Below are 56,371 nucleotides of genomic sequence, written 5' to 3' on the forward strand. Positions count from 1 at the left end.
GATGTAAGTATAAGCAGTATGGCGCAATATGCGACATACGTTCCGAGACAATCAGAAGTTAACCAGGATTTCAAATGTTTTCTTGGGAAAATTTCCGTATACCGAAAAGTCTACGCACCGAAAAGTTCGTATACTGAAATATCCGTGCACCGAAATGTCCTTGCACCGAAATGTCTGTGCACCGAAATGTTTAGGCACCGAAACTTTCGAAAAGTCATACGCCGAAACGCCCTAACCCAGCGTATACACATAGTACTGTCAAATGATTTTATATGAGACCACGAACCAGAAGGCTCTTCAAAACACTGGAGTCCTCGGTTTCCGGTTATATTTTCATGTGAATGTCCAGGTAGTAAGCTTTTATGTCCCGCACACGATATCCACTGTCAATCAATATTTTCTCTGTTCTTTCTCGGAACACGGATGGCAGTTTTTCTACTCGACGGGCGTGTACTTTCGCTTGTTCAATTGCATTGCGGTCCTGTGCCTGATCGCCCACTGGAATGCCTGTCTGCAGTTCTTCGTACCGCGGATGCAAGATTTTCCAGCGGATTCCTGGGTTTCCAAGCAGAAGCTCACAGTAGGTAGCGCGATATTTTGTTTCGAGGTCGTACTGTCTTTTGATAGATATTGCCGCGCGGGCAGCTGGCCAAGTAGGCAGCGCGCGCGTGGCCTAACGGTTACCGCGTTTGCCTCCCACGCAGAAGGCCAGGGTTCGATTCCTGGTCGCGGCTACACATTTTTGTTGACAGTGTAATTTGATGTTCTGGTGAATTCAAGAACCGTCTCGCTGATTCGGAACGTTCTACGCCGAACGATCCAGAAACCACGAGGGTACATAAGGGGATTCCGCGTGGCGAGCCGCAGTCAGTCTCGTCCCAGCGCTCGGTCCTGTGGTTTCGCCGACTTCGACGCCCGCGACGCTCTGTTATTATTCTTTGTACCCCTTTTATTTTTGGCACAAGTTCGCCACATTAAACGTTTATTTATTTCTGTTTATTTATTGTTTTTTGGTCACCACCCGTGACAGTATGAATTTGCCTGTTCGCAGTGAGCAAGAAGAAAAAAAAAAAGGTACTTGTGTTATGTCAAGAGCAGTTTGAGTGATGTCCTGTTAAGGGCACCTCCTGACAGTGGCCCTACAAAGGGCTGTTTGTAATTAATTACAGCCAGGGACGAACACTAGCGTTTAGACGATGGAATGTTTACGACCGTAGAAAACAGAGGAGTATTGTGACGGAATTAGCCTTTGGTGACATAATGGTCTAGAAAAAGTGCACGTCAATCTTTCTAACGCCATGAAAACCGTAATCTTCAAGGTTTTCGTGTTTTCAGTGCACATGGTTCTGTTCTAGCTCACGCTAAGCGTTTACATTGTTGCCATGGGATCTTATAATTTATACCTCGATACGAGCTGATGAGCTCATCAGGCAGAGCTAAAAGCGCGCAACGTCACGGCGTTTGTTATCTTTCTGTGTTTTTTCTTACCGCCTAAACCAATCAAGTGCAGAGACTCTGCCGGAACGTTGCGTTTTTGCGTGCGTGTCTGTACGGGCTGCACATGACTGCAGCGTTTCCTTGTCGTTCACAGAACAGCTCCTGGTGGGAGCAGTACTCGTGGTCCATGTACAATGCCATGTCCCAAATGGTGTCTTGCGGTTACGGTAGAACTGCTGCGGAAAACACGACCGAAGCTTGGCTCACTTGCCTGGGAATGGCATCCGGTACAATCGGCTACGCACTCCTCCTAGGCCTCTGCGCTAACATGATACAGACCATGGACCATACACGCAGGCTACACAGGGAGAAGGTAAGAGAAGAGACACCCCCGAATGCGTATACGTCACGTTTGCTGGTGCGATGTAATAATATTTGCGTTGGAGGTACGTTTAGACAGTAGTGATTACACAAACACACGCCGCGTACGATGCTCGTTCAGATCGAAACAGGCGGAGGCGAGGAACGAGGCTCAGGATCCTTGGGCCCTTGTGCGAGTTTTCGCTCCGCGTGCTCCGGGCTGCGGCGCGCTAACACAGTCGGCTAGCCATTCCCCATTTCGGTGCAAAAAAATCTCTTACGTGAGTTCTGCCCAAGAATATGATTGGACCCAGGTAAATAAAAAAATCTACGATTTTTATACTCAGCTACGTTATGCCTACACATTACTTTTTTTAAGCCGACGAATCTGTTGGAAGGACGCCTAACCTATATCTCTGACTTTTCGTAGCACTTGGGTACCTACACTGCCTACAGGCTAGTTGGATCTGCGCACGTTTGCACCACAAACGAGTGCGTTGAAGGGTCGCGTGCACTGTGATCTCTGCAAATGACTGGGGCTCCCACTTCCACGTGACACATTGCCAAATTTGGTTTTGTTTTTTCCTCGAAATCTCAATTACACGGCACCTTCTCCTCTATAAGCCTCCGTGATATTGCGGACACTTTTGTCGAACTGGAAATCTGAGCGGCTTGTAACGATCGTCTAAAATAACTGTAGCGTCACGTTTAAATGTTGCATACGCGTGCGATGTGATTGCAGTGCGTAACTAGCTCGCTGCACCGTGGGGCATAAAAGAAGATACAAATATTAAAAAAAAAGAGGACACATTCGGGAAAAGCTATGACCTCTTCTGAGGTCATGCTGCCGGAGCGACGCGTCTTTATGTCCTTATGCTTCTTGTTTCTTCACAAGCATGATCCCCTCAAATTTGACGCTTGAAGGTAATATGTGGAATTGTCCTTTCCTGGCGTTTGATATCTCTAAAACAGGCGCATTGTGGGACCCCGATAGCGTTCTAGGTAATATACGGTTGTGCCGTATGGGCATAACATTCTGTTTATACTCGCTGCAGTGATATAGATTATATACTGACTAGCAGCTCAAGAAACGCGTTGCGTGGCCTATATGTGATCACGATTCTTTGTTTAAGATTCGTTTTTTCGGTGTTCTTGTAGGCTGACAACATAATCCCTGGTTGCGCATCGATAAGAATATAATAAGATAGTGCGCCCGAGCAACACCATCTAGAATAATCAAAGCCTGTGAAGAATCTCCTCTAACTCCGCCTAGCGCCATTGCACTCGGACGGCGCCAAATCGGGGCCCGAGTCAGACGCCGAGTGTCCTTCAGCGCGTTCATTGTAGTACACAAGGCCCAACCGAACGCTGACGCGGCGCTCGTGCCCAATGTGCGTCTGCACTCGATATCCTTGTGATGACGTTGAAATGCTAGTACACAGGCTTTTATTACTCTATATTACCATATTTTCCCTTCCCTTTCCCCGCATTCACCCTCATCAACCTACAATAACCCAAGCCCGTGAAACGTGCCCACCGTGAGTGAGGCAAATGTCACGTCTGGCAAACAATACAACCAACCAGCCAACCATCTATAAGCTGTGTTGGCCTTCGCTGATTTTGAACTAATGGGTGCCACGAATCAAAAAGGCTCTTGACTCGAAATCCAAAGTACACCGTCTTTTTAGCTTTATCGCAGCTACCTAATTTCTGAGATTTTATTGGCCCATCTTAAAAGAAAGAGAAAAGGGGAGACAAACCCCATATATATATAGGGTGTTTAAAATGCCGAGGGTCGATCTAAAATGGGCCGTAAATATCGGCGCCTGCACGTAGCAATCGAAACTTTTCGTCAAAGGTGTATTTCACAGGTGGGTTTTACCTTACAAAATTTCAAAGCTTAGCTCCTTTTCTGTAAAAACTAGGGCAAAAAAAAAAACAAAAAAAAACTTGCCAGGGTCAAGGTCGGACGGCGCCGCAGACGACCAACTCGAGTGGCGGAGCGCGTTTGGCGCACGTATTTATAGATGACGCTACCTCGTTGTTCTGGCTTGCTTTTAGAAAGTGTCGACACCGTTCGTCACGACCGTGGTCTATTAAATTGAACACAACATTTGTGCAAGGTTCCTTTGGTTTAAATATAAATGCGGACAATGATAGCAAAACTTGAAGTAACAAAAATAAAAGAAAACGCGGTTGCATAACGACGGCGCTCTTGCTGCCGATGGACTTCGACAGCGTGTCCTCTGCTTTTTTTCTCTAAAAGGCTACACCTTCCGATAGTGACCCTGCCTTTCGACGCTGCTCTCGACGCCATCTACACTGTTAGAAAAACTCTTGTCAAAGTATGGGACACATACATGCTGACCTTGTTGCCACAACATGTACTGTATTACCGGACTACAGAACATGTTCCATACTTCTTTAGTATGGGACATGATGTTGCTGTGTGGGCAGCCACAACAAGTTCCATACATCGTCATTACGGAACAAGTACTGTATGCTACAGGAAATGTACTATCGGGGAAAAATGAAATGCGAACAGAGGAGCGCGTGGCTCGCGGTACAGGCTGCGCCGCCTGGAAGTCAGCTTAGGGGCGAGGGGGCGTGGCCTACTTCGATGTGTTCACGCCCCTCGATTGGCGCTCCCTCAGCTTCGGCGGTGCGCCTCTCGGTGCGCTGAAAGCTGTCACCGCTATCTTTGCCTGCTCGGCGAGTGCGGCGAGCTTCTTCGCACCGCACGCGCTGAGCCAGCAAAGATAGCGGTGATAGCTTTCAGCGCACCAAGAGGCGCACTGCTGAAGCTTGGGGAGCGCAGAGGGAGGGGCGTGAACACGTCGGAGTAGGCCGCGCACCCTCGCTCCTAGGCTCACTTCCAGGCGGCGCGGCCTGTACCGCGAGCCACGCGCTCCTCTGTTCGCATTTCATTTTTCCCCGATAGTACCATCATGGCACACAGCAGTACATGTTCTGTTGCAAGCCATGCCAGGACACATACCATTTTTACGAGATACATCACATGTTCCAATGCGTCCAAAACAGCAAATGTCACATTTCTTGTTGGAAAAAGTTCAGGCTCATTTGTGATGGTACTCGCCCCATTTTACATTACTACGCTATGGTGCCTGGAACGCGTCTCCAACTGGTGTGTTTACCGCGGCCAAAAAAGTGGTCCTTCGATTTCCGCCTGATGACGTCATACAAGCGTCATGCTGTCGCCGGTCGCGACCCTGGTGGTGTCTCAGCAGCTGTGGTGGATATGGCAGATGCCTGTTCTGCTGCAGGTCGCTCTCCACTGTGACAGTTCACGGAAGCTAGAGCAGCCGGAAGTTGGGGCGTCTGGGACGCCGTGACGACAGCGACACTCGCGTTCGCTCGTGCTTTTCGCAAGCATTACTACTGCCAACCGCCAGCATCGCGACAGGCAACAGCATGACACTCCGGCTTCTGTGACGTCATTTGTTGCCACACTGGGACCACTTTTGATGTATGGGCGGGATAGAACGCTAAACACACCAGTTGGAGACGCGATTCAGGCACCATACTACCGCTAATCACGAGTACATCCGGGCTTTATGTCACATGCCAAGCTTCTCCTTGAAAAGGTTAATAGGTGACATGCAAAACAGGGATGTCCTGATGGTTTGAAGGCGCAACTTGATGCAAGTCTTTGCAACGTATAATTACCTGCAATGCGTAAATGTTCCCCAAACTTGTATTGAAAATTTGAACTGTTGTATCTAATGCGAGCACTATCCTGAAAACAGAACAATGAATCTGTGACATATATATACTCAACAGCCAGGAATGCTATGAGAAGGTTTTCGCATGCTACTTCAATTTTAGGGAGCATTGTACATGCAGTGACGGGGATAAAGACAGGTAAACATTTGTAAACATCCTCATGAAACTAAGTTCACGCTTGATGCTGTTGGTTCCAAACCATAGCAACGAACCCATTGTGAAGAAGAGCGAACAGTTTGCTGCTTCAAAAGTATTAACATTTATTTTTCGTTTAAATGACTAGAAAACACATCGCGCCACAAATATTTTGGGGCAGCTGAGCCAGTGTTATTAGGCTTTAAAAAAAAGATGAAGGTGAGCATTGTCTCCCAAAGAAAAATGTAAAAAAAATTATGCTGGCCTATGAAGCAAAAATTTGTTTCATAGGCCCATCTTGGCCTATGAAAACAAATAGAACTATTAACAATAGAAAATGAAGATTAATTTAGACAAGCGCCGAATTTTCTTCCCACTTCTTCCTGAACTTCGAGAGCTCTTGAAGGGCTCCTTGCACCTTGGGATGCACAGGAGCAACTTTTCTTGATGTCTGTCGGGACCCCTCCTCTGGGTTCATTCTCACCAGTTGCCTGAAAGAAAGAGGACTTAAATAATGGGTTGGAATATTTAGAGGAAGATGTATAACAGAAGCTAAGGAGTTCCTGGCTCCTTTTTCAACTTCAGTGTCGGTGCCGGTTAGTAATCCAATCCGGACGAGTTCTAAATCGTGTCTGTAGTATACTTTGAAGCCGAGACAAACGTCCTTAATTTGGATAGTCCGTGAGCATTCTACAAGCTTAAAGTCTCACCCTTCCATCAAGACGGATTGAGACTGTACACAAAAAAACGTTTCAGCCCACTGGCGTCAGTTCTCATTAATAACTGGACGCATGTCAGCCCACAGCGATAAGACATTTCTACAACCCGAGACGGAGGCGACAAAGAAAGACAAACGCATGTCTCAATTGAGACGTGTGTGTTTGTCCTTCTTTGTAGCCTCTGTCTTGGGTTGTAGAATGTCTCCATATTAACCAGCTCGCCTGCCTATAAAGTTGTACAAGATAGTTCAGTTAAAAAAAGAATTCACAGTACGCGTCAATGCAATGTTGCAAAAAAGTCTGCCTGAAGTGCTTAAGCAGAATATTGTGGTTATTATTAGAATGCTGAAATTTCATGTCTTTGTTTATAATACTAATTCTAACTGATAAGCATAGCCCGGTCAAAAGTATATTTATGTGCGCCTGCAGAACAAAGGCTCCTGCATTTGCAGCCTAGTGATATTAAGACTGGTTAAAATAGAGGTCGCATGTGTCGTAGGATGCATACGCTCTATAGAGCGTATGCATCCTACGACGCATCTTACGACCTATAGAACCAATACTATAGTATTGGTTTTATATGATAATATATCTGAATACCAGATTCATGTTGACTCACATTATATTGCAACATAGTCAATATGATTTACAGAGGAATGGTCCTCCCGAGCAGGTCACGCAGTTACTGCAGCACCTCCAATTAATCTGAGCAAGGAACATTTCCAAGCGAATTGTAAATAAGGATGTGTAGAAAGCAGCACATTAACAGCAGGCCTTTGCCTTTCTTAGTGTAAAGTATGAACAAAAACATGCTTCAACATGTTCCAGGTTGCTGTTGAACGTGCCAAACGAACACAAACCCTAACGTTAATGTGCTGCTCTATAAGCATATCTTTTTCCGAATGTTGTTGGGAATGTTGTTCGGGAACAACATTTAAGATGGCGACCATAAAATATTCAAGTTTCATAAAATCGGAGGGGGCGCTTACACGAGGGGGGGGGGGGGGGGGGCATACTCTTTATTTTACGGTAACCAGCCTCGCACATTTACGAGCATGCTTGTGAGTGTGCGAGGCTGGATGCACAATGTGCAAGTCTGGTCGCACATTCACGAGCACGATCGTGAATTGCGAGGCTGGTAAGGTGATGATGGGCCGAAATAATTGTTTGAGGGCTCTTCTTTGTTTTTTTATTGGCAGAACAAAGCTCTGCCACTATGACCAGGTTTTAGGTCGTCCAATCAATGAATGTTAACGCGCGTATAGAAACTTACGGTAGAGCTGCACGACGTCGTGCGTGCAGCATTACTCTACATAAAAAGAGTGTCCTTCTCAGGCCATAAGCGGGAGTTCACTCTGAGCATGCGCAGCGTTCAGAGAGCTGCAGCGTGGCGTCCAGCGAATACCACTATTTACAATAGAGGTTTCAACTCGACAGGGGTAGCTTCGAAGTGTGTACATTCATTAGGAGCTCAAGTTATTTAAGGCATATCAGTCCCGATAAAATGGCATCCATTTAGTGCACAGATCACCCGGAGCCACGGAGCATCCGCAACACGCACACGAGTATTAACAAGACGATGACTGATTACTGGCTTAGCGTGGATAAGTTCACTGGGAGACTAAAAATATTGGACGATAATCCGTTACAATCCCTAAGAAGCAAAAGTCTGCATTATTTCTCTGCATCAAGCAGATACCACCTTTACTTGACCGCATGTTTAGCAAGCTGCCAAGATCAACCACACGGTCGAGATAGCAGAGGAAACCAGTGCTCCACCATACTTTCAGATGCATTTAAAGTAGAGTAAAGCTATATGCCATACGTCGTGCAACTTGACCGGAAATGGCTGTACGCATGACGCGCAGAGGTCAGGCCATTTGGGTAACCCTTTTCGGACGGCGCGTGTATCACCGGGGAGCTCGTTAATCATCATCATCATCATCATCATCATCATCATCCTCATTCTCCTCCTCTCCCTCGCCCCCCCCCCCCCCCCCCCGGCCTGCGTTTACGCCGCAAAGCGGCGACAGTGTGCGGCTGCCAGGGATGGGCAAAAGACATGCAAATATGTATCGAAATACAAAATACTTCGTCAAAAATTTAATTAATTACAAATCTAATTACATTTTCAAAAAAGCATTTAAGTACAAAATACAAATACAACCAAACGTATTTGGTTTCCTCCAAATACTTTTCCAAATACATTCCTCAAAATTTGCGTCAGCAACTTCAGGGCACCTGCAACGGGTTTCTAGGTACCTCATTTTAATTTTGCATCGTACACTCGGGAGTTAGTGTGCGAGGGTCTAGTAACGTAACAGAAATATAATCACCAAAAAAAAAAAAGATGTGATCTGCTTGGACGTAATAGGTGAAAAAGTACAGAGCTTCAATCAGCTTTTTTGTCGATTACATTTTGCTATAGACCAACAAAGACCGAGACGATCAAGACGCGCAGCACTACCTAAAGAATTTGTTATGAAAACCTGGACGACCGCGCATTTAGAATATTCCAGGCAAAAATATGAATCGAAATCAGGCTGCAAAGCATCACAAGTTGTCACAGGCACTTATTTAGCCAGTCTGCCTGTGACCGTCGATTCGTCACTATTCTTGCCCTGGACTAGCACCGTAATCGCAAAGCATTCAACGCTTGTGCTTGACTGAGAGACACTGCATTCAGTGCAGAACGTAGTTTTCTTTCTGCTCTGGGCAGCGCCTTTAAAATAAAGCCAGAGGAGAAAAAGGAAAAATCCCATGGCCGGATAAAAGATGGAGACTATATCTTACAACCACAAGCATAAAAACAAGAATTGTCGTGACAATAAATTTGAGGGATATATTTTCGCTCACAATATTGTATTTAATTACAATTGTATTTGAAATGCCCACGTTTTAGTATTTAAATACAATCGTCAAATACATTACCCAAGTTATAATTAAATACACATGCAAAATACACAAAGTATTTGAAATACGTATTTCAAATACTTTTATTTGAAGTACTGCCCATCCCTGGCGGCTGCTAAGTACAAAACTATTTACCGCGGCATCCACCGGCAACCCACGCACCGCTGTCCTCGATTGCACCACCGAAAAAGGAGTCCCATACCATTTAGTTAAGCCGAACTTCAATGATGACATTCGTTTTTTTTTAGTGTTCATTGTAAATGGGAAATGTAAATATCGCCAAATGATTGACAAAACTAAATGTAAAAAAAAAAAGTATTTAAGCTCACACGGGGGATCGAACTATATATAGGGTCCGCTGCGAATCAAGCAGACATCTAACCACTGAACTACGCCACCGCTTGGGAAACTCGTAACCATTCGTTTTAAACGAGTTTCGCGTCGTGCGTATAGCCAATACCACCTAGAACACAAGGCGTGCGCGTTTCCTACTCTAAACGTCATCACTAGTAGATTCCCTCAGCGCCTCCTAGGTAGCCCGGATGAGCACCTTCGTCTGCTGCATCGTCGGCTCGACCGCCTGCATCAGTGGTCGTGCTCAAAACGAGCTCGCATTGCTAGGACGGCAATCTTGATGGTGCCGGATGCACATTGCAAATGAATTGTGGTAGCTCGTTATTAGCTCGCGCTAAGCAGTCGCGCACTTAGCTGTGGCCTATACAAGGCCTAGCTCTATGCGCATGGGAAGGCGAGACGCTACACGCTGGGCGTCCCGAACTTGGAATATACGACACGTTTAGAGAGAGCAAGCTAATACTGCGTTCAGAACAACTTAACGTTTACTTACTTACCTTAGAAAACAAGGCCGTCAACGCCGCTGACGCGCGATAGCTACGTCGAGCTCGGATTCCGAAGTCCAGCAGCGGGCCTATTCCGGGGTTCCGCGCCAGACGCCAGCGCAATGCGCATGCGCGAGAGAGAGATGTCTTCCTGCGCGCGGCGAAGCACGGCTCACGGGCGCTGTACTTCCGCGGTCTGATAGAGTTCCATAAAAATTGCTGGGTTTTTGGAACTTCTGGACGTGTTAAATTTCTGTATACCAGTTGAACCGACTATATATTGTAACCTTGTAAGGCTCTTTTTATTGATTCGGATCAGCTCATGCTTATTGCCTAAGTAGCAGGTTTCAATGCATACGGTACAGTTCCAGTTTTTGAACGCAAACAGCACATTAGATGCATTGCCAGAAAACGGGACATGTTCTATTCGGTTTTTCCACGTAGATTGATGGAATTTTCTAACAGTGTATCAATACTGTCAAAAAATACGACCGTGACACCCCAAGCGGTTAACTTTAGAACTACATGGATGGGGGCAACAAATACAATGACTCAGCGCTCGGCCGGCATAACCGAACGCGGCGTCAGCGTTCGGCTGGAGTTCGTGTTCTCCGGTGAGGGGGAGGAGGGGCTCTTTTGTTTCCACTCCGGCCTGCATGAACAATGCAGCATGCACGGTCCCAGCTCAGCACAAAAGCCTAAGTGGGTCAAGCTCGCATTCTCTGAGGATAGATCCGGCACTTAACGTCGCTTCGTCGATTGTTAGTATTTTTTACATTAAACTGTGCCTCGCGCTCTATTGTAGAAGATGACATTAACATGCCCATAAGACCTGCGGGCATGTGCACAGGCCTTGTGTTGAGTAAACACCGAGGTGTGGGGAAACAAACGGGTCGGAGCGCAACCTATAGTTCGATCTCCTGCCCAATATCGTAAAATCGAAATACCTCAAGAGAGGAGGAGGAGCGGCAGGAAAGAAGGGAGGAGAGGGCACGGATCCGGAGGAGGGACATACTCTCCTCTCCATACCCTCCCCTCCTCCTCCTCAAGAGCTGCGCTCTAAATCGGCGCTACAGGGAGTAGTAAACGTCTTTCATTTTTTACAGAAAGGGATCTACGCCCTGTAATTTTGGGAGCTAAAACCCACCTATGAAATACCTTTGACGAAAAGTTTAGATTGCTACGCGCGGGTGTCGATTTTTACGGCCCTTTTTAGATCAGATCGGGCCCTGGCATTCCAGACACACTATATATATATATCTACGCTTTCACATTTGACATTGCCGTGTTTCTTAAATGACTGAATAGCGCCATAGCGGCAATTACCGCCTTTTCTTACCGCAGTTAAAGGAAGTCGAAGATTACATGCAGTACCAGAAGCTTCCCAAGCAACTCCGCAACCGCATTCGAGACTACTTCGAGAACCGCTATGGCGGCCGCGTCTTCGACGAGGCAAACATCCTGAAAACCTTGTCGGATCCGCTCAGGGAGGTATACGCTTAACTGCTTCAGTTGTTCACCCGCGAGTCACCCTGATCTCAAGAAGCGCAGGATGTGGCGAGTCTCGGGCATTTTATTGGCGCTCCGCGGCTAACAAGAATGTGACTCCCCTTCCCCCCCCCCCCCCCCCCGCCCCCCCCACCCCCCCCCCCCCAAAAAAAAAAAGCTAGTCATGATGCAAGAAACATGTTCTCACCTTCTCCTCCTCTCCTTCAGTTTCTCTCCGAATAGAACGAAGAACAAGATCTGTTTGTCGCTTATCGGGTTAGCCAAAGCGAGATAAAGAAGAGAAGGATATGTCTCTCGTGAGAAGCGTGCTTGTCCAGAGGGGGAAACAAGGGAAGGAATAAAGCAGTAAAATATTAGTGTCAGATAGGTTGGTTAATTGTTGAGTTCATTTGACTTAACTTAAGCCAGGCTCTCATGTAAAATGGAAAAAAAAATGATACCATAAATGCATATTTTCATCGTCTTGTATCGCTTAACTCGCTTATCCAAATGCAGGAACATAAAATTAGTTGGCGAAGTTAAAAAGGCTGTATTTACACTTCTTTTAAGTTAGTTTCTTATGTATAGGTTTATAACGCCTCCACAGTGTAATTGCTTGCCACTTGTGAGTCTTTTGTTTTTTAATCCTTGTGCAATGCACAGTAAGGTTACATTAGAATTAATTAAATTATTTTTGCTGAATTATTAACATCGACTAGGTTTTGCTGAGTTATTAAAGAAAATAGATTCGCATAGTTACGAGAAAAGTTACTTATTTGAACCGCTCAAACCGTTTTAGCCTAATCCTTTCTTTTCTTTTTGGTCGCAATAGGGCTCAAAAAGAGTTATATCTTTTAATCCACAGTGCACATGAAGCAAAACATGATATCATTCCCCGAAGTTATGGGCTATACACACGCAGCAATTATTGTTGTATGTTCACAGAGTGAGATGAAGCGTTCAGAAAAGCAATCTATACAATATCCAAAGTAAAGAAAACGGTAAAGCGCTAATTACTTTAAGTAATCTTCGTTTCGCGTAAACATATAGGAACCGTGCGGATCTAATTCAAGCCCCGACCAGGGCGCCCCTAGCGGCAAACGGGTCCGTTGCATCGGGCATCTTCTGCCAGTCGCTGCGTTGGTTGTGCGTTGTAGTGGATTAGCGCTGTAATTTCTGAGATGACTATTCCGCACCAAGAAAGCCGCAACAAGTGCTGCCTGGTCGGCTGAAACAGTACGTCGAAGATCGCGCACGGCACGTAGTACTACATCGTCCCTTCGAAGCCGTACGAGGCGGAGTACTGCGCGACCTGGGTACGACTTGTGCGTCCATACAGGTTAGTGGTGTTTCTTACCTTCCAGTTCGTGCTTTGTTTAAGCTGCTGACGTATAATACAGTTACCTTCTTTTCTCTTCTAGCGACGATAGAGCAGCATCGACACCGACGGCAAACTCTATGGAGCAAATACTTCACCGGAATCGAGAAGCGGAATGCGGTCGCCCTCCTAAGCCTACCCTGGGATGTTTCCATCAGCCTACAGGAAGATACTAAAGAGAATCGCGGAACGGCGCGAAAAAAAAAATCGCTCAGTTATTGTCAAGCTGATTCAGAAATAAACGTACATAATTACCGCAGTCCCCTCAACGTCAACTTAATTTTTTTGCGGGCGCGCTTAAAGGGGTCATGAAACGCTTTTCCAACTTTTTCCAGTTCAGCTTTCCTCCTCAACTCATAAATCGCGCATTCTACCAAACAGTTAAAGAAGACGAAAAGGGGGAGCCCCCTCTTGGTCGCACCCTCGTTTGTGTAATCCGGACACATCCATTCTCCCCCTAGAAGATTAGCCCGTCGCTCAAAATTCAGACAAAAGTTGCTTTCCCCACCCCGTTCATTCTGAAGCTGACAGTGCTGTTGAAGCTATGTGCACGTTGGGCCAGCCACACTTGCCACGTGAGCGTGGCAAATGTGGCTGCAGAGAATGAAGTCAGGTGATGAAAGGGAGGCGGCTGATTGGTCCGGCAAGCGCGTAGCTTCCACCACAATGTCAGCTTAGGGGTGAAGGGAATAAGTGAGGTCCGGTTGCGTGTGACGTCAGTTTGGACCCGACGACGCGCTTTTGGGACCGCGGATGTATCACAGTGAAAAGGCAGAGAGGTTGCGAAGGGGAGGAGGTACGAAATAGTCCGCTCTGTTTTCAAATTTTCGCACTGAAAGTCACGCTTTTGACTTTCTACTTTTTTTCTTTTGGTTCACTGAACGATGTGCTATTAGTAAAATCCCAATCTAAAATGATTTATCCCAACCCAAAAATCGTTTCATGGGCCCTTTAAACAAGACGAAAAAGGGGAGACCCCTTTTTCTCGCACTGTCCTTTGTGTAATCCGGACACATCCATTCTCCCCCTAGAAGATTAGCCCGTCGCTCAAAATTCAGACAAAAGTTGCTTTCCCCACCCCGTTCATTCCGAAGCTGGCAGTGGTGTTGAAGCTACGTAATCGTTGGGCCAGCCACACTTGCCACGTGAGCGTGGCAAATGTGGCTGCAGAGAATGAAGTCAGGTGATGAAAGGGAGGCGGCTGGTTGGTCCGGCAAGCGCGTAGCTTCCACCACAATGTCAGCTTAGGGGTGAAGGGAATAAGTGAGGTCCGGTTGCGTGTGACGTCAGTTTGGACCCGATGATGCGCTTTTGGGACCGCGGATGTATCACAGTGAAAAGGCAGAGAGGTCGCGAAGGGGAGGAGGTACGAAATAGTCCGCTCTGTTTTCAAATTTTCGCACTGAAAGTCAGGCTTTTGACTTTCTACCTTTTTTCTTTTGGTCCACTGAACAATGTGCTATTAGTAAAATCCCAATCTAAAATGATTTATCCCAACCCAAAAATCGTTTCATGGGCCCTTTAACTTTGTTTGCAGAGTACGGCGCTCCGTGACATCCAGTTGTCCGTCGAAACGGACCTCCTTCACGTCTTACACGCGGCCAGATTAATGAAAACGTTTTCTCTTCGTCATATTGGCACCACGGAAGAAGCTTCCAGGTTTCGTAACCGCCTTAAACCCCGTCGTAATCACCCCGGGAACACTGTCCGCTGTGCTGCTAATCGCCACTGCTTCCCCCCGATGATTCTGCACCGGCTAACGAAGAAGCTTTCCGGATTCGTAGTCGCCCACTGCCCCCTGTGCTGTTCGTTACTATTACTTCGCGATGATTCTGAGCCGGCGGCACCGGCTTCCGAAGGAACTTTCCGAACTCGTAACTGCCTTAAATTCCGTCGTAATCACGACGGGGACGCTGTCCGCCGTGCTGTTCGTCGCCATTGCTGCCCGATGCTCCTGCGGCGGCTACCGCCAGGTCGCGGCGAACAATAGGCGACCGCCGCGACACGGCCGGCTTGCTCGCTTCCTATAATTTACCGTGCGCCCACGAACCAGGGGGAAGCCTTCAAAACTCGCCTCTCATCTCGTGCATAAATGACTGGAGTGCATTACCGGACTCCCTTGTAACAGTCATTGTTCATTCCTTATTTATAACAGCGTGCACTCAGCATGCTTTTTCTAATTAAAATGTTGCAAATAATTGTTTAATATGACTGTTCTGTTTTCTTGTTTTCTTTCTTTTGATAAACCTTACTTTGCGTCTGAATGTGCTATAAATGACCCCCCTTATGTAATGCCCCTCGGGGCCATTAAGGCATAATAAATGAAATGAAATGAAAGTGACTTTATAAAACGGCTCGGTAAAGTATCGCACTACAATTCACCACAGACGTGCCTGAAGGTGGTGGAAGCATCGCATAAAAATGTTTAAAGGATAAGCTTACCTGAGCAAAATGTTTTAAAAAACGCAGAAACAATAACTGATTATTTATTTATTTATTTATTTATTTGTTTATTTTTACTTTCGGCGCCCGTTTACTATTTACGCACCCTTTGACTGGCGCCACAGCCGACAGATGGCGGCAGCGGCCCCGGCGTCAGCTTACCGCCCGGTCGCGCCAAAAGTAGACGATGTTTTCGAATCATAAACGGTATAACACATTAAGTAGACACACATACACACAAAAATGAAACCGACGGTTCGTCGAATAATTTCAGCTACACGTATTCTGCTTTTGGCTCGACCGAGGAGGGCCCATCTCACACCACGGGGAGGAGGAGGAGAAGCGTTGTAATAGAGGTTGGGGGGGGAAGGAGAGAGCCAATAGTGTGTGCGTTTGCAATGTAATGCCGGACGGATCCCGCGCCGATTGGTCGCAAGTGCGCATGCGCTGCATTGTCGGGTGACGAGGAGGAAAGTAGGCGTACAGGCGGCAGACTATCGAAGCCTTCGTCACCTCCTCGCAGCTCGTACTGCAAACGTGGCCCATAAACCACGTGACCTCGATAGAGCAGCTGAAAACTCTTTGTAGTACGGGCTCTCTAGGCTGACGCCGGGGCCCCGGCCGCCATCTGTCAGTTGTGGCGCCAGTCAGAGTGTGCCTGGATAGCAGACGGGCTCCGTAGGCAAAGAAAATCAGTTATCGTATTTTTTTTACTGCTTATTTAAATAAGATTTTTCTTAAATATATTTTGGTTCGATGATTTTACCACCTTCGGGTACCTCTATGGTAAATCCTAGCGCGATACGTTATCCAGACGATTTATGGGCTCACTTTTAAATGCTTTCCCCGGATTTGTAGAAACGCAGGGCGTGTCAAGTTCGAACATCTTATTATTGCACCGTGGTCACTAAAACTGCGCCATTAGCCGATAAGAACGCCGATCAACAGACTCGCGAGGCAAAAAGCTTGAATATATTAAGCCACTTCCTGCTTGTCTTAAAAGACACGCCGTCAGCGAAAACTTTTGCAGTATACGAGCATGAGATTCGACGTATCCGATGGAACTTCACTGCCTTCTTACTGCAATGCATCTTGCCACACGCCAAAGTAAAAAAAAAAGAAAAAAAAAAGGAAGTTTGAGTTTATTTGTTTGGCTCACAAACATCTATCATTCTCAGGATGTCCTTCGTCACACATGGCGTTTTTCTAAGTGGCCAGTTTATCGTAATCGCTCTGTTTTTTTTTTCTTTTCTTCTGTGACATGTATACAAGAATGTTCTACAGAGTGCGGAAATACGAGCAGGCAGAGTAACACTATGAACTGGTACAAAAAAGAAATGAAAGCCGTTTACAACTTCCTGTAACGCCGAATTGGAGCGCAGCTCTTAAGGAGGAGGGGAAGGGTACTGAGGGGAGGGTATACCCCTCCTCCCTCCTCCTCCTCCCTCGGAGGAGAAGTAGCTTATAATCCTGCCTTCTCTCCTCCTTCTCCTCTGAAATATAGAATCACAAGGTCACGTGACCCCCTGGGGGGGGGGGTCACGTGACCTGGGGGGGTCATGTGACCTAACGGTTACGCCGACGGCGACGCCGACGCCGCTCAAGCCGGAAACGGGCGCCTAAGAGCTGCGCTTTAAAAGAAATGCAACGCGGAGACCGTCACGAACTGCGACGTCTTTATATTATCGCAGTGTGGCAGCAGGCTCCGTATCCCTAGCGAAAAATCCGGTATGACTTTTCACGATCCGGATTATGGAACCAGAAATTTGTTTCTGGAAACGCGAAATCCAGATTGCAGACAAAGGAATAATTTCTGAAAAACTAGTGCTGGGCGTCGATTAAAAATTTTAACCCGATTAATCGCCACCCTTTAATCGATTAATTAATCGATTAATCGGTTGCGTTGATTTTTATAAATAATATACTAGAAAGAGTGGCAACAACTCGTCTTGCCTTTGAAGGCTTATTTTACTCTCTGTTACACCGCGCAAAGAACATTTAGTGTTGAGGATACAGAAAGTTCAACGATTCAAAGACGCACATATTTTTGCTCCAGCTCCGAAGACGAAGAAGTTTGTCCACATTCTCCGACAGGAAGACAAGAAGTCAGGGCTTGGGCGATGCTTTCTGCCTTTTTCAGAAAAAGGGGCCTCGATGAGAAGGCGTTGATTGTTGTCTGCGCTTTGGCGGATGGTCCTTGCTGCAGTTACATGGATGCTTCGATCGTAGGCGATACTGAAGCGAACTTCCGCTTCCACTGTTCGAAAACGGCTTTTTGCAGATGATTCAGTGGACTTCCTTCCAGTTAAAAACTTCACCGCTAGAGTTTACTTTAAGCCCAAACTTTCCAGCAAGATTGCCTTCCATACTCGTGAACTCGTTCATTTTTAAGGGCCGGATAATGGAACAAGTAACCATGGCGTTGTTAGCTTCCCAGCTGGTTTTTCTGCTTCGTTGTCTTGCCTGAGCAGGATGTGTAATAGATCCTCAACACGTGAAATTTCGCGGTCGCGCGGAGATCAATTGCGGGCCCGGCTTGTTCGTCTGGCCTCGGCAGAACTGTAATGTATATCTTCGAACACGTGACGCTTCGCGAGCGCGAGAATTGAATCTTGCTCATTGCACCTTGCTGGGAACGGAAAACCACTCTGGACAGAACGACGAGATACACACCACACAGCGCTTTCCTTAGAAGGGGGGGGGGGGGGGGGGGGGGGGGCATAAGTCACCCCTAGTTCGGGCAGGTCGCCCAGGATAGAGCCATGCGTGCGTCCAGTTGACTTCGTTTTCAGTACCGATTAAATCACCGATTAACCGGTTAAAAAATTGATCGCGGTAAAAGCCTTAATCGATTAATCCGAAGGTTAATCTATCAATTTCCCAGCCCTACGAGTGAAAACCTAAATTCCAGATAGGATCCGGATAGAATCCGGATAGATTTCCGGTTCCATAATCTGGATAGCGAAAAGTTATACCGGATTTTTTTTTGGTAGGGATGGCTTAGCATTAAGCGCCCCTGGCGGCATTTGGCCTCCTTCAGTCGCAATCACATGGTTAATACATCGTAATACTGACTGTCTGCAGACGGCGACTCAGGCGCATTCCTTTCTTGTATGACGGCCCTGTCATCTCGGTCATACAAAAACTGCCCGCAAACATGTTCCAAACGTACATACACGTGTATGAAGCTAAGATGATCCGAAGATGGTTGTTGAGGCGTGTCCGCCGCAGATCATTCGGTCATCATGTCTTCATGCAGCGAACGAAGAGCCCGCGCCTTTTGTACGGTGTACTCATGGCTTGTATTGCCGCTGACCCGCTCCAGGAAGTTTTGAACTACAACATCCGGACCACGGTCAGGACGGTGCCCTTCTTCGCGCAAGCGGACCCGGAGTTGGTGGCTGACCTGGTACTTCGGCTGAAGCCCGAGTTCTTCCAGCCGCGCGACGTGATTGTCAAGCAGGGCACTGTCGGGCACAAGATGTACTTCGTCCAGGCCGGCAGAGTGAGCGTCACCATGGACGACGGCCAGGTCGTCGGGACCGCGTCGGAGGGAACTCATTTCGGAGGTACTAACGGCATCCAATAGCGCTCTATACTAAGTGAGCTCGTTTGCTAGAGCGCTCCACTGGAAACGGAGAGGCCCCTGATTCGATACTTGGACCAGGAGGATTTTTACAGTCGCGCACCAGTCGCCCAGCTGTGTTGGGAGATTTCTGTTTGTCCTTTGTCCCCTTTGTTCCCATTTTCCAGGGATTATTATTGTTATTCTTGTCCAGCTCGCTTGCATCTTTGCACTAATTGCATTAGCATGATAGTCCGCCATAGAAGTATTTTTTTTATTATTATTTGGGCATTCCAAATTCTACGCCAAACGTCCCAGGGTGATTCTACGTCAGTTCATGCAATTATGGTCCGGGTCATAATTTAGATATTTTTGTTAAAAATATATATGAAAGCCATGTTCTTGGGAGGAACATTCAGCTAGATATTAACGCCGTAACAATTTTTTTCGCTGAGAAATAAAATAGAGAAGCTTGAGGCGTGGAAATTGAGAAGATTTCACAATGCTACTTTGCACAGTCGTCATTTCCTTATCGAACCTTTCACGGCACAATAACTTTTTTAATAGGTTTTACAAAGGTTATACAACACATACGTAAAAAATTAAAAATATCCATAAAATATTTCAATGCAAACAAAAATATCAAACATGGCACAAAAACGCGTTTTAGAGACATATTCACTATTTTTTTGCAAATAAACCATCTTTCATAATACTTCACAAAACATATCAAAATGCGCGTATTTAAATATTCTTTACGAATATATAAAGATAATATGCCCACCCTTAAACATATTTTTGTTATCAACGCGGAAATTCGGCTGATTTCTCAAAATGTGGCAAGATTGGGCGTCGATATTTAAAAAACTCCATCTTTTATTTTATTTAAACTCCCCTTGGCACTTTGCAGTGACTTGAACTAACCTGTGATGGCAAAATATTGAGTAACATATGACCTCCAAGCGGGAAAAGCTACGACAAACCTTCACTCGGAGCGAGCCGACGTCTTCGTCATAGCGGCTTTGCCGCACAGCACCAAACGTTTGGGCGTTAGTTATGGCATGTATTTTATATTATTAAAATTCTTTTTTTATACGCGGTGAGTATTAGTGACGTGAAAAGGAGCTTTGAGCTGGAATGCCATTAATTAGCTTACAATTCACAGGAATAAAACGGCCCCACTCTGCAAATTCGCTACCTATGCATCATACATAAGCTTAAAACTCTCAGTTGCGCGAATGGCCATGTACACATCTGGCCTCTCGGCATATGATGACTTTCACAGATGAGTTTCCTGGATTCCTTTGACAGGTTTTACGGTGGTCCACTTTGCTTGCTTCACCGCACGAAACTCTCGAACTCGAAGACAGTTGTGAGCACTGCGCAGAGTGGTTTGACGCGTTTTGCGAAGTGCTGAAGGCATGTAGTTCCCACCAGGAACGCAAGCGATTGTACGTGCTTCTGCCACCAATCATCCTGAAGAAAACAATACTGCGTCTGGTGTCGGGTGCGACTGCCTACATGATTGATCAAACATGAAAACTGAAGCGCAAAGGTGGTGTTTGGGCAACCCCTGATCCCTACATGGGGAAGAAGGCGAATGCCGAAGACGTGGGGGTTACAATTGAGTACTACACACGCGACGACCTCGCATGCTCTGTTCAAAGCCCCGACAAAAAGGACGTCGTCAAAGCCATGATCAACAACATGTTCAAAGTCGTAAAAAGGTTTATGACCCGCTCTATTAAGGAAGCTTACCAGCTGTTTAGTAAGGACCATCCCCAACCCGAACTAGGCATCTCCAAATTTTATTCCCTACGACCAAAATGGGTAAAAAAAAGTCACGAGCACGAGGTGTGCGCATGCATATATTGCGTCAATTTTCAGTTGCTTTTAACGGCAATAACAAATGCCCCAAAGAAGATATTTACTGAAGACGACCTCACGCGCATCTACCTCTTCTGCGCTCCACAGAACGATTGCTTTCTGCGCCGTTGCGAAAAGTGCCCAAAAACGCAGAGCATCTCGCTGCAGTCGCTTCATCTCGACGAAGACGAAGAGATCTGTTTCGCGTTATGGGACGCTGGCGAACTCGTCAAAAAGGTTATGGACACTTCTGCCTTCCTGCGGCAATAGGAGAGCGAAAGCATATGAGGCATTCTTACATCCTGGACCTTGAACGAAGCCTGATACATGACATATGAACCACCTTACCACCCAAGGCAGTGATGTTCCACTTCGATTTTGCGGAAAAATGGACAGTATTCTTTCCAATCGAAGTGCAGAGTTTTCATTGAAAAAAAACTCAAGTGTCTCTCTCCACAAGTGTGGTTACGTCCACGCAAGGCACGCAACACTTTGCCGTTGTCACCGATGGTACACGACACATGACACAGCTCACGCTCCTCTAGCCACATAGGCCATAAAAGAGTATGTTAATGTTCGTTTCCCAGTCTTTTTTTAAATAATTTTTGCATCAGACGGAGCGGCGGCGCATTTCAAGAATCGCTTCCAATTCCACGAATTGTCTCGGAAGCCGCACTCTTCGGCAAGATGGATCTTTTCAGCCACTGGACACGGAGAAAGCGCTTGTGATGAAGTAGGCGGAAGAACCAACGCTTACCAAGTTGAGATCTTCGCTCAACTCAACAATTGCCACCGCTAAAGACTTTGTGGAAGCGCTACGTAAAAAAGTAACAAATGTCTGCATGTTCCACCTGTCTGTGGAACGGGTTCGAGAGTTTCGTGCGGTAAAGCAAGCAGAGTGCACCACCATAAAACCTGTGAGAGGAATCCAGGCTTCTCATCTGTGGAAGTCATCATATGCCGAGAGGCCGGATGTTTTAAGCTTATCTATGCATAGTTAGCGAATTCGCACAGTGGGGCCGTTTTGTTTCTGTGAATTGTAAGCTAATTAATGGTATTCCAGCTCAAAGTCCATTTTCGCGTCACTAATACTCAGCCCTTATGAAAAAAAGAATTTTAATATTATAAAATACATGCCATAACTAACGCTCAAAACGTTTGGTGCTGTGCGGCAAAGCCGCTATGACGAAGACGTCGGCTCGCTCCGAGTGAAGGTTTGTCGTAGCTTTTCCCGCTTGGAGGTCATATGTTACTCAATCTTTTGCCATCACAGGTTAGTTCAAGTCACTGAAAAGTTCCAAGGGGAGTTTAAAGAAAATAAAAGATGGAGTTTTTTAAATATCGACGCCCAATCTTGCCATATATTGAGAAATCAGCCGAATTTCCGCGTTGATAACAAAAATATTTTTAAAGGTGGGCATATTATATTTATATATTCGTAAAGAATATTTAAATACGCGCATTTTGATATGTCTTGTGAAGTATTATGAAAGATGGTTTATTTGCAAAAAAATTGTGAATATGTCTCTAAAACGCGTTTTTGTGCCATGTTTGATATTTTTGTTTGCATTGAAATATTTTATGGATATTTTTAATTTTTTATGTATGTGTTGTATAACCTTTGTAAAACCTATTAAAAAAGTTATGATGCCGTGAAAGGTTCGATAAGGAAATGACGACTGTGCAAAGTAGCATTGTGAAATCTTCTCAATTTCCACGCCTTAAGCTTCTCTATTTTATATCTCAGCGAAACAAATTGTTACGGCGTTCATATCTAGCTGAATGTTCCTCCCCAAAACATGGCTTTCATATATATTTTTAACAAAAATATCTAAAATATGACCCGGACCATCATTGCATGAATTGACGTGGAATCACCCCCCAGACGTTGTGCTCGACCATTTTCAATTTTTAAAAGAAAGTTCATGGCTTTTAACTTCAGTGGACATATTCTTTTCCTCAAATATTTTCGCCAAATTCTTTTTCTTCTTTTAACTTTTAAAATGGGTGTGAAACTAGGAATTATCCAATAAATGATGAGAAATCGTTTTTTTAAGCGCTTCACAATTTATATTTTGAAATTCGAACGGCTCTTACCTTGCTATGTTGTGATGATTATGTAATTTGTTGTTGTTAAAATATATCTTTTAACAAAATGCAAAAATATTTAAAACATTTCTTAATTGTTTTGTTTATTATTTCTTTGCTCCTGGCAATTATAAATATTGTTATTGGAAGCCCCGTAGATGTATTACAAATAAAATGTCGGAAACCGCACTACTAACTACATCACATAAAGACAAATTATAACTTATAAGAGATTCCGTTTTGCTGCCCAAACAGCCGTTTATTTTACCCTGAGATGGTGCAAGTAACAATAGGAAAAATAACGATTTTAGAAAAAGAGTTTATTGCCTTTGATTTCTAAAAGTTTAATCAATTTTTTTTTCTAAAGCGAGAAAAAAAAATATTGAAGTTGAGCTCCCTCGTCACGACCTGAACCTGGCAATGTTTCTTAGCGCCTCTTCACCGGACAGCACGCCACATGACACGAGAGCTATCTATACCCGTTTTCACCTAAAAAAAAAAGGACGCTTTGCTCCTTGTTCATACGCCGTGCGAAGTAGTTCTTACAAGATTTGGTTGTTGGAGGCAGAAGCGATGCTTTTGGCGTTTGAAACGTGTACGTCTCGATAAGGTAACATGTATCTAATCTAAAATGCACCAACATATATCTCAATTCTCAGCATAAAGAGGAAAATTAGTAGTGCTCCGCGGGAAACCGTACTTTTTTTACTACGGTTCTTGAGGTGAAAACGGGTATAGAGAGCTGAATTAGAGCTGAGAAGCTTTGCGCGCACGCAAGGCAATTGCTGGTTGTGAGCCGTGGCCGGCCTGGGCGACCTAGACGACCTCATAGGGCGCCATCAAAAGGAAGGCGCCACCTTGCCCCACGTTTTTAATTTTTTTTTTTTTTTTGCTTTTTGATTTATTTGAAAGCGGCACCCGACACGACACATCATGCTCGGTCGCCGTTCGCTTTTGGAATGCGGTTGTCGTCTGACAAAACGCTCGTGTTGGGCCACTCTTCACGTGTTTACCAAAAAAGTGATGTCGTACCTAATAGACAGGGGCGTATAAAAAGGAAAGGAGGGGGGGGGGGGGGGGGACGCCGCGGCTGGAGTTCGCCCGGGGCATTTGATAGTGCAGGGCCGGCTCCGGTCGTGAGTGTGATAATGTTATACTGACATTTTTTACAATCGCATAATTGGAGACAACATTCATCTTTGTTTGCCCGAGTCCATGGTACAGAGCCTTGTAAGAGCTGTGGCGCAATACAGATTCCCGAAAGTGTCTGTGCCCAGGAGGATTTGTCCTTCCAGTCATGAATTGGTATCACGTGTCCTTGTAATAATAAAAGTAAGAAAGTTCATTATTAAGTTTATTGTTTTCAAATGCACATGAAAGTGAATTTAATACGGTATAGGAGAGGACCTCATAGGTATTGAAGCGAATTAAAACAGATACTACTAGATTCTCAGATTCTTGTTCTGGACAGGTGCAAACGTGAGAGCTGGGGTACGTGCTTCGTTATACCTCGCACTTAGCGAAAAGCGCAAGCAAGCCCCGCATGAGGTTTAAAGTGCAAACAAGCCCCGCATGAGGCTCTCGAGCGTAGATGTACATGTAGCGCACTTAATTTTTAATGTGTCGGAGGTCTCACTACCTGTCGTGCAGCGTCGGACTTTCTCGCGTGCAGAGCGATGCCTGCTGACGAAGGCGAGGCGTCGTGCGAACGTAATCGCCGAGACCTACTGCCATCTGTTGTCCCTCTCGGACGATGACTTTCACCAGGCGCTCGACGGACGTCCCTTGATGAAGAAGGCCATGGAAGAACTCGTCAGGGAACAACAGTCGAAGCAATCCGTCGCTGTGCCCGACTGATGGACACATGGAACTCCGTTGGGTGGCGCTTTTTGATGACGTGTGCTTTTCCACCTTTGTGTTTGTCTTGTCTTGTGTTTGTAAAAAATGTTTAATGTTAACTTGTTATCGAAGCTTGTTTTGTTTGTGCTAGAAAAAAGTGAACATACAACAATTGTCGAACGTTTGTAGTCACAACGACATGGTCTACTTTGAACCTAGCTCAATATGGCTGGCTTACATCTGGAGGTTGGAATTTCAGTTGTCTTTGAGAAACTCGTTTTGAGATCGATAAAACAATATCGTTTTCAGAAAGCAAACAAAACAAAGGTGCCGATTTAGGAAGCATCCTATTAGCATGACCTCCTTGTGTTTATTCTCTAATGGTGCGCACCATAGTCTGACTATGTGTGTCTCAGAAAAGTTATTTCGAAATATTGAAACGTGCATGCAATAAAATATTACATTAAATAAGGTGGCCTCTCAGGTAGTCTGCTCTGCACGCACGTATGTCACGTAAATACATTAATTGTTATTTAAAATATCAGTCTAGGCACTTTGGAAATAAGCTCACTGGTTCACCAGGCGGCACAAGTGAACTACCACACTCCACCAAATTCAGACTTCTGCGAAAGCACAAGGTCAGCGGCGGAAAATGAATTTCTGCGTATATGAACATATGAGCGCCACCAATTGATGATGTTATCATTGACTGTTGCTAGATGACGATTTCCTTTAGAAGCGCCTATTAAAAATGTTAGCCATTTCGGCTGGAAGATTTTTATAGCTAAATAGAAATCCTAATATTGAGGGTCCACTTAGGACACGATATTTGAGAATGAATATTCTAAAAGACAGTGCCAGTGGCAAGATATACCGACAAGCTTTATCTTGAGTACAAGCACGGGACAGACGAATTTAAAGTAAAAACAATTTGTGCTGCACCCACCACTTCTACGTTAAGGCCCGTTCACACTCTTGCGACCGAGTACGACTGAGAGAGACGAGATCTCTTACAACTTCTTAAATGTTTCTAGAATGAGGGAACACACTGACGTTGTGGCGCCATCTATGCGGTGACCCTAGGACTGCATTTCACAAAAGCGAAGGTTTTGCGGGATTTCTGAGGTCAAATGTGCGTAATACCCATAGAAAGGCTCGTTTCTAACATCGACAAAAGCTTTTCGAGCCAAAAAAGAAAGGATATTGCGCGAGAAATAAAAAAAATATGCCGGACCGCCGAGTTTACACTGCTTCCCAATAGATGGCGCCAGTGTGTTCTTTGGTTTAAGAAGTTTTAAGGAACCCAGGTTTAAGAGGTCGCAAGCAGTCGCAAGAGTGTGAACCAGAGTGTCGAACCGATATTTTTATCGGTTCGGTTCGGGTTCGGGTTCACGGCTTTCGGTTCAGTTCCGGTTCAGTTCCGGGGCGCAAAAAATAACGGTTCAAACCGGTTCGAACCGGTTCGAACCGGTTTGAACCGCTAAACTGATAAAATATTTTCCGCTTTGTTCTGTCATATGCACTATTTAGGCCGTGAAACTAACTGCGGTAAACGATCTGATTTTTGCGAGGACTTATTTTTGAGAATTTCGCGAATCGCCTACAATCCGCGAAAAATGGGTCCCGCGAAACATTTCGGTAAAATGTAAACAGATTGAAATTTATATTGAGATTCCACCTCGTCGAGAAAATTACAACCCGCGAATTATTCCGAAACTTCAGCTTTGACCTAAATCGCGAAATATTGAGCCCACGAAAAATAAGCCGTTTACAGTATATAGATTTCTTATTTTTTTATCGTTTGTTCAATCCAGTTTTGTTTTCAGGTACAAAAATTATAAAATTCTGTTATTTATACCTACACAACAAGAAAGGAAAATCTACATTAACATACAAAACGTCGTGTATATACGACTCAACATTCCTTCGTTTGCCAGAGTCACATACATTGGACCTGAATCGAAATGTTTTCGCGAAGTGAAGTAGGTTGCCTGAAATACCCGTGATTGGTACAACTTTGTATCGCAGTATTAGATGTTGATTCGTGGTTTTGCCCTTGAACTAAGGAATTCATTACAGTGAATAAAATCATGAAATGGGCAGTTCGTCGCCATATACACCATAAAATGTGTTTTATGGAATACGTTTCACAATATATATATATATGATGACGAAACGACTGAACTCAAGGCAATATAATTTTCAAGATGTCACGAAAGTCACGGGACAAGTCCTTCCAGTCTATATTTTACAGAAACACTAAGCGACAATCGCAATGCTTGTTTTTCTAACTAGCATTGTTTGCTCTCAGCAGCATGATGCGGGCGACGAATCATGCGAAAAAGAGTGGCTGAAATTATTCACTCTAACCTATGAGCACCTTCGTACTGAGATCGAATCTGACCTAAAACAGTGCTTACCCATGTGAACATTTTCTTATATTGGATAAACTGGCATAGCCTGGTTCTTGAGGTTTGCTCTTGACAAAATGCCGGTCAATTTAATTTGCAAATAAGCATCACCCTCGCTAATTGATGATTTTTGTTAAATAGAACAAAGTGGAATTTCATGCTCTACTCAATTCGGAAGCTACTTAATTGGACACTTTCTGAGAGTTTAAGTGTGCAATCGTCATAGTTCCACCATTCGTTCCAGTAAAAAGAGGCGATAATAAAAACACATAAAAAACGCAATAATAAACTTCTATATATTTGAGAAGTTATATATGCGTGAGGAATACATATAATTATTTAAATTAGCTTCAAAAAAAAAAAAAACATTATTTAAAGCTTTTCCAAATCACCTATAACGTGTCTATTGAGGATAAAAGCGCCGGAAAAGATTTGCAGAACATCTTTCAGATTTACCTATATATCTTTGAGGTGACGATCTTCTATTTATGCTGCCAAATCTTCAGACAGGAATTAAGTATATCTTTATTATCATCGATAAATTGGACTTTATGAATTTCACATAACCGCCTGAGGCCGACACGGAAGGACGATACTCGAAAATACGCCAGCTGTTGGGTCTTCGGAAACGTGCTTTTGTTAGTTGTTTTGCAGTGTAAAATACTGGGTTGCAGGGTATGCAAAAGAAACTGTGGTCACATGATATATCTGAAGGCAAATACACGAAATGTGCTGAAATAAGGAGATGACACGCAATTTATTCTAAATAATCCCTTACACAACGCTTTACTGCAAAACGAGATGCATAGAAATGCATAAAATGATATTCCTAATTCAACATAGATTCCGCGCAGGGCAAACGAAGATTTTTAAAATCCTAATATAAATCACTTTTGGGCATCAGCTTGCCTCAGCTCGAAACGTCGCGAGATACTACCTCGGGAGGCTAATGTTATCTTAGGTTTTACGTACACTTGTTTTGGGACCTTACTTCACGACTCTGTTCTTTATCAGTCATGTGCTGCAACATTTCATTAGGCTGCCGTATATCATCGTTTGGGAGCCTCAATGGTGTGCATACATGTAAAATGGGTCGTGCAGCATTTTTTTTTTTACCTTAAGTTCAATAAATACCGCTAAGTTGTAATCCCTGACGTTTATAACTTGCAAAAGAATCCATTAGTTTGCCCCTCCGCGAAATTGCAGACGCAGTCAAAAGAAAGAAATGAAACAGCTTTCCCTCCTCAACTCGCAATTAGAACTATCAGCCACGTGATCTGATCCTAATATATGCACCGTCAATGTTTATCATAGTCCTACGCAGGGTTGGGAAAGCAGAGAGCATGGGCTAATCTTCAGGTATAGTTTTAGTTCGGCTATAATGGGGCCCGAGCCCCACTAAAGCGACAAACAGAAACAAACGACAGCGGCTAGCCTTAAACCAGAGAATTTCGCGATTTGACAGGCTTTGTAGAATAAAGAAAGCTATGCCAAAACACGAGTATCCTTCGCACAATGGTACCATTTGCAGGCTTGTAAACACTCGTGCAAACTTCGCGAGCACCGAACAACTCAAAGCCGTATAAAGGTACCATCGCGAACATGCTGCATGTGTCTGAGGCATGTCGCTTTCGTTTGTTTCTGTTTCTAGCTCTTGTGGGACTCGGGCCCATCATAATTTTTGAGTTGAACACGAGCCGTTACCCGAATGTTTGGCGATACTGGTTGTCATGAACCAGGGCATTCGACTCGGGATCATGACAATCGAGTACATCATGGTGTCACGTGACTCTCAGTGCGACGTTGTGATGTCATGTGACGTCACGGTATCAACAACGTTAATAGATCTAGCGACGTTCTCAATTTGAATCGACTTAACGCGGTGACTCACGTGACGTCACGGGGTCACGTGATGTGACATTACTTGACAGCATGTCTTAACATCATGACGTCACGTGACGATGTGACACATGGCTAGTCATAGTGCCAATAAGAAAGCGCCGCAAAAAACCAGGATTTATTATACATTGCAATTCTGTATATGACGATTTGATCAATACGTAGAGGAATACACGTGCCAATTTTTTATTCCCAAATAATAAATTTGTAATACTACCAAAAAAAATACCGTGAACCGTTTTGAACCGGTTACCGTTATATTTTTTTCCGGTTCAGTTCCGGTTCAGTTCCAAGATGGCGGCGAAGATTTCGGTTCGGTTCAGTTCCGGTTCGGCTAAAAATAACGGTTCTGTTCCGGTTTTCGGTTCGGTTCGGTTCCGGTTCGACACCCTGGTGTGAACGGGCCTGGCGCCATCTATTGGGAAGCAGTGTAAACTCGGCGGTCCGGCATATTTTTTTTTATTTCTCGCGCAATATCCTTTCTTTTTTGGCTCGAAAAACTTTTGTCAATGTTATAAACGAGCCTTTCTATGGGTATTACGCACATTTGACCTCGGAAATCCCGCAAAACCTTTGCTTTTGTGAAATGCAGTTCTAGGGTCACCGCATAGATGGCGCCACAATGTCAGTGTGTTCCCTCATTCTAGAAACATTTAAGAAGTTGTAAGAGATCTCGTCTCTCTCAGACGTACTCGGTCGCAAGAGTGTGAACGGGCCTTCATACGCTTTACAAATGCGTCAGATTACAGCCGCCATTGCTGACCTTCTCTTGTCCTACCCGGATGCCGAGCCAGTGAAGTGGGCGTTGAGGAGCCTCCACAAAGGCTAATACTGGGGGGGACACAGTAGAATCTAAAATGGCAAAATTCTGACCTGCGGAGTGGTAATGATGAAGGGAAGTAAACCTAATAAGAGGATTAAAAAAACTGAAGCTTGGTTATGGCGGCGCCCATGCACAGCTGCTGTAAAACCTATTGGCATTATACAGGGTGTCCCAAATAACTTGCACCAAAGATTACAAAAAAAAACAAAAAAAAAACGGAGTGCTTTGCTAAAGTGATACCAACTCTCTGTTGTTTAGAAGCGTTGTGGGAAAGTGCACATTTTTTTTAGTCCGTCTAGTAATTAGTTAAGTAAGAATGATTAGCTTATTTTTTTTAATTATTCGTTTAACCCTTTCCCTACCATGGACGACCTAAGTTTGTCCACACTGTTTGTACCGCTCCCCCCGAAGACAAGCTGGGCTCGTCCACGTTGATTCAGGCTCCAATACGCTACCATGGACGAACTGGGGTGCTATGTTGTGCTTTTTGGACCCCTAGGAGACTAGGGAGAAGGAAGTGACGTCAACGACACAGCAAACGCAGATTGGGTGTTGATTTCTTTTTCTTCTGTCAACATCCAATCTGCGTTTGCTGTCGTTGACGTCACTTCCTTCTCCCTAGTCTCCTGGGAGTCCAAAAAGCGCAACATAGCACCCCAGGGCTTGTCCACGTGTTTCAAGTGAGCTTTGCCGTGGATAAATGGCACGCCACGGAAATTAAAAACCTGGTAAATTTCTAAATTTGGCAGAAAATTGTTCCAACGCAGGCAACAGGGGATTTAAAAATGGCGACGTCAACTTCTGGTCGCTGCGTTTATAGTGACGATCTTGCCTCAAAATTGGGGCGAAAACGAAGAAATTGTGACGTCTCTTCAGATTCAGAAGACGAGGAAATGAATCTTTCATCGAATAGCGAGAGCAATGCAACTGAGTTATTGGATTTGAGCTCAGACGACTCCGATTTCTATGAGGACATCGTGTCGGCATGGACTATACTCTGTTTCACCTTATGATGTACCGCAGAAAAGGCTACAAGCGCGAGCTCCTTGCTCTAGGGCACATCAAGGCGGCACAAGCTCTCGTGCGTTAAGAGTAGCTCCCAACGCTCTGAGCTCGCGCATCTAGCCTTGTCTGCGGTACAACATAAGGTGAAACGGAGTATAGAAACAATGTACAAACCCCGCCCCCCCCCCCCCCCCCCCCTCCCCCCAGCCCCTTCACGTTTTGCGTTCACTTTGCGTGCAATGTGATGTGAACTATCTGCAGTACTGCTACGCCCGGCCTGAATATCCATTTGCAAGGTGATGTGAACTGTCTGCGGTAATGCAGTGAAGGGGAACTTTAGTCCCGTTTTCTTTTGCAGTGTTTTCAAAGATTTCTCATATAATAAATATTTTGGCATTTGTTTTTGGCCTTTGTATTGCATATTAAATTTATAGGGCACATAAAAAAATTCGGTATATTCAAATCGTTTTTGTTTTTTTCAATCTTTTTGCGGTAGGCAAAGGATTAAAAGCCGAGGTGTGAATTGGGAAGTTGTAGAGCGCATTGAGAAACACCCACTCGAATTGTTTTCTACACGATACACTTTGCGCGCTTCTTTGTATTAGCCTAAAAAGAAAGCCCGCGAAATATGAAAAAAAGACCACGTGACAACGCGCCCGCGCCTCGCGCTTGCAGCATTCTCAGACGTGCTATGAAGGAACGAAGTCCACCTTATGACTGGCGCGCTGTCCGAGACTGGGCTTCGTGTTAAGGTAGTCCCCGAAAATAAGCGCGAGCACCTTCTGCCGCAAGGCCCTGTATCGGACATGCAGCGCGAAAGTGATAAGGCGGACTTTGTTCCTTCAGAGCATGTCTGCAAGCACTGCAAGCGTGATGCGCGGGCGCAGTGTCGCGCGGTCTTTTTTTTTTTATATTTCGCGGTCTTTATTTTACAACGAAACTGTTTATCGCTAGGGTTCCGTGGATTTTTCATGTGCGCCAACAAAAACCCAGAGCGGGCTCGCACCGCCCTCTCCTTGTCGTCGTTCCAAGCGCCTGCGTGCCTATAGTCGGTTGCAAGCTAAGAAAAAACCGGAAATGCCTCTCAGAGGAAAATGTAATCCTACGCCGAGAAACGCCAGCCAATCGTTTTCATGACGTCACGATTCCGTGGACCAATCGCGATCCTTTTGAAAAAAAAAAAAGAAAAAAAGCTCAACATGGCTGCTGGCCTTAGCAACGCGACGCTAGTTTCTCGTGACAATTATCCAGCTTTTTTGCAACGTGTTTTACGTGCCCGAGGTTACGCCACAAAATCTTAATGGTATCGGCTTGCGTTTGCAGCAGTTTTTGCGCGACAACGTGAGACTCCAGCGACGCTATCGCCAACGAAAATTTCGAAGCGGGCGCGAGGCTTAGCACTGCTGAGAGGTGACAAGCTACGCCGGACGTCGTCTGCTTCGTTGGATTGCGCTTCTTGAAGAACCGCTTTTGTGTCGCCGGTAAGGCTGCACCAGGCTGTTTCGTCCAAGAAGAATCAGGGGAATCGCTTTCCGATGTCACCTCAGTGGGATCCATGACGGAAGACAAAGAGAGCGGGGCGCGGTGGTGATGTCGATGACTTGGCAGGGTGCCGATTTTTCAAAACCCGAATAGTATAATTATTCTTGTTTTCTATTCATCCAACAAAATAAAGGCACACATTTCGTGCGCAAAGCCCACACAACTAGGTAAATCACTAAATATTTATTATTTGCAGGAACTATAAGGTGCTTCATTTTCCCCAACGGCTTTCCCTCAATCGAAGGCGCTGGAAGACGGTATGTTAGACAGTATCTTGGACAGAAAATGAATTGGGAAGACGGTACATTGGACATGACTTTCTTTCTTTACTAAACAGCTATTTCGTTGACAAAAACGTATTCTAACTTATTTAGATGTTCTGAATGAATTAAATAAATAATGTAGTAGTTGAAGACACGTTTCCTGGAGGAAGAAAAAGCAACGTTGCTGGCGAACTACTTTCTCGACGGCGGAGGCACTTCAGATGGGCGCAATGCGCCTGTGGGTGGAGCTAAAAGATTGTTCTCAGGTTGCATCCGACTACAGTTTCCTTTTCTTCCGCCGGGTGGCGGAAGCCTCCCGGCGGTAGCCTCCAACGACACAAAAAGGCTTGTTGCAGACACGAAAAGGAGACTGGAGGGCTGGTGGCAGAAGACCCACCTGAGTGAGCATTAATACACCTACGCTCCCAGGCTTGGGCACAAACCTTGTTTGAGTCCTCCCGATTCAAACGGAAATAGCCGCATCATCATCATCATCATCATCATCATTATCTAGTTTCCTGCGGCTCCCCGGGGCGGCGATAGTTGTCGACAATAGTGTGCGTACCGTTCGTCGCGATGACCACCGATCAAGACAACAAATGTGTTGGTACCTTTGTTTAAAATTCTGTCACGTCAGTGTCGTGTGCTAAACTGCTTCGCTTTTCATCCACCTTCGCAGAGTAGAATGGCTCGATTTTTTAGGCAAATAAAAAGAAGCGCGCAAAGTGTATCTTCTATAACAGGCTTGAGCTGAGCTAGTTGGTTCATACTTCAGGTAAGGCTAGCTGAACTATAAAAAACAAACGTATAAAGAAAAGTTCATACACATCGCTTCATTAGAGCACCTTCTCTCGCACTGTACGAGAAATAAAAAAATGTTCCTTCGGGGGTTAAATTTCCGGTGAATTAGGAAGCAAAAAAGAAGAAAAGAGAATATTTCCCTCAAGTGGGGCTCGTAGTAGAAGAGGAGGAAAAAGAAAATGACTTGTTAGTCCAGCGGTGTGTATGGCCTTTTCTTTATGTGTATGTTTTTTTCTAGTTCAGCTGGCCTTACCTGATGCATACATCGTCCAGGAAACACCTTAATTGGGTGTTTCTCAATGCGCTCTACAACTTTCCAATTCACACCTCGGCTCTTAAACGAATAATTAAAAATAGTTAATTAGTCTTAATTAACGAATTAACTAGGCACACTAAAAAAAATTGTGCACTTTGCCAAGACGCTTTTCAGCAATATACAGGTGGTTTCACTCTCGCAAAGCGCTCCGTTTTATTTATTATTTTTGTAAAGTATGGCGCAAGTTATCGGGGGACACCCTGTATAGACGCTTTCAGCGCGCGCCAAATCGAGCCGCCATAGCCGACCTTCTCTTGTCTTACCGAGATGCCGAGCCACTGAAGCGGGCGTTGACGAGTCTCCACAAGGGCCTATGCTGGGGAGAAGGACACAGTAACACTTCACATGGCAATAACCTGTCCTGCTGTGGTGATGATGAAGTGGAGCGAACGGAATAAGAGGGAAGAAAAACTGAAGGTCGGTTATGGCGGCGCCCATGCACCGCTGCCTGAAAGCGTCTATATATGTATACTCCAAAACAGATTTCCGTGGCTACGCAGTCAAAGCCAGCCAAAGCTATGGGTGCCCGGGCGCCCGAGCCCCTTGAGCGCCGACCAAAGCTGTGCACGCGCATACTTCACTTCTGCAATGCCTTACTATTTTATATTTAATTATTATAAAAAAAGAAGATTGCTACATATTGAAAGAAGTTAACAACAATAGACGCGCATACGCGGATTTTGGCTATCGCGCGCTCTGCTATGCATTTCCAGTCAACGATGAAGTGTTCTATACCGTGTTCCGTGAACAGGCTCCCTGCCTGATCAAACCTGACTGCGGCATCCTTCATTTTCGTTCTCGACTTTGAGCGACGACCAGCGCTGTTTATAAGGTGTCGCCGGGACCAGTAAAGATCTGGACTTCGAAGGACAGATATGGCCGGACGCAGGGCTTCAATACGATGGTCGGAGAACATTTCTGGCACGCGAACCATACCGCCGGTCACGTCTCGCCTTTCGAGCCGTCCACGGTCGTCGTTTCAGAGGGGAACCGGAATCGATTCTCCTGACATAATGGCAAGTCCTTTAGCTTAAAGCTTTGAAAGTCCTTTTTTTTTCTTCTAGTTCTGCACATTCGTTTTCACCTAAAAAACCGTAGTAAAAAAAAAATACCGACTTTTTGCGGAACGATACTTATTTCCTGTTTCATCTGCTAAATTAAGAGATATGTAGGTGCATCTTAGATTAGCTTTACGTTATTTTATCAAGACGCTCCAAACGCCAAAACCATCGTTTCTTCCTTCGACAACGACTTCGCGCAGGGCATGAGTAATGCGCAAAATGTCCTCCTCTTTTTTTTTTTTTTTTGGAGCGACAACAAGTATATAGACTATAGAGTAGAGTACACTTCGGTCATCATGGTGCTGAAAATCGTAGCTGTCACTTATATAAACTTTCTTTTTTTTATCGCAGGAAGTGCGCTTTTTATTTCTCTACAAAGTTTTAAACAACCCGCGACAGAAAAAAAGAAAAATGTATATTTATCGCCTGAGCTTCTTGTCGCCGCATCCAAAGTTCAGCAACTCGCATGTTCAAATGATAACTATCGCCAGCTACGCCCGCTCTGCACAAAGCACCAAAATGGTGGCGCCTACGAGATGATCGGGGAATTGAGTCCCAATACGTAGCTATATTTAGACTTTCCATTCTAAGCGAACGAACGCTTCTGCAAAACGTCTAGCCATACGAGGTATGTTGTCAACAACCATTTGCTACTGCCAGTTCTTATTTGGTCGGCCAAAATACCGATACCTTTTTCTTGTTTCTTTTGGTCGTCGGGGAAAAGAAAAGAGCTGTGTTTGTCGCTCCGTCAGGGGCCCTGAACTCGTCAGACACGAAGTTGGAGCCGAAAGTTGTTCAATCGGTGCGCTCCGTCAACTTCGGCCCCAACTTTGTGTTTGACGACTTTAGGACCGCAGTGGCTCTAAACTCATCAAACACAGGGTTGATGCCGAAGTTCACGGAGCGAATTGGTTGGATTATCCCGACGATGACTTGGCGCTTTCTTCGCCGGCGTCCAATCGGCGCGGTCCGCGAACCCTCGCCTCCAACTTTCTGTTTGACGAGTTTAGGGCCCCAGGGGCCCTAAACTCGTCAAACACAAAGTTGCAGCCGAAAGTTCACAGAGCGCGCTGATTGGACGTTGGCGAAAAAAGCGTGAAGTCATCGTCATGATAGACCAATCGGTGTGCTCTGTCAACTTCGGCCCCAACTTTGTGTTTGACGAGTTTAGGGACCCAGGAGTAGATTATTTTGAAGCAGCAATCGAATACACTTCCATACTTGGTTTCAGTTCATGTCTAGGGGACGCAGCCGACGCTACGAGCTAACGTGACCAATCAAGCAACGTCGAAAGTGCAAGTCACTGGGTCTTTTCTGTTTATGATTGGTTCAGCAAGAACACGTACAGAAACACGACGAATACCATGATGGTGCGCTTTTGATGCCGTCTGATTGGTCCCATTAGATTATAGCGCACTTCAAACGAAGTATGTCTTTTATTTCGTAAAGGAGGCGGCACACAACGTTGACGAGCACGTCTACAAGGGATTCTCTAAGCTTCCACGTTCGCAGGCGACGTGTCGGTGAAAGGCTTCTGTAGGCCAAACTGCTTCATTTTCTATAGAACCGCACGTCAGCTTCATTATCTTTTAGGGATATTTTTGGACATGCATTTAGGTCTGTTTTAATCTTATATAAGAATATAACGAATGTACATGAATGCATTACCCGATTAGTGATTGCTTGTTGAAATTGCATTATAGGGCACTTCAGTTTACTCGTGTCCTTAAATCAGAGCTTAACAAAACACAACTTACTTTTCAAGTTCTTCAACAGTAAACTTATTACTTGAACTGCTCTCACATGATATGATAAAGTGTTGCACCGAGATTTCTTCACTCTGAGACTCGAAATCCGCATTGTCTTTTATGGTTCGTTTTGCACCCTTACATATATGTCGTTGCGCCAAGAACAAAACAATCACATGATTTAAATACTATGTATACAGAAAAAAAAACTGTGTTTATGATAGCTTTTTATGGGCAAATCACTGGTGCACAGGACAGCCGGACTGAACAACGCCTGCGAACAATGATGAAGAACCAGCTGAAAGCTTTCCTCTTACCGTCGAGACCGACTGAGCGATACGAGTTGTTCTTGGGCGGTGAGGAATTCTTCATTTCTCCAGAAACGGACCGGCCTCACAAGAACAAAGCAACAACCAGCAAATGGATGATTCACCCTTCGGGAACTTTCAGGTGAGCATCGGCCTTACAATTTCATTCGCCGTGCACAATGCATGCACTGTTATCACAACCAAACAATAGGGCCTTTTAGTAGATGGTTTCGATAGCCCCGATTACGGTAGCGGATACTCCGCCGGCTCCCTTGCGCATGCATCTTATTGTTATCTGGTATGGTTACCGAAGCACAAAAACGATCTTCTAAAACTTCTTAATAATGCCCTTAAATGTAGGTTGTTGTTTTTTTGTTGTTGTTTTTTTTTTTTTTGTGGAGACCGGAGCGTAGGGGCACTTTTTGAGCCGGGTATCCCTAAAGCCCCCTCATGTTTTGAAAGTAGCGCAAGGTGCGTCGATATAGACCTTTGCAAAAATCGCCTTTTGCGCGCTGCCATTCTTGTCTTCTGGACTGTGGAGCGCCTTCTGAGCATGCGCTGTTTCTCCGCTGTATGGTATATTAGACGCTGCGCATGCGTCCACGGCTCAGTGACTCGGCATTTTTCGCCCGGGTGATAAGCGATGCAAAGGCCTATACGAGACACGTGCAACGTGCAGCTTTTGGGAAGATCATGGCGGCACAGCGCAGCTTTGAGCTAGATTTCAGAAGCCATGTTCTTCCCAGGTGTGGCGCGCGGCACGTGTCTTGAGCATTTTCACAACAATAAATGGAGCCATTTTTTCCCAGGATAGAGGGGCTTTAGGTATCCCCAGTCCGTTAGAAAAACTTCAATAATAAACAGTGGTGACTTTAGTAACACAAACGTTCCGGAAAGAGTATTTTCTTCTTCAAGTTTGTACAAGCTACAGTTGTAGAACGTTTTTTTTTTTATTTTTATTTTTATCATCAGGGTGTCAAAGACAAAACAAAGAGAGAGAAAGAGAGAGAGAGAAGAGAAATACAAGGAGAAAAAACAACCAAGTCAAAATGGGCAGTACGCGCAAGCGTGTTGGAACAAGAGTAAAAAAGCACGAGTGAAAATACACAAAACGCATACAAAGAAGAAACAGTAACTTAAACACAACTCTCACTAAACGGTTTGATTCGAGACGATCAAAACAGCAGCATACGCTTTATTAATTACACTTGATGTTATTAAAGACGTAATATGGCACAATACCAAAGATGAAGAGTAGATAGAAAAAGGTAATATCAAAAGTGATTGCTTTTTGTTTTCTCTTGAAAGCGCCTTTTAGGATTGAATATACCCAAGCATGGGGGCTCTTTTTGCGGGTTCTACTTCATTTGATAAGCGATTCTAAAGATTTCACATTCTAACGAAATAGAGCGCTGCACGACTTCTACTTGGGTTTTCAAGACAGCGTGAATACACTTTCTTAGCAGACGGATTGACCGATCAATGCGGCTCTGTGGTGCAACTGGTCTTAGCGTTTAATAAAACGCAAAAAGACAGAGTGTTCATTATATTAGCCTGAAATGATAAATAAGTGGCAGCTTCCGTTGAATTCATAACGAGCGGTACTTTCAACAAAGTTCTGGATAAGTTGAAATATCTCAATACTTGCCCCCTGCTCTTCCCTGGGCTTACATAAGATGTTACGGTAGCGCGTGCCAAACCCTTGGCGGACAGTACGACGAATATTGTAAGTGCTCTAGTTGATAATCGCTGCATTCCGAACTTGTGATGCGTTTTTGATCCTACCCCTTACTAACGTCGTTCGGAGACCTACATCAGGTGACCTGAAAACCCAATATACACGAGGATGGTGTTTCCACTTCTCCCGATATGCGCGACACACGCCTTATTGCAGAATTAAGTAAATTTCGTACACCGATTCCCAAAGACGTTTACGTTTTTGACGGCATACCTAAAATTTTTTCTCCAATTTTATGGTCATACGCAATTCTCCTATCCCGTCCAGGCGCGGTGGGGATCACAACCACGCGAGAGGCATAAGCTGAAAGTTAATCGGAGGGGACTGTCCCACATCCCCTGCCTTGAGTCCACAGATCCATGGTGTTACTGACATTACGGAAATTTTGCCACTTGACTGCTTAAATAATTTTCACACTAATATATAAAAACTGCATGACGACACGTGCTACGAAGTTCCAATCAAAACGTACCAGCTAAACAAAAAATGGTACAGAAGTTAATTAGCGAGTTTTAGTTAATGAAGCTACTTATTGTTTTTGTATACTCGTGCCCATGTGTCTGCCGCGTTCGACAACTTTATTCTGCGGGAATAATATCTTTATTTCCAGTGCCCTTTTTGCTTAAAACATTTGCCATCTTAGAAAAAAAAACTTTGTTTGCTTTTTACTATTCGGCGAAGCAAGGTATAGCTAACTTTAGGCTTGCTCAGACACTTGCGACCGCTTAGGACCGTGTGCCTTAAAACCTCTTCAAATTTCTTACGACAAAGGAACACAGCGACGTCATCTATCCGGCCGAACTCTTTACATTTTTTATATCTTTTTCTCGCAGCACTATTTTTTTCTTAACTTGAAAACATTTGTAACTATGTTATGAACCAGGGGTCTCCAAACGTTATGGCTAGAGAGCCGGAAATGGAACATGTTGCACTGTCGAGGGCCGGAAATTATAGAAGACAATATAGAGGAGGAAATACAAAATAAATAAGCCTAAATAAGCATTTAAATACATATATTTACACTAGCGCAAAGATGAAAAAAAATAAAGTGGACACACACATGCACTTTATTTTTGAGTGCAATATTTCACTATTTATGGCACTACAAAATAATTGTTACCCCGAGAACTCACCGGACATAAATCAAAGCGCGTAGGAACTTGGACATATTCAAAGAGGGCAGGATACTAATGAAAATGATAGATCACATCAGATCACTCCGCACGATGTTTATGAGAACGCAAAGAAATTTTTTTTCTTAGTTACGCAGACATGAAGCAGGGAACTGCGAATAATAATTCTGGTGATGACAACGTGCAGTAAATAATATTGGAAATGAACCGGCGTCTTGGTATAATTTTCTAGACATATGTGAATAGTGGATTTTGAGCACGAAGCAAATTCGAAGTGAATAGTGCTTTTGGCCGAATGTTTTTGAATCGATCGAATATCGAATAGTTTCGCCAAGCTTTTTACTACTGCACAATGCAGTGCACCAGGGCTCTTTTCCACGCACCGGTGCACAGTTTTATTGCTACACCATGCAGTGCACCGGTGCACGGTAAGAAGCGCGCTCAACGGGGCTAACCCGCCACGGTCTAGAATTCAAAAAATACGAATATCAGAATAAATCTCGAAACGAATATTGAATAGCGTATTATTCGAAACTACTATTCGAAAATTAGAATATTCGCACAACACCACAGTTTTCTCTCATTTTTTCTGACAGCTTCGTTTACTCTTTTGATGCGTGTCGCAGTGCCTATTTTCTTTTTTTGCAAGCGCTTAGTTATTTTGCATTGGTTGCAGCGGGCCGCGGGCAGGGCGTCATTGAAAAGATCGCGGCCGTCCGCGGGCTAGGGTTTGGAGACACCTGTTATAAACGACCATTTCTGATAGATAATGCATACATTTGATCTCGCCAATACCACAAAACCTTCGCTCTAGTGAAATGCAGTCTCAGGGTCACTTTATCGATGGCGCCAGCCAGTCAATGTGTCCTCTCGTCGTAAGGAATCACAAGAATTCGGTCGTAAGCAAACGCAAGCCTGTGCTGTATGACAAAACTGATTGGTTATATTCGGGTCACAACTTCCAGGGGCCTTTGGGATATGTGCATGCTGATTCTCGTGTTGTCTACAGCCATCATAACTCCCCTCAGAATTGCTTACTTCGAAGAAATTGAAGACAAAGCGTCAGTGTGGGCCTATTTCAGCCTCGTATCCGACTGCATCTGCCTTGTTGACATCATCTTTAACTTCAGGACCGGTGAGTAGATCACTTGTGCCATCATTGAGAAACGTTCATAAAACGCCATGCGTAACTGCAAGCATCCGGCCCTTTTGTAATTGAGCTAGACATTGGTTAGTTTTGCTTAACGTCCTCTATGTTTTTATTTTATATGTAAACTTGAGTGGCTTTGGAGCGTAGCTTACAAATGTGGCTTACCGCGAGAACAAGTGTCTGAACACATCATTACTTGATGACTAGATACCGCTGCAACTCAAGAAGGTAGGGCGAGGGGAAGGAAGGCCGTGGAGGAAGAAGCAGACGGAACGCTTGAGAGAGGAGGAGGTATGCCCCTCTCCTCTCCAGTTTTCCGTCTGCTTCCACCTTCCCGGCCTTCCTTTCCCTCGCACTACCTTCTTGAGTTGAAAAGGACTATACTGCTAAATTTACTTTTCAGGCGTCATTTTGAAGCACGACTATAACCGTGTCATCATGGACCCCACCTTCGTGTACAAGCGATACAAGCGTGGTTGGTTCTACGTCGACCTCGTCTCCAGCCTCCCGTTCAACGACGTATTCGTGCTCATCTTCTGGAAGAAGGGAGACAAATCCGACGCCTTATCGGTTGTGAGATTCATGCACTTCACCAAGGCCTTGACGGTGATCAAGCTCCTTAGACTCTCGAGAATGGTCAGGTACCTCGCTCACATGGAAGAAAACTTCGTGAGTATGTACAACCAACCTCATGAGAGGAGAATTGAAGAGTATAGGGTACTATACTTTTCAATTATAATTCTCATGAGAGTAGAACAGAAAAGTACAGGGTGCTATTATATAATAGCACCCTGTACTAGTCAGATACAAATAAGAATGCGCCAGAGGCTCCTTCCCGCAGCTTTATCACCGCCAGCCAGTGTTCCTCCACGATGCGCGAAAAGTTCAGGCGCACGTCGCGCTGACAACATATAGCTCGTCATGGCTATTGCCTCTCCTGATTGGTCCGCGAAACAATTCCATGCCGTGGCTGGTGCTTGGTGGTGTTTATTTGGCGCGTTCTTTCGTTAGGTCTGAATATATATAGTCCTACGAACACTGAGCAGCAACGGTTGCAGAACGGCCGAACGCGCATCACGTGTTCAGCAGGGACGTTCTCTTGTTGTGGTGTCGGCACTCCAGACGAATGTCTGAGCTCTTGTGGTATATCTTGGTATGACTAAGGATAAAGTCATTTAATATGTCGCAGAAAATTGCTTGTCTTTCGTCACAGATTAATCGATGCCACCTTGATTAACCCGATTTAATTCTCTCGTCCTAATGATGACACATTCAGGAACTCGAGAAACACCAGGCGAGGTGTGTGTGGACAATTTGAATGTCGATAAGAGACAAAGAGTTAAGTGTTATACGTTTTGCAGCTGAATGTACTGGGACTTCCATCTGTTTTGGGTTGAACGCTGCTACGTGCGTTGCCGCAGGAAACTGAGCAGTATCGTTTTCGCCCCAGTTTTTCTACTCTACGGGGGCCTACCTGCGAGTTCTCAACAACATTGGACTGCTGCTGCTGTTCGGCCACTGGCACGGTTGCCTACAATTTCTCGTGCCCCGCATGCAGAACTTTCCAGACTCTTCCTGGGTCATCCTCCAGGACATCCTAGTGAGACAATATTGCGGTTAAGAGGATCTCTGTTTTTGTTCCTTTCTATAGTGCAACGGGGTTGTCTGGATATTTGCGAGCCTTAAAAACAATAGAATAATTATGGGCTTCTGGCAACACTTCAACTGAAAAAGAGAAAGTACTGTTTGAGCGGGGCGAAATGTGTTAGCATATTTATTTTTTTAACGGTGAACTGCATAAAACAGACAAACATATACACAAGCTAAAAAAATGCAAGGCCAAGGCACAATACAAACAAAGCAAGCAGACAAGATAACAGTACTTTAAGGGTCATATAGGTATTCCGATGACGTTCATAACGTAAAGGAAAGAACAAAGAACACGATCGCTTTACGTTGGTACTTTCCGCGTTTTAGCATACGGTTTCTCGGTTGGTGGGTTTGCAATCGTACTGTGATGTACGGAATTTGATGAATTCTACATATGAAATTAACGGCTTTTCCGTTGAGTTGAACGATTATGTTATAGAAATTTTTCGCTTCTTTTCGTCTCAAGCTACGTAACTAACAAATTCGGTATAAAAAATTAAAAAAAAAAATCAAGACGTTTTGATTTGCATCAAGTAAGATAATATAAAAAAATGCAAAACAGGATTGATAGACAGTCGTGATTAGAACGCGAGCTTCTCCCAGTTGTGTGGTAAAAGAAAACCGATGTTTTCCCGCATACCGGATGTGCCGCAAGTCAAGACGGCGGCGTCCGCGCACAAAAAGTCTATGGGAGTGTCTACATCCACGCGCGGGGATGTAGCCACGTCGGGAGGAGATAAGGCTCCATCCACGCACTACGTCACTTCCGGCGCCCACGTCACTGTTTTGCGAGGACGGAAGCAGTTCTTTTTCCGTCTTCTCCGTCCACGCAGCAATCAACCTACGGTCTTGTCTCCCATTGTTTTGCCTTGTGCTCGGTGGCCATTGCTCCTTGCGTTCCTGCCGTGCGCGGACTGCTGTTCCTGCATGGTCTTCCCCAAGCGGGTTTATCTGAAGTGTTGCTTTTATATTTCTTTTTATTGTTTTCTTGGTCAAGAAAACTTTGTGTATTCACACGGTCGCGCTTCTGATATGCCTCCAGTTTTGGTTGCCGGGGATTCGATGGTCAAATACTGGTCCCAGTATTTCACATCGAATAACCGGGTGGCTGTCGAAGTGCGGGTGTTTAGTAACATTAGGATCAAGGCTCTGCCTCTCAAAGTGTCTGACGCCCTGCTCGATTTTTGGCACAAACAACACCAGCGTTTGTGCCAGCGCGTACGTTGACAAGTACCGTCGGCTGGCCGCTCAGATCGTGGAACGCAATCCGACGACGTAGATCGCTTTTTCTTCCGAGTTGGGAGAACAGGTTCTTTTCGGTTGTAGTGTCAGCGTAGGCAGAGTGCAGTGATCCAGGCGTAGAATGATCGGCACAGAGAAGTGAACTGGCTCCTGCAGGAGTTCTGCCGCAAGAAGGGCTTCGTGTTCATCGGTGATCTCGTGGACGAGTGGCATCTGTGCATCGGCTACTGTTTTATTTGTCATGAAATAAACTGTTTCTGGAATCTTTTACCCAGTTTTCTCGAAGGAATGCTCTCAATAGGTTTGTTATTACTGAGTCTAATGCATGCTTTCCCTTCTCGCACAATCTTTGGGAGATAGCGAGCGTGCGCGCAAGTCAAGAACATACGAAGCGTGCGCTCGCACTTGTCCCCTTCGATGCACATAAGTTCACACTACAACGCCTTAAACGTGTGGGCAGCGATGTGCACATGGGCGAAGGCCCCAGAGGCCGCAGCCGCGCCAAGCCAACCAAGCCCACACCACATTGCTGCAGGCTGCACGCCCACACGCACGGATGGCACGCGCGCTGCCCACACGTGTGTGTGACTCCTGGACAACGTAAATATAAAGACATCTACGGATACTATTTTTATGACGCATGATATTTCCTATCTGTGTTAGAAAACAGTGAAACATTGATAAATTGTCTAAGAATTTGTAAGGTCACGTGATATATTAACTTTAAAACAACAATAAAATGTAACCTATTTATTTCTAGATCCTATATTTACTTGTAAGAAAGCATAATATGTATATAAAAACAAATTATGTCCTTAAATTATAAGTCACGTGACTTTTTGCGTCGATGGAGCCTTATCTCCTCCCGACTTGGCTACGTCCCCGCGCGTGGATGTAGCCTCGGCCAAAGTCTATATGAGCGTCCAATTTCGCTGGGTCCGTCGGTAGGATGGCCGACCGCTGCGGTTTTCCAGGAGTACGATCCATATATCAAGCCACGCAATTTTGTGCACTTAGCGCACGTGTTGAGTCTTACGTGCAATTCGGTCAAGTCGACTGTGTGGCCGAACTCTCATACGCGCATGTTTTTTACACCTTTCTTTTTATCGGCGATGTACCGAATTGGGACTGCCCTTGAATGAGAAAAAGCCCAGGCTTCAGAGGCAGATAATCTTCATGTAAAGCTTTCCTTCGTGTTGACACAAAACAAAGCCCCGCCCCCCCTCCTCGTCCATACATGATACAAAAAGCTGTCTGAGGCATGGTGCTTCCTTGCGTGATGGGGTGCTGTCACATGGGCCATGAAAAAACTCTCTGCAAATATATTCGAAGCACACACAAAGCTCACCTGCTTCGAATAAGCTCGAAGCATGACCACGCTGATTATTCTGTCACCATGTCTTCAGCGATGTGCTAGGAGCAGTGTGATTGTGGCCTAACGATGACGCAACCATTGCTACCTCCGCGCAGAACAGGACGTGGCTGGAGCAGTACACGTGGTCCGTGTACCGGTCCGTGCCCCAGATGTTGGGCTCGGGCGTTGGCCGCGCCGAGGCCGAGAACACCAGCGACTCCTGGCTCATGATCTTGTGCATGGCCTCTGGACACGCGCTGCAAGCGCTCCTCATCGGCCTCTGCTGCAGCGTCATCCTCTCCGTGAACTACACCAAGCAACTCAACAGGGAGAAGGTGTTGTATGCATTTCCCGCGCTTCTCACCCAGTCGAAAAAAATGCCGAGTCACTCAGCCATAGGCACATGCATAGACCCGTTCACACACTTGCGTTTGCGTACGACCGATGACCATGTGATCTCTTACGACGAGGGCACGCTGCAGCACGCCGGCGCCATCTACGAGGTGACCCTGGAATTGCATTTCACGAGCAGCACTCCTGGTTGTTTCATAAACTTGCGACCGCTGTTTTGTTTCGTTGCGTCGGCCGAGCGTTGCGTCAGAAACGCGAACAAATAATTTATGGATTGAAGCCGAAGCGAGCGTGTACGCTGGTAACCCAGGAATAAGGGTAGAACACGTAACTCCAAACGCAGCTCAAATTGTATTACACCAGGACGTCGGCCCGACCAGCCGAAGCACACACTTTGGCAAGGTGCGATAGAATTTTAGCTGCATTTGGAGCTCTGTGTTTGTCCGTCCCTTCGCGCTTTTTTCGCTCCAGGGTTACTATGTTAATTTACTTATGTTGCTTTTGTCCCCATGGACGTAATTCTCTGCTTAGCCGCTAGTTCGCCACGGTCGGATGTCCTCACTAGAGAGCCTTTTTAAGAGATGGAGCAACTGAAACCGTAGAAAGCGTTTGCAATTTAATGGCGGACGCCTCCTGGATGGATTGGTCTCTAGTACGCATGCGTTGCGCAGTTGCGTGAAGAGAAGGGAAATGGGCGGAAAGACAGAGACGCTTGCAGACGACCAACAATGTTGTCTCTTTGGAAACACTCTCTAATCTAGGCACACTAGTCCGTCACCAATAGCGCGTCTGGTCGGGAAAGCGCTGATCGCCCATCGTCTTCTGCGCAGATCAGAGAGGTCGAGGAGTACATGCATTACCAGAAGCTTCCTAAGGAACTGCAGTCTCGGATCCGGGATTATTTCGAGAACCGCCACCAAGGGCGGGTCTTCGACGAGGCGCGCATTCTGGCCGCGCTGTCGGATCCTCTCCGAGAGGTAATTGGACACCAACAAGAGCTTGCACTATCTTGTGTCAGGGGGGGGGGGGGGGGGGGGGGGTGGCTAAAGAGAGGAGCAGAACGCGGCAAATTGTAAGCGCTCCGAGAGAAAGACCGAGAAAGAGAGCGACAGAAAAGAAAAAGAAAGCAAACCATGGTTACGCGTGTTGGTTTGGCGAGACAGCTTGAACTTGTTCGAGTGCTTGTCAAATTTATTTATGTTTATACATTGCACTTTCGGATATCAAAGCGTCCCATCAAAGGCACCGATGACCGCGACTGCGCACCACCCTCTCGAAGGGACCGAAATGCGTCCGACCTTTACCCCTAGATTATCAGATGTACACCTTTTTCCAAAAGTACATGGAGCAACACTGGTGGCCATCATATTGAAAGCATATGCGCAAAGCGTTTGATTGGATTCAAGTTCATGCCGAGCGCTGACTGCAGGACTCGTGTCCAATGCATACTCAGAGTGCGTGGCCAAATATGGCGGCCTCAGAGGAGCAGCTAGTGGATGGGACGTACCTTGGAAAAAGGTTCTACAGGCTGACCCTTAACATCACGACTGTAGTCAAACCTGCTGTTTTGTCGCCTAGGAAGCAGCTGTTTTAATATGAGATGTTGAGTCAATATCTTTGAAGAAAGATCAATAAGGTCGTGGAAACATATGCTTAGCGTGGCTTCTTTACTGTCATTTTCTGGAGATTTGTACATTGCGAGATCGTACCGGCGCCTTTTTGCGTAATATAATTTCAGGTTAGTGTGGGACGCCGAAATAGTCAACCCGAGAAATCATATTTGAAATACCTGAGAAAACGGAAAGAAACGTCGTGCTGCAAGGTGTTCTTTAGCCCCCTCACGCAGTTTAAACAATTTATGTTAACGATCGTCAAGATAGCCGCCACGAGGAATCTCACTGCTCGGTGGGAACTACGCTTGACTGCCGTAGCTATGCTATTGTTATCTTTTGTATCATGGAAGTCAACAGAACTTAAATAATAATAAAATTACTTACGCAATGTTCAGCGTCGTCTTTGTTTTGGCTTTGGCTTTGGTCAACAGAAATGCAATAACCAGACAACTGTTCGTGCTGTTGTCGGCGTCGCCTTCGAGTAGCTTTTGGTCTTGAACAGAGCAAATGTTTCAGGCCATGCATGGCAGGAATTCATCGGGAAAGACGAACTGTCTGAGAAAACAAGCTGTATGTATAGCTTTCATATTGGAAAGACAACTCCTGTCACCAGAATTTGTCATAGCGCCGAAAAGTTAAAACAATAGCCGGGGTTGTTTGCTAAATACTTAAACTGAGATTCAGATATCTGCCCCTGTAAAATAAACCTACATTTTTTAGGAAACTTGGTTCTTTTTTCTTGTTTTTTTGCTATATATATTAATTGAGCAACAAAAAGCAGAGTTTTTCCCGAGGAAGTTGTAACAGTAACATAAAGATACGACTAGATCGGGGACATAGGTTTAAAAACATTATGGTGTATAAGGACAGGATACTGGAGTGTGAGAGCTCTTCCTGCAGTCTCAAGAAAGAAGACTTGGGTGTGCAGTGAAAATTAAAAAAAAAAAGACGGTCGAAGAGACATGCTCAGTACTGCAAGGTCACCATAATGGCAACTGATGGGACGTCAGTGCAAGCTATCTATAAGGTTATTATTTGTGCCAAAACCACCAGGCGGTAATGCAGCAGAGATTCAGCAGCGTGCTCCAGGTAGTGCCGTTCCTGGCCCACTCTCATATGGACTTCATCGAGGACTTGGCGGGCAAGCTGAGTCACGAGTTCTTCCTGCCTCGGGACGTGATCGTGAAGCAAGGCACAGTGGGCACCAAGACGTACTTCCTCCAGTCGGGAGAAGCCAGGATTACCACGGACGACGGCGTGGCCATTGCAACCGCTGGACCAGGAGATCACTTTGGAGGCACGCGTATTATATTTAACGAGATTTGCTGTTGGGCTAGTTGGAGCGCGATTTTCTGGACACGTCTAAGCGCAAATAGGGACGGACACGAATAAGAGGACATCGGGCAAGGGCTTGTTCATGTTGGTGTTCGTCTCTCTTTGCTCTTATAGTTTCCTGAACAGGCGTATTATACTTCGAGTACCCCACGTTCTCGGAGAAGGGGTAGTAGTTTCAAGTTAAATACATAACAAATGAGACGTAGATTAGACGGTGCCGCTAATTTCGGACGTTAGACCGCAGGCTTTAGCTCACAATCAGGGTTCTGGTCGCCAAAGCACATTGCGGGTGCGTATTGCGCAGAAAACTCGACGGTCAATAGACCGACCTCACCAAGCGTTCGGCGCATGCGTGACGCCGCCATAACTTTAGTTCGCAGGAGGCAGGCAGCAGTGCACAAGACGGCTCGTGCCGCCTTATGCTCCACACGCGCAGAGCTTCAGCGAGGTTGTCGCACGTGCAGGGAGACTAAAGTTACCACGATACATTGCGGCAGCGGTGGCGTAGTCAAACTGGCTGGTGAGATCGATCTATAGCTTGTCAATTTGCGCACGCATCACCGAACTTGCTGTTCGTGTGTGTGCTTGAGAGAGACACTAGAAATTTTTAGTAGATCGTGCGTTAGAGCTTTGCTAGCGCGGGAGCTCGTTCCGTCTGGTTCCGTCACATCGAAGCACGATTTGAGCACGCGCCCGCTGAGCCCGCTCTCCACCAGCGTACGGTCTACTAAAACTCTCTACTAAACGCCTTATTTGCACTAAAAGATTTGTGCTCGGTCTTCATGTTTCACAACTTCTCTCGCCCATGTCTTTGACATGCTGAAAGAGGAGCGACCAGAGGATTACTTCGGTCCAGGCGGGGCGAGTGGCCCACATCTCGCTCCCAGGATGGCTAGGTTGGACGTTTAGATGTATACGTTTTAAAAGGTCACGGAAGTTACTTAGAGGTGTCTGATTGGTGGAGGCAATTGGCTCCACCAATCAGGCGCCATTACGTCAATTCCGTGAGCTTTTAAAACGCACACTCGGTATCAAACCTGTCTATAGACCTTTTCCACATGGGCTCAGCCCTTGAATATCGTCACTTCTGGTATGCGGTAAAACATCGTTTTTGATCTCACCACGCCGCTGGAAGGTGTTTACGAAAAAATTCGCGATTTCCACGCATTATTGTTTTGCCTCACCTATATTTTCTCGCCTATTCCAGGTTGAAATTTTTATTACTTTTTCGTCCCGAACCAGACACGGAACCTACGTGATTGAGAACGGCAGGAAGCATAAAACGTCCATAGAGCGTGGGAGCGGTGCGCTCCGGTTTGCGCGTGCGACATCTGCAGGCGGACGCTGGGCCCGAGATAGCGCGCCTTTGCACATGCGCCGCCATTTCGAGACTTTTTTTTCTTCTTCCTTTTCGCTCATCTTTTTCTTTTTTTTTTTTTTAATTCTTGCTTAAAATTAAAGCTAACCGAATTCAACTATTTTCTTGAAAATCCAAGCTTCTTGTGACACGATTAAAAGATTAATTCAGACATCAAATATTTCAAATGATAGCGTCATAGTGAACTTGGTGCTGCTTGCAAGTGTTCGACTCACGTTCATTACCGCGGAATCATCCGCCGCAGTTGTGCTCTCACTGTGAAAGCAGTTTATCGAATGTGCAGAGGATAACAAGCACTTGCATTGGTAGCGGTGCAGAATCATCACACGCAAACAAGAAAATGCGTAGATTCCCGCGCGCACCATGAGCGGTTTTGCGCGCGTGCGGAAGCAAGTGCTCGAGTGCAGCGGTTCAATTCGTTTCAGAACGACGCGCGATAACGCGTGGAGCCGGCGTCGCGTGGGCCGTCACATCGAGCACCTTTATTTCGCAGCCTGGAGCATCTGGCGACCGGTGGAGCCTGCAGGAGGTTCGGCGCAAATGTTGGCACCTGCCCAGCACTGCACGATGGCGGCGCATGCCCGGAAGCGCGCTATCTCGGGCCCAGCGTCCGCCGGCAGATGTCGCACGCGCAGTTCGGAGTGCAACGCTCCCGTGCTCTAGACAGGCCTGATGCCAAGTGCAGACGTAAATCTCCAACTTAGCCATCCAGCTCCCGTGCTTGAAGTGTGTCTGCAATTGTTTCTAGTGTTGATCGTGTTCTGTCTATTACCTTGGGGCAGTTCCAAAGCTGATGGGCATCACTTGGGTACAGGCTGCAGGTACTGCATCATGAAGTGTCTCTCGCTCTGCTAAGGTAGTGTTTGAAATGTTCGGTCCGCGGCTTGCGCACTGTTCGGGTGTGCGCAGTTTTGCACACGTTTAAAAAGTATTAAATTAGACTACTCGGTTACTCCAAAAAAAATTATTGACCGTTACCCGAAAAAAAAAAAAGTAACCGTTACTTTTCCCTGTATTTCCGACTTCTTTTCTATACGACAGATTTTTTCTGCCGATTAGGGTCACCTAGTTATAAACTACTTATTTGAATTCACCAATTTTGGTAAACTGTCCTCCGGTCGCATTAGAGGATTCCTTCGTAGGAAACTCGTAGAAACAAAGTAGCGGTTACAAGTAATTTTTGTACTTCCAAAAGTATCCGGATAACACTCGCGCTTGCTTCCTAATAAATGTACTCAAGTAAGAGTAATCGAAGATAAGTAATTTGATTACATGTAATGGGTGCCGGACAAGTCTGGCTGCGAATAATCGGGACAAATGACTACTCAGGCAGGAGCTGGCTTATTGATAAATCCACCCACTAATCGGGTGTATTGGGAAGCCGATGGCGGTCTATTCATGCGCGTCCTTATTTTTCCCCCTTCAGAGTGCTGCCTGCTGATACGGGCGAAGGCGAATGCCAACGTGATCGCCATCAGCCACTGCACGCTGTTCTCCCTCTCGGTGGACGATTTCAACGAAGTCCTCGACAAACACCCGTCGATGAAGAAAGTTGTGAAAATCATAGGCGCCGAACACACGGCATACTCTGGCACTACTGGATTACTGCCAGTGGTGCGGATTCGACCTGCTTCTCACAAAGAAAAATGATGATAGCATTGAATTATAGACTTTTCCTCCCTTTCCCATTTCGTGGTATAACGAGTTCGATGAACTTAATTCTGTTCGATGAAACAGCGCTCAATAAAGGTTCGCTTAGTGCATCGATGAAAGAGCTTTAGACGAAACTTCCCAGGCTCGCACACTTTTCGAGCCCATGGCGAAGTGCCACGACTTCGCGACTGGACGTCATATTTGAGGGCGCTGTCTAGAGCGCATGCTCAGAACGAGTCCACATTATTAGGCTGCGAAGACTGGCAGTCTTGATGGTGCAGAATGCATGCTACGAAAGAACTGTGGAAGCTCGCCGACAGCACGCGCTCCAGTGGCGTACCAACTTGTTTTTGAGTGGGGGGGGCAAACCAGACCCTCTCTCTCTCCCCCCCCCCCCCCCAAATCGAAAATTCGGCGCAACTTTTGTCCAACTTTTCTAAAGATTTGGCAATGATTCGGCAAAATTACAACGTTACCAGACTTAACATTCATATTTTGTTTTTTCTCACGAAAAAAATTTTGCTTCTTCTTCTTAAAATAAATACAACTTGTAGTGCCTATTGAAAGAGTTATGACTAAATAAGGTGATATTCTAGAAGATAATTGTATCGATGTCGCTTTTGTGTGTTTACTTGTAATTTTGGTGTATGCTTCCAGAAAGTGGCGTGACAACGAGGTTGGGTAGTAGCCGGCACAGTCACGAATCACACTACGAGAGCTTTGATTTTGAGGCTTCATCAGCGCACGCCTGCAAGTGTGTTTACATTGTTAAAATAAAGGCAATCACTGCGTTCTTACTTTCTCTGGTAGTCGCCGTTTCGTGCGCGAAAACGGATGCAACGGTTGCTGAGCCTTCACCAGAAGAGATAACAATATTGTAAATATGCATGTTTTCCGATTTGAGTCACTTGACGTCAGCTTAGGATGAAAGTGCGCGTTCCATATTCGCAGCGTGCCGTTTTTAACCTTTAAAATTCCGGTTTCTGGTGTTCGGACACACACGGACGTTTAGGAAGATGGGGAGAGTTAGGAATGGTCGGATGTGCAACGTCGACCATGATAGTTCTGTGTTTAACGAATATTTTTCATCAGTGTTTACTAACGAGTGCTTGGACTCCGTCCCCACTCTCCCTGAAGAGCTTTACGAGCGCATGCATCCTATTAACGTTAACTCCGCCGGTATTATAACATTGATTGATAAACTAAAACTTACTTCGTCCGCTGGAACCGATAACATCAACTCTAAAATTTAAAAGAAACACCAGTGTTATTTCGAGTGAGTATTTAAAACTTATCTTTATTCAGTCCTTATCTCAAAGGTGCCTTCCATCTGACCGAAAGGTGGGAAGGGTAATTCCCAGTCTTTTACATTTACATTACATTTATATTCTAGTAATTCGTAGTTTACTTTAACTACTTTTCCGAGTGACTTCCACTCAAATTACAAATTACTTTCTCATTTTAGTGGTTGTTTTGCCTATCAACAGAGAACAGAGGTCGGAAGGTCAGCTGATATTTGCAGAAAGGGAAGCATGCGGAGTAGAAAAGGGGGGGATGGGAAGGAAGAAAGTGATTTAGATAGTCCAAAAAACCCCAAAATTTTAACGAGCCCCCCCCCCACTGCAACAACACTGCTACGAGGCGCGGGGAGCGAACAGACACGACGCAAGAGAGGTCGAGTAACTGTGGGATTAGCTCCGAATAGTGGCGTTTCTTTGTATTCCGAAGCTCAAGGAGACTTGACGCATTTGAAGAAAGGGCTTGTCCCCGCTTCTCTCCAATGTAGGAATTCTTGCCCACTACAGGAGGTGCACACACTGCTCCTTTTACGGTGCAGGCGATAGAACCCCTAACAACGACGCTCACGCCGGATGGGCTGCTCGTGTATCACTCGAAGCGCGTTAACCCACCCCCGCGCCTGCGTTCACGCCGCTTCGCAGTGACGGTGTGCGGCTGCTAATTACAAATCTATTAACCCACCTAGCCCCCCCCCCCCCCCCACCCCCCGTACACGCCGCTTTGCGGCGTCCGGTCGGCAACCCAAGCCCCGCTGCCCCCCATGCACTTCCGTAAATAGAGTCGATACGATTTAGTTTAGCGATGTTTCGTCAACAACATTCGTTTTTTTAGTGTTAATGGTAAAAAAGAAATGTAAATATCGCCAAATGCCTCGACAAAACAAAATGCTCGAGAAAAAAATAAAAAGAAGTAAGCCGGCCCACACCATAAATAGAACCCGGGTCTGACACGTATGAGGCAGACATCTCACCACTAAGTTACGCTACCTCTTCGGAAACTCGCATTGCATCCGCTGCCTATGTTGACGGCGGCAGCGCCTATCTCCAAGCAAGCAAGCAAAACTTTATTTTGTGTAAGGGCCTACGTCCTGGTCTGGACGGCCCGTCCGGCCCATGTCTCGCGGATGGATTCCGTAAGGTTACCGTGTAGCCTTGTTCGTGGGGCAAGGCTCCACAAACCAGCCAATCCGGCGTGCGTGAGCACCGTTGCTAGGGTTTGTATCGCCTGCGCGTTAAAAATATGCCCGCGCGGGTCGGGGGGCAGTGCCCTTGGTATTCCTTGGGCGCCGCCGGCCTGTGTCTGCTCTGCCCAGTGGCGGCCGTTTCAGGGGGGGGGGGGGGGGGGGCAAGACGCATGCCTTGCCCCCCCACTCTGAGAACTGGGGGGGCAAGTGCCCCCCTTGCCCCCCCGGTTGGTACGCCCATGCGCGCTCAGCATTCGCGCGCACAGCTATGGCCGCTATGGAATACTACTACTTACCGCAAAGACCACGCTAAATCAATAAACACACACATACAAAGAAAGAGTAGAATAAGAAACGCTATTGTGTCTACTTTCCCGTGGAGCAGTAAAGCAGTACGAAATATAGGCTGCCTTACGCACGTGTCTCTTGATAACCACCGGCGTTTACTGCCCCAGTTTTTTTTTTTCTTTTTTTAATGTTATTGAAACATTTTTTTTTTTTTTTACAGTCTAAGTTAAGACGTTGTTAGGGCCGGTTTGCTAGAACAGCGTCTCAGCTGAGACTGGGAGAAAGAAAGCACTGCTGGGTAGCTAAACTCGTCGAGCACAACTTTGTGTCCGAAAGTTGCGAAACGCACTAATTGGACTCTCGCGACGCTGACGTCAAGCAGAGCGAGGTGTCAATCATCCAAGCTCTCTCGGTGCTCAAATTCCAGCGAGAACGTAAATCAAAAAGTCGTAGCGAGCTCCATCGAAGCGCGTGCGAGCAACACCGTGGTGCTAGCCGATTGAACGGCTGCACTGAATGACGTCTCGCCCGAGTGTCCCTACATCCCTACGCCGCGTTAGAGTCAATGATGCGTAGATTGTACCTAGGCGGCCGGTAAATACTCTGAACTTTCTCGTCGCAAGATCGTCGTTTGTGGAAGTTAGTGCCACTAAATAAGCTACGCTTCAGAGTAACGACACTTGGCCATATTGTGGCTTAAAATCATGGTTGCCAGTTATCTGAAGCTTTATCTGAAATCACAGGAAATGCTTTTCCGCCCTCCACAAATGTTTAAACCGTTCGCGACAGAGCAAAGCAATATTACACGACCTTCCTAACACAGAATCTAATGCTGAGGAAGTCTCACTTTTGAATCATGGCGATCGGCCGTTGCGTCTGTTCTGCATACGAGCCAAAATGGCGGCACCAATAACTTCCACTAGAGCCACTAAATAAGCGCAGCTTATTTAGTGGCTCTAGTGGAAGTTATTGGTGACGACAAAGTGACGTTTCACAACTTTGGGAAGGAGTTATTTGAGGCCAATATAGGGGAATCGGTGGCCGAGTGGTCTAGCGCACACCAGCTCGGAGCACGTGGAGCGAAAGCTCGCGCTGCAGAACCCAGGGATCCTGGGTTCGAGCCCCACCCCTGCCCGTTTCGATCTGGATGAGCATCGTACTGGCGTGCGGTCGTGTATCACTACTGCGTGGTGCACGTTAAAGACCCCAGGCTAGCGGCTGTACCGCACTGGCGGTACAGCCGGTACAGCTGGGAGGCTCGTCGCCCCTGTGAGGCAGACCAAGTTCTAGGCTGTATAAACACACACACAACCCCAATTGAGGCCAAAATCTTCGCTTCGGAATCGAGGCAAAGATTGAACTTTGTGATGTTGTGGAGCCGTGCGCGGTGTACGCGGGCGGCTTTATAGAGCTCATCTTCCGCCACTGTCAACAACGCCACCGGGGTCATCCACAGGCGGTTTGTGTAGAGACGTCGGTAATGTCTGAGAAATAAGGGAAAACAAAGGATAAAAAAAAAAGCCGAAGAAAGGGAAATAAAAAAAAAATTAAAGACGTTTACAAACTTTGTAATGCGAAATCAGAGCTCAACTCTTGAGGAGGAATAAGGGACGGTACGGAGAGGAGGGTATGCCCCTCCTCCTCCCCTCTTTCTCTCCTCCCCTCTTCCTCCCATTCTGTTTCTCCGCTAAATTTAGCAGGTGAAAGGACATCACATGGCAATCTAGCGGAGAAGTGAATTGGCGTTGAAGTCACGTAGCTGGGAATTGAATTGGTGTTGAGGCCATGTGACGTCAATTTCGCGCTAAATTTAGCGGGCCGGTTACGCCGATGGCGACGCCCACGCCGCGAAACCCGGAAACGGGCGCCGAAGAGCTGCGCTCTAAAGAAAGAATTAAGGTACGACCAACATACACAGACACACACACACACACGCACAAACAAATATGAGTCTCAAGAAGGGCCGTAGAAATTGTTCGGGAGAGAGAGAGAGAGAGGAGGTGATGGTGGTGAA

The 56,371-nt window shown here is 45.7% G+C and overlaps 2 protein-coding genes across 2 annotated transcripts; both read left to right on the top strand.

Annotated features, from left to right (window-relative positions):
- The first annotated feature begins 1,714 nt into the window (after positions 1-1,714).
- LOC121046295 (potassium/sodium hyperpolarization-activated cyclic nucleotide-gated channel 1-like) lies at positions 1,715-24,995 on the top strand. The gene is made up of 4 exons (XM_040500383.2): positions 1,715-1,810; positions 11,492-11,638; positions 18,781-19,024; positions 24,647-24,995. The coding sequence occupies exons 1-4, from the start codon at positions 1,715-1,717 to the stop codon at positions 24,829-24,831; spliced, it is 672 nt and encodes a 223-aa protein (XP_040356317.2). The 3' UTR covers positions 24,832-24,995.
- A 423-nt stretch (positions 24,996-25,418) lies between these two features.
- LOC115310421 (potassium/sodium hyperpolarization-activated cyclic nucleotide-gated channel 1) lies at positions 25,419-51,609 on the top strand. Its single transcript, XM_040208653.2, has 9 exons — positions 25,419-25,451; positions 36,936-37,132; positions 40,827-40,996; positions 41,415-41,680; positions 42,462-42,611; positions 45,374-45,592; positions 46,439-46,585; positions 48,275-48,518; positions 51,361-51,609. Exons 2-9 carry the CDS (start codon positions 36,966-36,968, stop codon positions 51,582-51,584), a joined length of 1,587 nt encoding a protein of 528 aa, XP_040064587.2. The 5' UTR covers positions 25,419-25,451; positions 36,936-36,965; the 3' UTR covers positions 51,585-51,609.
- Positions 51,610-56,371: the final 4,762 nt, after the last annotated feature.

The sequence above is a fragment of the Ixodes scapularis genome, unplaced genomic scaffold, assembly GCF_016920785.2.
Source record: "Ixodes scapularis isolate PalLabHiFi unplaced genomic scaffold, ASM1692078v2 PGA_scaffold5__190_contigs__length_132052651, whole genome shotgun sequence".
Lineage (NCBI taxonomy): Eukaryota > Metazoa > Arthropoda > Arachnida > Ixodida > Ixodidae > Ixodes > Ixodes scapularis.

What these genes read in the sequence shown, in the direction of transcription:
- LOC115310421 (XM_040208653.2), top strand. Translation starts at nt 36,966, where the DNA reads ATGATGAAGAACCAGCTGAAAGCTTTCCTCTTACCGTCGAGACCGACT. An exon ending in CTCACATGGAAGAAAACTTC is followed by an intron (nt 41,681 to 42,461) that starts GTGAGTATGTAC and finishes TTTTCGCCCCAG; the next exon opens with TTTTTCTACTCTACGGGGGC. An exon ending in TGTCGGATCCTCTCCGAGAG is followed by an intron (nt 46,586 to 48,274) that starts GTAATTGGACAC and finishes CAAAACCACCAG; the next exon opens with GCGGTAATGCAGCAGAGATT.
- LOC121046295 (XM_040500383.2), top strand. Translation starts at nt 1,715, where the DNA reads ATGGCATCCGGTACAATCGGCTACGCACTCCTCCTAGGCCTCTGCGCT. An exon ending in GCAGGCTACACAGGGAGAAG is followed by an intron (nt 1,811 to 11,491) that starts GTAAGAGAAGAG and finishes TTCTTACCGCAG; the next exon opens with TTAAAGGAAGTCGAAGATTA. An exon ending in GGAGGGAACTCATTTCGGAG is followed by an intron (nt 19,025 to 24,646) that starts GTACTAACGGCA and finishes TCTCGCGTGCAG; the next exon opens with AGCGATGCCTGCTGACGAAG.